General features: G+C 49.1%; 1 protein-coding gene across 1 annotated transcript; it reads right to left on the reverse strand.

Moving 5' to 3' along the window:
* Positions 1-13,711: 13,711 nt before the first annotated feature.
* On the reverse strand, positions 13,712-46,099 carry LOC146429660 (heparan sulfate glucosamine 3-O-sulfotransferase 3A1-like). The gene is made up of 2 exons (XM_085077932.1): positions 45,250-46,099; positions 13,712-14,443 (listed from the first exon to the last, which is right to left on the reverse strand). Exons 1-2 carry the CDS (start codon positions 45,816-45,818, stop codon positions 13,825-13,827), a joined length of 1,188 nt encoding a protein of 395 aa, XP_084934058.1. The 5' UTR covers positions 45,819-46,099; the 3' UTR covers positions 13,712-13,824.
* Positions 46,100-71,464: the final 25,365 nt, after the last annotated feature.

A 71,464-nucleotide genomic window follows, 5' to 3' on the forward strand; every position in this document is an offset into this window, starting at 1 on the left:
CTTCAGGGCACTGAGGCAACTTAGATGCTGTTCTCTTGTCTTCATTATCTGCAGACCAACAAGTCCTGCTGGCTGGGTGATCTGCATCTTGAGATACATATGGGCCATGGCTTGGTTTTGCCCAGCCTTGGGGCTTGTTGAGTAGCAGAAGGTGTTTCCTAGAGTCTGTGCTGCTAAAAGACTTTGGAGGGGTTGATGGAGCTCTCACCATCTTCGTAGCCTGCTGTGGATGCTCTCTGATGGTTTAATGTCTTGATGTCATTGTGGTGCCCAAAACAGCACACAGGACTCGAGGTGAGGCTGCTCCAGAGCAGAGCAGAGCAGGACAATCCCCTCCCTTGCCTGGCCAGCCATGCTGTGCCTGATGTCCCCAGGACATAGTTGCCCTCCTGGCTGCCAGGGCACTGCTGCCTCATGCCCAGCTTGCCACTGACCAGCACATCCAGGTCCCTTTCCACAGCCCTGCTTCCCAGCAAGGAGCTGAGCACCCCATGTGATGGAGACCTTGTGGAGGTTCTCCCTTTCCCTCAGGAGCAGTGAGTGCATCTCCTGGGGAGCAGCACTGCAGCTCACAGTATGCTGAAGGGGGTAGAATGGTTCTGCTCACCTAATGACAGTCTCTGGTGTGGGACCTCTGAGGATTTCCTCTGGTTTGTGCTCTGTCCCCAGAAGGAGTAAATAAAAGCCTCCTCATTTATTTATGATGCAAATAGCAACCATGCATTCAGCTCTAGGATTTTTTGATTATTTATTTAGAGCCTGTTGTCTCAGAGGCACTGGCAGTGCAGTTTGCATGCAGGGGGCATCTGTCTGCCTTTATTACCTCCAAATAACAGGTTCTTAGGATCTGGCTGTTAATGCTGTTGAAAGTGTGCTGTGGAAACATAAATCCTGCAGGGAGACACAGATCCCTTCGTCCTTGCTCTTCAGAGTCTGCAGCAGCAGCTCAAGGTTCCACCTCTGAAAGTCCCAGCCATGCTGTGTCCAACTCTCATGGAACAGCTGAACACTGAGCCCCTCTGGATAGGAAGGTTTTTACTGTGATAGCACCAAAAACAGATGGCTAAAATCTAGTTGCTGTAGGTCCTAAGCAGAATATATTAGTGATGACTCCTTGGAACCCCTTCCTCTCCCCCCACAGTGGAAGACAGAGTGTTGCTGTGTGCCAGAAGTGCTGGGTTTGTCTTGTTCAACAGCCAGACACTGAAAGAGGCTTCGTTGAGTTCCAGGATATCTGGGATTGAATTGATGCTGTCTAGTGAATGTTATTCCAAGGTGTGTTTCTTCAGGGCAAAGTAATTTACATCTATTAAGTCTCAGAATTGTGAGGTAGAAATAGAAGAATTAATTCCCTCTCCATGGCACAGCTGGCCAGCTTGCAACAGAGGACAATTAAATCCAGACCTTGATGATCCAACTTAGCACCTAAACAAGAGAGCAAAGGCCCTGGTCCAAGCTCAGGTTGTTGCAGGTCTTGGATCTCTTCTCTTACAGACTGAGAAAAGGTCACTGTTAAGCAAGATCGATTTTGCTTGGCTCCTTCATTCAGGGCAGGATTTCCAGGGTTTTCCAGGACTTCACCCATTCTCATTGGTCTTCTCTGAATCCTTCTGCAGCTTCTCAGTCTACACCTCAAGGTGTGCAGCTGCCCAGGAGCTTGCAGACAGGATCCTACCTAAATTCTGCATCCCTGCTGCAGGCAGCCACCTCAGTGGTTAGCAGTGAAAACTGAAAGGCTTCTGAACAAAAAGCCTTTCAACTAAAAGTTTTTTAGAGCTGGCAAAGTTGAGAAAAGGGGGATGTCTAGGATGTCTCAGGGATGTCTCCCTGAGCTTGGAGAAGGCATTTAGGGTTTGGAGGGACAGAAGTGGCCAGATAGAGATAAGCAGCAGAGTGGTAGATGTTGTGCCTGCTCTGTGTCTGTCCCAAAACACAAACACATCTGCAGTGATTTGTGGAGGTACTCAAATATTGAAGAAATCTGCACAAACAGGCCTTGCTGACAGTCAGAGTCTCACCAAAACCACACCATGAGCTGAACAGGAGAGCTGGGATGAGCCTTGTCTCTGCAGTGAGGAAGGACCCAGCTTGTGGCTGTGCTCCACAGGCAGCTGGGATGCACAGATGGAAAACCCTGGTGCTGCACCAGCTACTGGGGCTGCCATGGATCCTCCAGACACTTCTGTCTTTGGGCTTGGACTGAAGCCAGAGTGAATCTCACAGTGCTAGGATGAGCAGGAGGGTAATGAACTCTTTAGGGGGCCATGAATAGCAGCTTTCATGAGCTGTCATTTCCCATTACAACTGACTCAACATGGAAACACAGCACAGGGCCATGGCAGGAGAGGCTCCTTGCCTCCAAGCCCCAGCCAGCTCCATCCACAGTCTCCTCTGGCTCTTTGGAGAATGAACCTTGCAGCTTGAACAGCTACAGTGACTGCTGGACCCACCAGCTGCACGACACTGCCTCAACCCTTGAGTTGAGAGGGAGTCAGAAGGCTCAGGACTTTGCTGTGCTGGACATGAATTGATGTGGATGACACAAGGAGCTCTGCAGTGCCTAACCTGAGTGCAAGGATGCCAAATGCAGGAATCTTCAAACAAGACCTTATGCACAGACTCCTTATGCATTGCCTCCTGCCAAAAGGTAGCAAGGAATGTGGTGTAAAAAGCAGAATTTTTCTCCAGTTGTCCTGGAATACAATATCCTCCTGAGTTGGCTCACATACCACTTTGCAGAGATCAGCTGTCCACCAATCTACCAATACCTCCCAAACCTGGCTGCACTTCAGTGCTTGCAGGATGTTGTATAAAAAGAGCAGAAGGATGATGGAGTGTCTCTGCTTCCAATTGCCCATGGTGCAAAGTGTCCAAATCTAAGCCTGAGGATGGAGCCACACCCTGTGTGAATGGGTATTTGCAGGAATTCTTGGTGTCATGTCTGGTTGGACATGGGTGTGGTGATGCTGGAAAGGAAGGAGAGCTTGGAAAAGGAGTTTCCAACAGGGAGTAACCAAAGGAAACTGGTAGTTTAACTGCCAATAAATTGGAACTGAGATTACTAAGGCAGAGAGTAATTTTTATGCCCTGAAGCTCATTCATCTGCCTCATTCTGGGTTGGGGTGGTTGGTACAGGAAAGGATGAGGGCCAAGGGCTGGGCATGGAAATCCCCAAAGCCTGTATTTGACAGAATTAGTCACTGTTTTCTATAAGTAATGTGGGCAGCTCTGGGTGAGCAGCATGCCCAGTGTTGTGGCTGATGTTTGCCAGTGCCCAAAACCAGAGTGTGTGTGGTGGGGGAAAAGGGCTGGGAGGAAAGAAGAGGTGGAAAAGCCTCACTGCTCCAAAGCCCAGCTGCAGATGGAACAGACAAAGCAGGTGAAGCACAAATGACACTTTTGCAAGACTGACCTACAGAGACAGCTGCTGCACTCCAGCCACATGGCATCTCCCCACCTGCAGCACCCTCCACCCTTACCTTTCATCCCTCCAATCTGTATTTCATTGGATTAATAACAGCTTCTCTCAGCAGAGATACTGGAGCACAGCCTGTGGGTTGGGAGAGGAGGGAGGAAATGGCTGCAGTTTGGTGTCTCCTCTCAGCGCCAGCTAGCTCCCTGCCTTGGGATGGATCCAACAGGAGCACTGCAGCTCACATCCAAAAAACCCCAGAGCTCTGCCAAGGCCACACAGGTAGCAAAGAGCCTGATAGAAAGTCAAGTGAAACATCTGTGAGCCCTTTTTTCTTCTGCTGCCTCCACTGTATTTCAGGGCAGGAGCTCTCTGATCCTCTGCACAGAGGATTTGCCAAAGCTCCAAATGTTCCAGTTTCCCACATGAACAGTCCTGTGTGTGCAGCAACTCACACTTGTGTCTGTCTAGGAAATCTGGATCAGAGGACAGCAGCAATACTCCAAAGCAAAATGGCAATTGATTTATTAGAATCACTGAATGGTTTTTGTTGAAAGGGACCTTAAAGACCACCCAGTTCCAACCCTTGCCATGGGCAGGGACACTTTTCACTGGACCAGGTTGCTCCAAGCCCTGTCCAGCCTGACTTGGACACTTGCAGGGATCCAGGGGCAGCCACAGCTTCTCTGGGCACCCTGTGCCAGGGCCTGCCCACCCTCTGAGTAAAGAACTAAATACTGGTTCAAAACCATCTGATCTGATGCATGTTTGCCTAGGGAAGTGGTAGGATCACCGTCCCTGGAAGAGTTAAAAAAATATGCAAATGTGGCACTCAGGGATATGGTTTAGTGGTGGACCTGGCAGTGCTGGATTACTGGTTGGATTTGATAATCTTAGAGGACTTTTCCTAACTTAATTATTCTATGATTTTAGGAGGGGAAGTGAAGCATCCAAAATGCATCCAGTAAAGCTTTTTAGTAACTTTTTCCTTCTCCCAGAGAGATGTCTTATCCAGCTTGGGAAAAGGAGTCCTGCTGTGTGAGTTGGCTGATTAATCCCTAATATCAGCAAATAGCTTAAATAAATAATTTCCTAACAACAGAACTAGCAAATTCTGTTTATGTGAGCCATCCAGCTGAGAAACAGTGAGAGAGGCAAAAGAAATTATTTCAGGAATTAATTGAGAGCAGGGAAGAAATCCACTGTCAGTGATGCAGGAAAGACACATGAAAAGGGAAAAAAAAAAACCCAGGAAAATATAATTTAAACATCCACAAGACACGCAAATGCAGCGCAATGAGGGGCCTCTGGATTTTTCCTAATGAATTCTAATGCAAAGAGGAAATTAAAGAACTCTGTTTTCCACTCTCCCCAGTTGCAGAACCTCTGTGCTGGAGTGAGGGTTGAAGCAGAGGAAGGCTGAGGAGCTGGAGGGTGAGGGACAGGGAGGGACATGTCTGGTCCCAGCCTGACAAGCAGGACTGTCAGAACTGTATTTTTGATGGAATATTCTTGTCTGTTAAGTGCAACAAACAACTAACTCAGCAAAACTGGAATTTTCAGCAGGAGAAGAGCAGCCTGGATAAACTTCTTGACTGAGTGGTTTTGTTTCTCCTTTGTTTCCTGAAAGGGTCTTCAAGATGGTTCAATATCTGAGACCATTTATTTTTTGAAATAGGAATATCCAGTTTCCTACTCCATAATACTTTTCATTTTGAATTATAAGCTAAATATTCCATGAATGGGGCTTCTCTACTGAAGGTTTGGGAGAATTGAAACCAAATGTTTGAAAATTATCTATTCAAAAGGACTTGGCTTGACTCGACTCAGACAACTGTTGCTTTTTTTCAAACTATAAACAATATTGAAATTCTGACTGTTTATCCCCATATGACTTGAGGATTGTTTACAATTTTTAGACATTTTTCAGGAACTGAAAACCTGTTTCTCATGTATATTTATGCTGGCAGCTGCTATTGAAAGGACAGCTCAGCTCCTCGAAAAGTGGAAGCATATGACAATTTTCTCTTTAGTAAAGCTGGTAAAATATGTGGTGTGAAACCAGAATGAATTTCCCAGGCTAGTTGGGCCATGCAGGCAGGGGTTGGGTCTGGGGAGGCTCCTCAGTGCCATGGCTCTCAGTGCCATGGAGTGCTGCTGCTGAGGGTCCAACATGCACACAAACCCCTCACTCTCCCCACACACTCCCCATCCAGGGCACATTGTGTCTGAGAGGGATTGAGGTGGTTGAAACAGAAATCTCTGACTTTGGATGCTCATTCCCTGGGATCCCAGAGAAGCTGTGGCTGTCCTATCCCTGGAAATGTTCAAGGACAGGTTGGACAGAACTTCAAGCAACCTGGTGTGGCAGAAGGTGTCCCTGCCCATGGCAGGAATGAGATAATCTTTTAAGATCCCTTCCAGCCCAAACCATTCTGAGATCTGGCCATGCAGGGGTGTGGGAAGCTGCATCTGGGACCAGGCTGTGCTGGGAAAAGGTCCATTGTGCCATTTATAAACTTTTCTAAGTTGGTGAAAGCCCACCTCTGATCCCAATGGCTGATGTGATGATGTGCAGTGCAGTCCTATACTACATTAGCAGCATTTTCCAGACAGCAGGGTCACTGCAGGGCAGGAAGAGCTCACATCTTGCTCACTGAGATGTGCAGGTTAATATCCAATCTATGCATGCTCTGAGCCCCAGCAGCTCCCATGGGAAGCCATACAAATAATCCCTTCCCATAACCTTGAATCTTCCCATTGTGGCAAATGAAGAAGTTTGGTCTCAGGACAATACTGGGTTTGACTCGAAGGAAAGGGTAACAGTGAGGGGGGTTTAAGTCACGGCATATCATTGCTATTGGTTTGCCTTTGTAATTCCCATGGGAGGTGGGTAGACATGTGCTTGTGGGATAGGATGTGTCCCTAAATTGGGGTGCTTGGATTGGGGCTTCACTTTGGCCAACAGACCCTATCAGAACTTAACAGAGCTGATTAAAACTCAGTAAGAAAATGGCCTCTGGCATTCCATCATATCCAGTGATGCTGCTGACGTGCTGGAGGCCCTGGTGGGATGCTCCCTGTGCCTCCACCAGCCCTGCTCCCCTCTGGAGCCTGCCCCACTTGCAGGGGAGGCTGTGCTCAGAGAGACAGACAGCTCTGCACATCCCAAAGCCGTGGATCCTGGGAAACCACTGATGGTTGCTGTGCACTGACAGAACCCCAGAGAGCTGCTGGCGTGCAGAGAGGTGAGTAATTAGATTGGTGACTGCGTTTGCCCTGTCAATATGATGTGTTTGGCCACTTTCCTCTGTGCTCTTAAACTTGTCCTTCTCAGGAGAATGTTTTCACTCTGTTGCCATGTCCTCTGTGCTCAGCCATGAGGGTCCCCAGCAGTGAGCTGGATAGAAAATCTATTGATTCTCTTCCATAAGCCCTGTACAAGGGAAGATAAGTGCTCCCCAGACAATACCTCTCAGTCATTTCCTTTAGATCATTGCTCACATGCCCTAAATCATAGTGGTTGGTGAAAGAACAAAAGAAATGAGCTGGAGAAACTCTGGCCAAGCAAGTCTGATCTACAGCCTCACCATTGCCTCGTCATAATGGAGAAACTCAGTGAGGCTGGTGTGTCTGAAGAAGGACCTTCCATTTCCAGGTCTGATCTGAGCTGCAGAAGAGGAAATAGCATAGAGGTTTTGCAGGGAGATATATGTGGGGCTGATAAGCAGCATTTGAAGTTCCTCTGCTGCCCTCAGGTAATACTCACAGCAGTGAATTTGTCTTTCAGAAGTTTCACAGTTGTCTCAAGAACCACGACATGATGCTGGACATCAGTATTCCTAATTAACAATGCTGGAATGCAGGCACCAAGTCTTTCTTGAGGGGCTTTGTTTGGCTCCCAGCAGCTTTCTCCATGAGCCAGACTGCCTGCACAGCATTCTTAGGTTCTCAGAATCAGAAGTCAGACACCAAGCCATGCTCTCAAAGTTCAGCACAGCGTTGGCTTTCTCTTGCAGCTTCACAAGCAGATGGATGATGATCCAGAGCTGTGCTCACAGGGTGCAGTGCTGAGCCCAAGGGCAGTGCCAGACCTGAGTTCACAAGAGTTTTCCCCATGGAGCACCAAGCTGCCTCCAGAATGGAGCTGCAGCACAGCTGCTTGGACAGGCAGAAGATGAAGGAGGTATAAATTTTTACAAAAGCCATGGCTGGCCAATGTCTTAGGTATGAAATGCTCTTAACTGAGGAATGCAGCCTTGTTACTGCCTGGCTGAGGGGAATTCATTCTGCACATTGGTTTCTCCAGTTTTCTGCCAGGTGTCATTGACTTCTTACCAGCATATAGACATTTCTGTATTTCAGCAGAATTCCCCACCTCTAATCTGGATAGTCCTTGCCTGGACTGGTGGCAAACCCCACACTGTTAGCTCCGGATAACAGTAATTAAAAGAAAATAAAATCAAAGGTTCTCAGAAAATAAATGGAAAATTTTTCTGTGGAAGCCAAAAGATTATATTAAACTTCAGTGGTTTAATAAAATATTATGAAGTTTGGGAGTGTATTTTCCCTGGGACTTAATCTGTTTATACATCTAAAAAAGTAAATAGAATATCACTTTACTTGACCACACAGCAAACCTGATACGGAGGGGCTTCTCCACTGTATATATTTCTTGAGGAATTCCTTTCCCCTCGGGTTTCACACATTGCACTGTGAACTGGGACCATTCATGAACCAGCAGGTCAGGGGAAGCAGGAATTCATCCACCTCGATGGAGAAATGCTGTGGACATGGCAGGGCAAGGGGGAGATGGGAAGACTTGACTGTTGAAGGATTTTTGCAATTTAAAGAGAGGAGTATGACACTGACCTTGCTGGAGAAACTTGGGGTGGAAGACAAGAGGTCATGGGAACAATGCCAATGATGCCACTGGAGAGTTCACAGAAGGCAGAGCCATGGAGTGAGATAGGTTTAGGAGACTAAAATCAGGCACAAATGGGTAATTTTGTGTTTTTTCCCCTTTTTTCATAAACCTGCCCCCTCTTTCCAGGTTGCTGCCACCAGCAAAAAGAGAGCACAGCCTCTCAGTACCCGTAAACTTTATTAAATGTGTGCTTTTTCATTCTTAAATTAAAGTCAGCTTGTTTCATACTGAAATAGCACCAAAGGGAGGATGACAGTATCACCAAATTAAGGGGAGGGAGGAGAGAAAACCCAGAAACTGTAATATACAATCAAGAAAATTTTTACTGGTTAGGAAAATGGGCAATTTTCCCCCTTCATCTGGAGACCTGACACTGTGTGAGAAGTGTGTTTGGGAGAAGCAAGGAGGCTGAGAACCAGTGCAAGTCAAAATCACCCTGTGCAGGGTAGGAAAGGCCAAATTATTGCTGGAAATTTGATTTCTTTGTGCTGCACCCAAAGGCCACTGTGGCATCACACAGAGAAGTCTCACACACTGATCTCCATGGCACCTTGGTGTATTTACTCCTTTTAACTGTGTAGATCATGGAGAGGCAGCATTTCCATGGGAGCTGATGGAATTCCCCATGGCACAAAATCAGCACCAAGGATAACATGGGCACAGCAGTTCTGTTCTTGCCCTTCCAGGAATGGCAGTGATGGAATTCACAGCAGCAGAAACATTGGTCTTGCCAAATTGCACTGGTAAAGAAAACCCTGTTTCTCCAAAATTTTCAGATGAAACAGAGTGCAAAGAGCTTTCCCACACGCCAGGTTTGGCTGAAAGCTGTTGCTGCAGTGGGTTAAAGGGAGGTCTCACCTTCAATGAAATGGCTTCCCTTCTAAACTGAGCTCTGTGAGCCTGTGCCAAAGCATGCCAACAGCAGTGGGGAAAAAAGAATTATTTTGGAAGACTTTGGAGCTATCCTTGTGTTCATCACACCTGAGCCCAAACTCCTGGTGGTTTCAGTGCAGGAGGGCTGTGGTGCCATTTGTGGAGCAGGACAAGGTGCTGTGCAGAGCTCAGAGCCCCCAAGGGGTGCAGTGCTGCCAGGGAGGGTCTGTGTCTGTCTCCTGGAAGATCACAGAATGGTTTGGGTGGGAAGGAACCCTAAAGCTCATCTCATTCCATTCCCTGCCATGAGTAGGGGCACCTCCCACTAGACCAGTCTGGACACTTCCAGGGATTGGGAATCACCACCCTCACTGTATAAAACCTCTTTATGATGAATTTGGCACTTGATGCTGATAGGATGCCTTGAAAAGGCTGGTGTGGTCTTTTTTCCTCAAAACAATTGTTCTAAAATCCAAATGTTGCATTGCATATAAGCCTAAGCTTCATCAGTGCCTAATGGCAGATTTGATTATTGAGACCAGAAGAATTTTAGTAACCTAATTATTTTCTCATAGTTACTGATTTTTGTTTGCCTTTTTTTTTTTTTTTTAAGAAAAATAAAAACACTATGCAGGTCACTCTTTTATTTATAGCTGCTTTTGCTTTCCCCTCCAATACACATACTCAGCACTGCAGGCCCAGGAGGGGTGCAGTTTTCAACAGTTTACTTCCAATTCTTCTTAGGTTAAAATAATCTAAACTTCATGGCTGGATTTTCAAATAAGCCTAAAGTGTTTAGAGGCTTAAATGCTATTAGAGTTCAAAGCAATTTGGTTGCATGACCTCTTTTTAAAAGCCATTGTTCATACGTGGAGGGATTTTCAAAACTACTTACAGCCCAGATCAAAACCAATCAATCACAGCCTCAGATCCCTAAATAGTTTTACAAGGTGTGCAACAAGATATTCAAAACCTTGGAGATGAGGGGGAGTAAAACACTGAAGCACTTAGGGGGAAGTGTTCCTAAGGCTGAGCTTGATGTGCTGGGAAGGGTTTTTAAAGGCACATGTGATGGGCTGCTGTGCATAGCAAGTATGTTTTAATGACAGGGATTTGGTGGCAGTTGTAGATATTTAGTTGTATGAATAGTTGGTGTATTTAGTTGGTGTATTTAGTTGTATTTAGTTGGTGTTGCTGTAGCTTTTACAGTATGAGGAGAGCAATTTGTAGCACTACAAAGCTGCTTTTTGGTGGTCTAAATGCGACTGTATGGGAGAAAATAGCAATATAACTAAATTGATTTTTTAAAAAATTGTACTCATAAGTGATATTTATGCTTGTCTGCTGGTTTTGGCTGGAGTAGAGTTCATTTTGGTCACAGGACTGTGGTTTGGATTTGTGCTGGAAGCAGTCTTGATAACCCAGGGATGTTTTCATTGTGGCTGAGCAGTTCCTACACAGCATCAAGGCTTTTTCTGCTCCTCCAGTGAGGAGGCTGGGGATGCACAAGGAGCTGGGAGGAGACACAGCCAGGACAGCTGACCCCAACTGCAAGGGATATTCCAGACCACATGGCACCAGGCTCAGCATACAAAAGTGGGGAAAGAAGGAAGGAGGAAATTTCTGGAGTGATGGTGTTTGTCTTCTCAAGTCACCATTCCCAATGTGAGGGAGCCCTGCTGTCCTGGGGATGGCTGAGCCCTTGCCTGCTCATGGCAAGTTGGGAATTCATTTCTTGGTTTGCTTTGCTTGTGTGTGTAGCTTTTGCTTTACCTATTAAGCTGTCTTTATCTCAACCCACAGGTTTTCTGAGATTTATTCTTCCAATTCTCTCCCCCATCCCACCTGGGGAGTGAGTGAGTGGGGCTGAGATCCCAGCTGGGCTTAAACCACAATAACTTGTCAAAGGCAGACACACATCATCCCAACCTTAATTCTCCTTGAAATACCAAAGAAATGGCATGTTTAAATCTTCATTTCAGCTGGGAAGAGCCCAGATTTTGTGCCTCACTGGTGCTGGCACTGTTTGGTTACACCTGTGAGTGAATGCTGCCTTGTCTTCACTACCACACTGGCTTTGCTTTTGAATGAAACAGCACAGCATGGGAGGGTGTCCATCTCCCATTCCTGCCCTAACAAGCCTTGCTCTCAGAATGTTTTTCCCAATAATTACCCTCCATCTTTTGGCTTCACCTCATGCCCTTTACCCTTGATGTGGCCAGCATGGGCAGGTTGCTCCCTTCACCTCAGTGACACCCTGGGGAAACCATTGCCAAGAGCCCAGCATTCTCCCAGCTTCTGATTTTAACTGCAGATGCTGGGAGGGACCAAGATCTCATGAAGCCAAAGGTCTGTGACCACCTCTGATGTTCTCATGTCATGTCTGGTATGAGCATTGAGGGGCTGAAGAGAGGCAGGTAAGAGCAGGGGCTGTTGGGGTCTGTGTGGTGCCTCATCTGCCTTTCTGCTGTAAGGTGCTTGCAGTGAGCAATGAGGTGAAGTGTTTGTGCAGATGTGGGGTGGGACATTGCCAAAAAAAAAGGCATTAAAATGGGATACAAATGGGGGAAGGGGTGAAGGCATCAGTGAAGGTAGTGAATGTGGCACTGAGCTGTGCCACAGCAGGAAAGAGTGCTGAGCACACTCTGGCTTTAGTGCCACCATCACCACTTCTGTACCAGCTGGGGCATGGAAACCTGGCTCAGGGAGAGCTTTGGAATGACAACTGTGGGAGAAGCTCCTGAGGCCTCACAACACTATGGAAATTATTTTCATTCCCTTGGGAAACAGGCCTTGCATGCAAAACCCTGTGGGTTTGTGTCTTTGGAGGATAGGAAGGTTCCAGGACTCAGCATCTTTGGGAACAGGGAAGGCATGTGGGGCTCAGTGGGAAGGCAGCCCAGGGCAGCCAGGAGGTGTGGCTCAACATGTGCAGTGGAACTTGGTGCCATGAGGCTGCCTGGGCACCAAACTCTGTTCCTAACTTTCCAAGGTGGACATGCCTCCTTCTCAGGTGGATTGTAACTTCTGATACAATTCTCTTAGGACTCTGAAATCTCTGCTCTGCTGGGATTTTGTTGAGCTCTTGCCTGGTATGCAGGCAGCCAGTGAACTTCATCCCCAGGCTTCTTCCTAACCACATTTCCAGGGAATCCCCACTTTGTTTTACCCCCTCAGGTACTTTTCAAAGTTGGACTCAGGAGAGGGAGGAGTATCATGTTTATGCAGCCCAAGGTATAACTGGATACTCCCATAGTTCAGAAAATCCTGAAGATCAAGACCCAGCAGAGAAATGAGCCCATGGTAATACAAGATTCTGCTTCACTAACAGATTTCTGTCACCAAAACATTTCCAGCAGCTAAAAAAAGGTGGGAAAGGAGATTCATTTTGCCTGAAAATGAATTTTTCAATTTTTTTTTTTTTGGCCTTTTTTTTAAGGCCAAAAAAAAAAATTTAAAAAATTTAAAAATTTTGCCTTTTTTTAAGGCAAAAATGTTTTGCCTTAAAAACCTGTGAAGTTTTTTAAAGCCCTTCACAACCTTCCTGCTTCCCCCTCAGATCTCCTTTAGAAAGAACTATTGTTTTCTCATTCCTCTTTCTCGGCATGATTATTGCTCACTTTTTCCCCACCAACCCTTCCCCCAGTGTATTTAAGACTGGCCCAACTTAAAACATTCATCAGTATGGCTTAAATCATGTCCATTGGATAAGGAGAAGTTTCCTGCATATATGCCTGGTGGGATGGTGGAGTTATGGTTGAATTCCCCCAACACCTTCAAGGTGTGCCATGAGCATCACCTCAGTGTGACCTTCCTTCCCACCCCCAAATCCCTTCAGATGGACCCCCTTAGAAAACCATTTTGCTGTCAGAGCAGCAAAAGGGATGCAATAGGGAACCCTGAGCCAGCTCCTGTAAATGAGGCCTCTTGACTACCTGGCAATTTTCATTATAGAGTCAAAAGAATAATTTATGTTCTTTCACTTTTGGCTACCAAAATTATTTTGTCTCGAAACAAAGCAAAGGATTATTGGTTTTGGCTTCTTTAGGAGGAAAAATAAGTTTGGTTGATGAAAAGAGCTTGATTTAAGGGAGGTAGAAGTAAAACAAAAAATTGGATGAATGAAGAAAAATTCACCAAATGTTTCATGCAATAAAAAAATCCCCTAAGGAAACATTTGGAAAGCCAAATTAGGTATTAAGCCTCCTTTGTTTCATTGTCAGAAGCGGTGAGGTCTGGCCAAAATGGCACTTGCAAGCCAAAACCTGGCTGAACTTTCAGGAAGACTCTGAGCTACCCCAAGCACCCCTGTCACTTCTAAAAACTTTGCACCTGCATTTTTTTACAGAGGCAGTATTAAACCTTGGGCCCACTGAGGGAAGCTGGTCATGTCAATGGACCAGGCTGTTCACAGCCTCCTTTTCTGGATGGACACAGCACCTCTTCTCTGAGAGAAGAAAGGAAACAAAGCAGTATTAAAAGAAAAAAAATAGAGCAAATCACATTTCAGCACAGCTATTATTTTTTTTTTCTCTGTATTTCCCCCCTCTCTACTGATATGTAAAAAAAATATATATTATGTTTTCCTTTTCTTAAATTATTTCTTTCAGCCTCAGTCCCAGCCGAAGTCCTGCCCTGTCATCTGGTAGAACTTCATGTTGAAGGGTCTGTAGAAGTCCCGCAGCCTCTGCACCACCTCCTGGTCGATGTCAGGGTGGGTCCTGCCTTTCGTCTTTCCCAGGCAGTGGGGTTTGCTGCTACCTTCTGCCTTCTTCAGGCATGGGAACCCCTTGGTTTTGTTGAAGTAGAAGTGTTTGTCAGTGATGATCCTCTTGAGGCCCAGAAAGTCCTGGACCCTGCCCAGCTCCCCCGCGGGGTCGCTGATCAGCCTCTCCCCGCTGACAAAGAGGATCTGCCCGATGGGGAAGTAGAGGAGCCAGTTTTCCAGGTGCTTGGCGTAGATGCCAATCTGGATGGCACTCCATGAGGTGTCAATCAGACCCGTAGTCCTGTTTTTGAAGGTCAGGCTCTCAAAGGTGGGGATGTCGGGCTTCTTGGAGAGCGTCTGGGTGTAGTCTGAGATGGCTCTGGTCACGGGGTCCCGCACCACCACGATGAGCTTTGTGCCCTTGGCCATGGAGGAGATGCGGGCTGGGGCCTCCTTGGTGACAAAGTAGCTGGGGGTCTTCTCCATGGTGATCTGGCCGTCCAGTGTCCTGGGCATCAGCTCCCTGCCAGAGGGGGAATGAGGGACATGTTAGTGCCACAAGCCCCTGGCAGGGTGGGGAGCTGGATGGGGCAGAGCTTGGGGATGTCCAGGGAATCAAGGGATGCTCATAGCCTCTTGCCTCTGCCCAGCCCTTCCCTCCTTGCATCTATTGCCAGGAGGCCCATAATGCTCTGATTCTGCCAACACCTCAAGTCATCCTTGATTTCCCACTGCCTTTCACTGCCCCTTTACCTGGAATTAGAACTAAATTCATTCTCCCTGCCCTCTTGATGGGATCCCACCTCTCCTCTTGCAGTGACACTGTAGGAACACAGCACACCTCCAACCATCTTAATGCCCTAGCCCTTGAAATTCCTCCCTGCCCACATTGGGGTTTCCTGCACTGAGGCTTTAATTCCCTGGAATAACAGTGAATTCCTGGAGCAACAACACTCCCTTCCTGTAGGATAGAGGAATTTTCAACAGCCAGGATGCAAGGCTTTATTTTTTGGTATTTCCAAGTCAGCAGCAAGTTGTTGCCACATAAAAATGTGCAACATCAGCCTCCTGACCTCAGCCATTTCCTTCTTTCACCCAAAGACATCCCACACACAGGCTGTTTTGGGAAACTCTCCTGGACTGAAGTGGGAAGGGGCTTAGGGCTCAGGCCAGAGTCCATCCTGCTCCATGAGAGTTCAGAGCCCTCCTGGGCCAGGACTGGGTGTGATTAGCTAAAGGGCCATAGGATTTGGTAGCTGGATCACCTGAGCACCTTTGTGTTAAACAAGGCATGCTAGGGAGGTGTAGGAGCCATGTGAGCTGGGGATTGCTCCTCCTGGGGCTCCCAGCTCCACTCCTTGCTCCCACTTGCCAAACACATCCCTTCCCTCACACACATCACTCCTGCATCACACCCAGACAGGAGCCAGCATCCCCAAAATGCCAGATTCACACCACCATAACTCAGTTACACAAATCCATCCTGCTGTCCAGCCTCTCAGCAGCTTCCCTCTCCACAGCTGATCTTCTGACAGTCCAGTCCTTCCCAGGGGGAATGGGAGATGGATTGGGGTGGCTGCAGCACTGCTGAGGTTCACCCCAATGCCACCTGCAGTCCTCAGGGCAACTGCAGCCCCTGTTGTGGAGCAGAAAGGCCTTGCAAAGTGAGGGCTTTGCTGCCCTTGTGAAATCCTTGCTCACTTCTGTTACTTTGGCTAACTAGAAAAGCATTCTGGGAATGACTCAGCTAAACTAGAGGTGAAAAACAAGTTACAGAATTGTAAAACAATTATTAGAACCAATCAGTGCTCACACCATGGGCTGTGGTTGGTCACACCTGATGTTCCTATCATGGTCTGTGGTGTCGGTTAAGCACATTTGTTGTGCCTCACAAGTGTGTAAACTCATAACAAACTGACAGTTTAAGAAGCCTGAATTTCTGCAATAAAGTGTCTTTGCCATAGCATTGTGGAGCTCCTGTGTTTAACTCCACAGCCCCTCACACCCTGACCCCTGGCTCTGACCCCCTGGGTGAGATGAACTTCTCCCTGCCTGCCTTACTGCAACCACTTGCAGCAGCAACCTCTGATTTGTAAACCTGTGCAATATGCCAGCAAAATTGAACCCATCTATCAAAAAAGCAACAATGAAAAACCAACAACAGCTAAAAACAGCAATAATAACCAAACCCCAGGCTGTTATGTTACAAAACAGAGAGCAAGGAATGGCCCTTCCTAAAGCAATTACCTTTGCAACCACATTACAGAGAGGCTGAGCAAAAACATGGCTCAAGAGAAGCAAAATCTTTGCTGAGGGTTTCTGTCTGGGGGAAAATACCCCAAGAATTTGGGACATTGAGGCTGGAGAACAAGCAAGCTGAGGAGTATGAAAGAACCCTCATGCATCCTGAAGAATGTGAAGACAAAGGGAATCACTGCTGACAATAAGTGTGGCATTTGCTGGGCAGACACAATAATTCTTCAGTGGAATTTGCCATCACCTGATGCTGTGAAGGCCAGAAGTATAAATGGTTTAGAACCAGATTGGCCAAATTCATGGTGGCTGAAATAAATAGGTGGCAATGAAGTACCAGAGTCCCAGTGCCCCTTCAGCTGTGGGCAAACCCCACACCTGACTGCCCTCAACTGGGAGGAGAGAACAGGAGGAGACCTACAATCCCCAGCTGTTCTATATTTGTCTGTGAATGCTTCATACCATCTGGAAGGAGGTACTGGGATGGACCTCTCTCTCCTCTGGACCAGTGCAGCTGCTTCTGTGGGGTTTTGCTCAGGACAGTCTCACTTTTGACCAGAGCATGGAATGACAGACAGGACAAGGGGTGGTGGCTTTAAGCTGAAAGAGGGCAGATTTAGATTGGCTATTAGGAAGAAGTTCTTCCCCATGAGGCTGGTGAGGCCCTGGCACAGTCTGCCCAGACAAGCTGTGGCTGCCCCATCCCTGAAGTGTCCAAGGCCAGGCTGGATGGGGCTTGGAGCAACCTGGGCTAATGGAAGGTGTCCTGCCCAGGGCAGGGGATGAAACTGGATGATCTTTGAGGATCCTTCTAACCCAAACTAGCCCATGGTGATTCTGTGAATGACCCTTTTCCCCCATGTGCACCAAGCCTGTATTTCTCTGATGTGGTGGTGCTGCCCTGCAACAGCTGAGTCACATGGAAGCACCTGAACCCTTGAAAGGGTGAAGGAACCAAGCTGTACCACATTTCCCACTGCCTGCCAGCTCCATCCTCACTGATCCCTGTCCCTGTAACAACCTTCCACAGCTCAGAGCTGCTGTTGAGCAATAGCAGGAGCTGCTGAACCTGCAGAGGCACAAGGGCAGCAGGATGGCACTGACTTGTGTCTGTGTTCTGGTAAGCACTGAAACCTCTGTCTTCCCACGGAGGAGATTAACCCTTTCCATGGCAAGGTTGTGACACCGAGTGTTCTCCAGTGCCCAGGAATGACCACACAGCTCTGCTGCCACTGTGGAGGGCAGAGACACACCAGGGCCATGGGAATGTGCTACCACAGCATTGGGGAGATAGATTAATTAATTACAAAGAGCATCATCACGGACATAAACAGTTGCTTGGATGCCTTCTTGGATTAATGGCATCTGTGTTTTATTGCAAAAGACCCACTTGAAAAGACAACCACAGGAATGTTTTTGGCAAGAGCAGCCACCAGTGAGCCCTGCCAGAATGAATGCATTCTATTACTTTAATTTTAGTAGAGACCAGAGCTTCCTTTAATTACTTTATAGGATAGGAAGACTTCCCTCAAAGGGAGCATTTTGGCTAGGCATGCACATTCATATCTGGCCTTCTCCAGGTGCACACAATTCTTCCCAGCAATGGTGTCCAAGGTGGCTGGTCCTGTGGCTGGCCAAAGACCCTGCAGGTAGCTCTCAGTGAGGGCTGTGGCCCTTTCCTCACCCCGATGGGCTTTGCAGGACTTCCCTTTGGCAATGCAACAATTTGGATTTGTCTCCCCTGGGAGCTGCAGCAGCAAAGCCTTTATCCCCTGGCCAGGGTGGGAGGCACAGCCCCAGGGCTGGCAGCTCCAGAGGGTGGGAATGGGATGATGCTGGGCAAGGACTGAGCACAGGGATTAGGGTGACAGTCCAAGGGATGCACGTGGCACTGCTCAGGGACCTCCTGTTGCTGGTCTGCCAGCCCTTGACATCAGCATGTCAGAGCTAGGGTCCCAGCAGGACATCCCAGTAACCACCTCAGGCACTGCAGGCATGGGAGCTGATCTCTGGGGTATGTTTATTGTGGCTTTTATAGTTCTTTATGCTCAGTACAACAATGCCTTTAAAAAGCTGGACTCCTAAGTTTCCCATGGTGCTGGCTCAAGCCCTGCCCTGGAGATCAAAGTCCACAGAGATAACATCTCATCTCAAGTCTGTTTGTACCAAGAGCAAAACTTTGGGGGAAAAAATCATCACTTTATGTCAAAAACCAGAATAAGATACCGGGTTCCCTTCTCACAAGATCCAAGGGTTGTGTTTCTGGCAATTTAGCTTAGAGAAGTAGATGCAACAAAAATGTTGGTGGTTTTTGCCACCAGCCCAGGCTGGATTTCCACCTTGGCTCCATGAGGGGAGGGGAATGGTGGGGAAGGGAAAACCCCAGGCTATGGATTAGAGCACCCAAGGACCCTCCCTGCTCTCATGGCTCGAGATAAGTTGTCAAAGGATGTGATAACAAGCACCTTAAAGCAAGCTGCAAAGGGAAAATCTCCCCTCTGCTAGTTTTCCCTGCTCAGCAGGTTTGCTGCAGCTGGATTTTCCTCCCAGTCAATGTCCAGGGATTTGGAGCATCCCAGCCTGCAGCAGTGGTGGGAAAGGAAGTCTGTTGTGGTGGCAAGTGCTGTTTTTAAGGAAGTGCCACTGAAGAGGTCATCACAGGAAAAACTGTATCAAAGAGATGCTGCTCTTTCTGAAACAGCCTGACAGCTCTGCCATCAGCTGTGGGACTCTGGATCCTGTGGAAAAGTCTTTCGGGTGAAGAAGGGCCAAATCTGCTCCCAGAAATGCAACACAGGGTCACAGCATGGATCAGACCCTCTAGACAGGGCAGAGAGGGAAAATGAACTGTCTGAGGGGCTTATTTCATCTCTGACTTTGCTACAGAAACAGAGCCAGAATTCCTGTCCCCAGGAAGGAGGTGACAGGCATGTGGCAGAGCTGGCAGTCCTGGGGGAAACACGGAGCTGAATTGCTCACACGAGGAGGGCAGGGAAACTGAGGCACAGCCAGCACTGTGGCTTGGTGCAACCTCACTCCCCCAGAGGGGTTTGTGTTGCTCCCTGGGCCACTGCTGCCACCAGCAACTTGTCTTCTGCTTCCCCCAGCATCTCTCTTTGTCTCCCAAAGCATTGTAAGTAGTGACTCTGCAACAGAAATGCACAAAAAACCCAAAACTCACTCTCACAAGCATTCCCCTTCCCCACCTCCAGCCCACACTCCCAGAAACACCATTACAGCACATGCAGGAGATGACTGAAAAGAAAGATGCTCTAGCAAGAGTGATAACTTGATGTAACCAGGAGTATATATAAATAAAAAATGCTGCCTAAAGAGATTAATTCCTCCCTCCCATGAGGCCAACAGCTAAGCCCAGGGGCTGTGCTGCCCCAGCAGCTCCAGCAAGGCTCTGTATTTGCTTTGATGAGCTGTGAGTGTACATCAGAGGTAGCTGAGCCTCCTGCTTTGCCTCCCTTTAGATCTCAGGTGAAATCAATACACAGAAAGACACATTTCAGGAAATCAGAGAAAAATTTTAAAAAAAACCCTCCAAGAAAAGCTGTGAGACTGAGGAAGCTGAAAGAAGAGGGGCAAAAGATCACAGAGGTCTGCAAGAAAAAACAAAAATTTCTCATTGTGCTGCTGGACGTAAAATCCAGTCCAACTGGCATTAATAGCAAAAGGACACCCTTGCTACTGATTTTAATGAGGATGGATTAGGATGAGCTTGGAACAAAATAAGAGGAAGGAATAGTCCTAGGAGAGGACAAGGAGCCCTGGGTCTCTCCTATTGATGCCTGATGGCTTTTTGTCTTTTCTTTTTATACCCTTTTTATACATTTTTATATCCTTTCCCTCTCCTTGTACCCTTTACACACTTTGTACCTTAGCCCCACATATTTATAATTCTTGCAGTCTGATATTTAGCTTAGTTTGGGGGTTTTGCAAAGCAGGAAGACCAAACATTCACAGTAGAAGGCCAAGGACTCTATCTCAGAACTAGAGGCTCCAACCTTGGATGAAGCCTTTTCTCTGCAACATATTTTGCAAACTAGGCTGTAATCTCATTCAGGGCGGGTAACAAGAACAGGGGGACAATGACTTCATTTATTAAGTCCCTTACTGGGGTTTTTTTGGTAGATATGCTAATTTGCAAGGTCTATAAAATTGTACATGCATTATACAGAGTGTGCTTCTCAGTGTTTTCACCTTTAACGAGTTGTGCACTAGGATCCTATTAAAACCAAGATAAAACCCTTTTTCCCTTTTTACTGCTATATCTGCTTCATATTTCTACCAGCCAAAAGGCAACAACACTATCCTCACCCATCCTGTTGCTGAGGCATTCTCTCTGTGTAAAGACAATGCTCAGGGAAGTCTGGGTGGATCAGTGGGATCTGATCAGAGGGATCACTGACTCAGCTGGCATCTCTCAGAGGATGCTGCACCCTCACTAAACAATTGCAGTAAAGCCAGGGGCCTTGCAATTCCCTTTGTCTCTGCTCTACCACCCCATGGAACCACCACACACCATGCAGGATGAGTGTTTCACCTGCTGAAATACTCCTGGCTCTTTCCCTTGGCTGGGGTCAGAAAGGTGTCTGGCAGGACTGCTTCATTTCCCCAGTCAGGGAATGATCCCTGGGTTATTTGCTCCCACAGGATGTACTGAGGGGTCTGTCCTGCCACTGGGGCATGGCCTGTGCCCAGGGCAGTGAGGTCCCTCCCAGCACACAGGTTTTTATCACATCCTTTATTCCACAGGAGCTGAAGTATGAAGAAACCAGGTTCAGATCAGATACTTAGAAGAAATTCTTTACTACGAGAGTGGTGAGACCCTGTCACAGGCTGCCCAGAGAAGTGTCCAAAGCCAGGTTGGACAGAGCTTGGAGCAGCCTGGGCTAGTGGAAGTTGTGCCTGTCCATGGCAGGGGGGTTGGAACCAGATGAGTTTTAGTGTCACTTCCAACCCAAACCATTCTGGGACTCTATAAACACAGTGCACTGGGCTGTGCTAGGATGAAAAGGACAGTTCTCAGAGCACAGGGGACACACTAACACTTTTAGTAACTCAAGAAAGTAGCCCTGGTGGGAGGCAGCCCACGTGTGCCAGAGCCCAGGCTGCAGAGACATCACTGCTGGGTGCTGCAGGCACAGCCCTGGTCACAGACATCACTACTGGGGACAAAAATGGCACACCAGCAATATGCCACCTTCCCAAACACAGCCCTCTCCAGGAGGCAGAGCCTCTCCTGCCCCCAGACCCCAAATCTGCCCACTCTGCTTGCTGCTGGCACACAGTGAGCAGCCTCAGGAGCTCCCAAGATCATCCTTACGGTGGATGCAGGCGTTTATTTGAGCAAGTCGCAGTATTTATGTATCTCATTACATCTGCAGCCAGCAGCAGCTGTTTCCACACTATATCTGTCAAGCAGCATTTCAGCAAAACTGCCTTCCTGTCCCTCCACTCCTTCCAGGTAAGCTCCCTCTGAACATTAGGTCTGACTGACAGCCCAACACAGGTGCAAAGCTCCACCTAAACTGCAGCCCCAGGGCTTCCCTGGCCCCACCCAACCCCCCAGCACTGACCACAGCCAGTGGCCACAGTCCCAAATCCAGCCCAGCCAGCAGGGCAGGGGTGACAGAGGGACAGACAAGAAGACATGCCCACCCAGCCATCCATGCTATTGTGCCCATCACAAGGACATCCTGGCAGGGGTGACAGTGTGTCCCCCAAGGCTGTGCCAGGGATCCTCAGCAGACTCTCAGCTGCACACCAGGTCCCACCTCCACTCCCTTCACCACTGGGTTTAAACACCTTAGCAGTTAAGAAAAAAGCACTCCAGGAATCTCAGTGCCTCCAAAATGGACTGGCACACCGAGCTCTCAGTGCAGCACTGAAGGAGGTAACAGCTGCTGTCACCCTGTCCTGAGGTCACAGCCAGCAAGGCTTGTCCCTCCTGGGGAGCTGGGAGATCCATCTAAGGAATGCCATGGAGAATGCAGCTTGTTTGCACGTGGCATTGCTGCTAACTCCAGAGATGAGGATTCCTCCTGGATCTCAGGCTGTGACCTTGGTCAGGAGGAGCAGAACAATCCCAGGCCACGAGCAGGGCAGCCAAGCCGCAGGAAGCTGAGCCAAAGTGACCCAGCAGGAAGCAGCAGTGTCCCCAAGATAAGGGGTGCACACACTGTCAGAGCACATGTGTGACTTCATGGCAGCTCCCCTGGCTCCAGAGCAATGGGGCCACGAGTGCTGCCAGGCGAAGGGAAGAATCTGCACGCAATGAGGGGCTGACAGAGCTCTGCTCAACCCCCCTGTGCCCCACTGTGCTTCCCCTGCTCAGCTCCTGCCTCACTGCCCTCCCAGGGAGGGAGATTGTGCTGATCAGAGCTAATTACAGCACGCAAACCCTCTGCCTAATTGCTCTGATTAATTATTGACAGGCTGAGCTGCTGCTTGGAGGGCAGCAGGCAGTGGGGAGCCCTGGGCTCAGGCAGGTGCCCAGGGAGCTCCTGGCTCCTTGTGCTCAGAGGTGATCCTCATGTCCAGCATCCCAGGACCCACTCTGGAAGGGGACACCATGCCAAGAGGCTCCCAAAAATCCACTCTGCTGGAAAGCACATCTGGACATGTGGAGACCACCAGTGTCTAAGTGCTATTGACAAGCAGAAACTCCCTGATGTCATTAGCCGTGCAAGCCATTGATTTTCTCTGCTGGAACAAGAAACTCAGTGGAGCTGAGGCAATCACAGGTGACACCACTGCCTCCTGTGGGCTGACCAGCTGGGATTTGGGAAAGAGGGGTTTTGTGGTTCTTTTCTTTCCAGTGGCTAATTGCTGGTAAATCTCAGCCCTCTGCCTACCAGGAAGAGATGAAGAGCCCCAGAGCTCTTGGTCACTTCAACATGTGTCCATCCCTTGTATGGGAGTGGAGACACCACCAGACATCTCCTAAAGGGTTTTTCTCTACCAGGGCTGGGGCAGGAGCTGGGTTCATCAGCCATCTCTGCAGTGCTTTCCCCATTGCCTGGCCATGAGCTCTTTAACCCAGCCTTAGAGCTCTCCCAGCAGTCCCAGCAGCTCCAGTGAGTGGGATATGTCATGCACTGGGAAGCACAAACTCCACCTGTCCCCATCAGGCCTGGACCCAACACTCATCACCTCTGGTCTCTCCAGCACCTCTCCCAGTGACAGCTGAACCCCAGCAGCAGGCAGAGTTCCACACAGAAGGCATGAGCTGTTTGCCAAATTCTTGCAGTGCCAGCTGATTCTTATAAGGGAGAAGATCAGGCTCACAGTGATTCCATCATATTTCCAATGTAGTTCCCAAATGAAAAATGATTCTTTATTTCCCTGCTGGATTTGCTTGGGTAAGTTAAGGCTTCTGGTGGTTGGTTCTGCTGGCTTTTTGGAGCTGCTTTATGGTAACTGTGGTGCCTCTTAATGGAAACAGACACTCCTGCTCTCTGCTACAGAGACTGTTACTGAGGGATGAGAGGTTAGACATGACTTGGCAATGTGTGTCTGCAGCCCAGAAAGCCATCTGTGTCCTGGGCTGCATCCCCAGCACTGGGAGCAGCAGCTCCAGGGAGTGTACTCTGCTCTGCTGCAACTCCACCTGCAGTGTCTCCAGCTCTGAGGTCCCAACACCACAAGGACATGGAGCTGCTGGAGGAGCAAGTCCAGAGGAGGCCACAAGATGCTCTAGGAGTTGGAGCTCCTCTGCTCTGGAGACACCTGGGAGAGCTGGAGGTGTTCACCTGGAGAAGAAAAGGCTCTGAGGAGACCTTAGAGCCACTTACAGTGCCTAAAGGGGCTCCAGGAGAGCTGGAGAGGAACTTTGGACAAGGGCCTGGAGTGACAGGACAAGGGAGAATGACTTCCCACTGCCTGGGCAGGGATAGATGGGATATGGGGAAGAAATTCTTCCCTGTGAGGGTGATGAGGTACTGGCACAGGGTGCCCAGAGCAGCTGTGGCTGCCCCTGGATCCCTGGAGGTGTCCAAGGCTAGGCTGGATGTGGCTTGGAGCAACCTGGGGCAGTGGAAGGTGACCCATGACAGGGATTCAGAACAAGATGATCTTTAGCATTCCTACCTACCCAAACCATCCTGTGACTATGATTCTATCATTACTCTACACCCTGCTGACTCCCCTCTGTGTCATATCATGCCAAAGGAGGATTTTCCAGCTGAGGCATTGGACATGATCCTCTTACATCCTTGCACTCTGCCTTTCTCCCTCACAAGTGCAAATCAAGAGCTCCCTTTTGCATTCCCACCATGCAGTCACTGCTGGGAGAGAACAGCAGAGGACATGGCTGGACATGAATCCCATGAACCCAGCACTCCCCTAAAGCAGAGTTTTGCTGGGAAATCCTTGCCTGTTTGCCCACTGCAACTCTGCACCACGGAGAGGGAGCTCCCAACCTCTTTCCATCCCACAGAGGGATGCCAGGAGTCACAGCCTTGGCAGGGAACATCACAGCCTTCAGCCTGGACCTTGCCTTCCTCAATTAAGATCTTAAACCATCCAGTTTCAGGACCTACATTGCAATTTTTGTTTGTTTTAAAGATGTGCCTATGTGGGCTGGGGTTTATGCCCAGCTAGTATGTGAACAGAGCAGGAGATGGAACATCATCTGAAAAGTTTAAAGACTGAGGGATGAGAAAAAAAAAACCTGTACAAATGGCCCAGCACCTGATGTAAATAAATCTCAATCTCATTCTTCCTCCCTAAGGGCACCCCTGAAGTGTTACACATGTAAATCCTCCCAGACATCCTCCCAGGAGGGACCAGGACTGTATCTTCCCCCACCTGGACCAAGGGAAACCCTGCTGATGAGCTCAGCCTGAACAGAATGGTCTGTGATGGGGAGAATATGGAAAAAACCTCCATTCCTAAACCAATAACCATCTCACATCTCACTCAAGGATCTCCAAGACCACACATTTCAGCCCTGACTAAGCAAATCATCTTAAGGAGGAAGGTTGAAGAAGTGTTTGTTATTGGAAGTGTCTCCCTCTTTAGGATTCAGTTTTTGATAAATTAACTCCAGCTTCATTACTTCATGATATATCTCCCTTGACATTTAATTATACTTACCCCAAACACATTAAGCCAATCAGTCTGAACAGCTTCTTATTAATATGTAAATTTCTCCTTTGAAAAGCCATGAATCTGTGGAAAATCTCTATAGGCTTCAATTAGGCCCAGTTGGGAAGTTCCCTGAGAAATAGCCTCCTGGCCCAAGGCAGGTGGGATTCAGCCCCACAGACACTTCCTGGTGCCTGGTTTGAGAATGGGGGAAGAGGATGCTAAATCACCTTTTTTCAGGCCCACTAAAGCACCTTCTCAGGTCTGGAGCCATGAAGATGAGAGGTTGAATCCTGCAAACCAACACAGTATGGGCAGCTTATCCCCATCCCAGCACCTTCCCATGGCAGCCACTGCTTGTCCTCTGGCCAAGTGATCCTCCCTGGGACCACAGACAGGAGGTTGGTGTGGGAGCTGCAGAATATTCCGTGAAATCTCAGCTTTTAGCAAAACAAACAGGAATCTGGTCCTCCTGGTGCCATGGGCAAATGGGACATGATTTGCATTAGGCAAATAAATCCAACCACACAATTAACCATCTGCCCTGAAGGAGATTTAAGTTTTGCTTTAAAGCATCACTTCCAACCTCCCTCTGCTCTCATATCCATCTGAATGCCGCAGGATTTTCTGCTCGGAAACCAACTGGGACTTCATTCACTGAATCATTCCTATAAGTAATTGGAGAGAAACATCAGTGGAGGTATTACAGCCCTGGTGGCCTTTGGCCTCCCGGATGTGTTTCCTGTGGATTACACCAATGGACAAACCACAAAACTGCTTCAAAACCTTCCCAAAGGTTCCCACCAAAAGTCTTGAGTCACCAAACCAAAATAATTTCCTGGGAGCTGCTGAGTGCCACATCCACATCTCAAGAAAAAGTTACCCATTTCACCTTATTTCAAGAGAAATTGCAGGTTTTCTTTAAAAAAAACCCTGTTTTAGTGTAATTTTGTTTTTATTCCCTACAGTTAGACATCAAAATCAGAAATATATCGCAATCAGTGTACTATATAAATAGTCCAATTTTGGAAAACAGCTCTCATGAGCAATAAAGAAACCCAATTTACTATGCACTATAATAAAAATATCTCTTCTACCATATAAATCAAACCAAAGTGAACAGATTAAAAAAAAATAAACTCAACCCCCCTGGTTTCTGCCCACGGGCACAGGCAGACAGCCCTGGGGAAGGGCTTGCCTGCCCTGTATAAATATATACAAGAGCAAATCTGTTAAAAATTGCAGCCACCACTTTGTTTTCTAAAGGTCCCAGTTTATCCTTCGGCAGAAGAAGGAGGGCTGGGGAGAGGTCGGCCAGAAACACAATCCTTTCCTGTATAAACACTCTAGTCTGTGCTGGTTTTAAGTGCATCATATGGTCTATATTTTATATGTGTATACATAGAGAGAAAGAGAGATTTTTCAAGCCAGTCAGAGACATAAAGTGATCTTATATCATCTAAAACCAACAATCATACTTGGACTTCTGGCAGTTTTCCTTGCAGTCATCCCTGCCACCCCCCTGCCCCTTCCTCCCGGCTGTCTGCCCCCATTATTTATCATAAGGGCATATAAATCACTGTGGAAACTCTTATTATCTTATTTTTCCTCTGCTTCTCTCTTGTCTGTTTGGAGAAAAATTAATGCATTTGTCTCTGGAAAAATGTGCAGTCTCTATAATTCAGTTTTAAAACAAGCACAGCTAGCAAATGGATAGACCTCCGTTAAGAGACTCATTTTTCATGCAAGTAATTGAACCCTTCCCTTCGATTTTTCCTTTGGGTGTTAAAGACAACTGATGCCTTCCTGGAATTTGCTTATGCCTCAGAAAGGTGGAAAGACAGGACAGACAGCAACAGCAGAAGAGAGAAAGAAAGATGAGACAGAGGGAAAGAAAAAGATCAAAAGGAAAAGGGAAGAAGGGAAGGGAAGTTTTGGGATGGGAAGGGGAAGGTCCAAAGCACATCTGAAAGCCTTGGCTATCTCTGTAGATGGTTTGCTGGGAGCCCCCAGGCAAACACCCCAGATGGGATTTTTCCAAAAGCTGGTGGAGCTTTGATTTGGAAAGCTTCTCACCTCGTGGGCTGCTGAGGAAAGCCATCCCCATCACCTGGACAGCTCAGCACCCTGCAAACCCATGGATCACCAGCCTGCTGTGTCCTGCAAGCACCCCAAGCCTAGAGGTGGAATAATTCCACAAAGGCCACAATCAAGTGAGTGCTCAGGCCAGCCAAGTCTGTTGTTCCTTTGTCCCTCACTAAATTATCTCTGTCCCCTGGGAGCTACATTATTGCCTGCAATACATAATGCAATTTGCTTGTTTTCCATGTCTGCCTCATTTTTCCTTGCATGTGCTCTTCCCATGGGAGAAGAGAAGGATGGGAGAGGAGTTAGGATAGGAACTGGAGCTGGAAAGAGGGGTGATGGTTGAGAAGCTGCAGACAATGTAAAGGGGAATAATGTTGTCTGAAAATGGGAAAGACACAGAAAAACCACTAAATGGAGGTGATTCATGAAAAAACAGTGCTCCATCCTCCTCCTTCCCTCTGGAGAAATGCCACCAGATCTCAGAGACTGAAAATCCCAGAGTGCAGGGACTAAACTAGCTAACTTAAAGCACCTGAAGTTGGAGGTAGGGAAAAATATTGGAAATGGGCAGTGGATGCAGCAGGCTGAGACCCAGTGGGCTATTCAGCCACACCTGGGGAGCTCTGGACTCCCTTTCATCTCTGGAGATTATGAACTCACTGCCAGGGTTTTGGGAGCAAGAAGATGGATTTTCTCCCTTATTTTCCGAGTTAAAAGGATCTGTCCTCCACGATGTTATTGTGGAGTTCTAGACAAATCAGCAGAGATTATTATAGTTTTGGAAATTACTGTGCCATGCCCTGTACTGCTGGAGATGGTGTGTGTATGTCTGTGTATCTGTGCATGCAGAGAGTTTTATGAAAGCCCCAGACACCTCAAAGGACCTCACTGTTGAGAACAGAGGTTGTTCCTCAAATTATGCTAAGTGACTTCTTTATATATCATTATACATCTCCTCCTGCTGCAAGGCCAAAAAATCCTCAGTCTGTATTACAAAAAAGGGAGCCTGACCTCAGGCTATGATCTAAAATATATAGAGTCACACAAGTTTACTCTTGCAGTGATTCTTCATCCTTCCAGTGCCAATTCTTTGTCCTTTTGCTAAATGAAACTTTAATGGCTGGGAAACAGCTCCATACTTTTATTCCTGGAGCAAAGGAGTCAAGTGCAAAGAGGGCAAAAGTCTCCGGAAAATAGAAAGATTGAAAAGGTTCTTCCTGGCCTAATTGGCAAGTTCTGGGCAAGGCAAGGGCCAGTGCTGAGGAAGCTGCAGAGATGGACACTGGTATTTCCAGCCCCACAGTCAAGCAGGGAGTTTTGCCACTATTCACAAGATCATGCAGCAAGAGCTCTTCCCTGTGGTCAGCAATTCCACCTTCTCCCAGGGAATGCAGCACTGTCTGATCCAGTATCAAAGTCATCTGACATATTTCAGGAGGTTTTAGTTTGTAGCAGATCTAAATTTCATGAGGAAATGATGGAGCATCCAGCTCTGGTCTGGCTGGTCTGTAGGTTTAGGCTCTGCTCCACTTCATGTCACAGGGAAGGGACACAGAGGCTGAGCCTTGGGTATTAGTGTGGCACCAAGGCTGTTCAGAGTGAATACAGATCAATAATGTGAACAGAAAGAAAGAAAAAAGAAAGAAAGGTGAAGTGTTCTCCAGAATATGGATGGATGAAAAACCCCCGAATATTGACCTCAGGTTCATAAGTCAACTTGAGTCATTTGGATCCAATAAAACCTCCTGTTCTTCACTCAGCACTGAACTAGCATGGGCTGGAGGCTTCAGACCAGCTCCTGAAGAGAACTCCCAGCCTCTCCTTTTCCAGGGCTGCCCTGCTTAGCAAGACCAACCCTTCACCATTCACTTCTCAGCATCCCCAAAGAGAAAACCCAGCCTGAGTGTGCTTCCTCTTCCATCATGCTTCCCTGGGAATGTGTAAGGAAACACAGGAAGAACTGGCTAAGCCCACACAGATACTCTTACAGCAGCAGGGATTTCAAAGCCCTGCTGACACCATGGCCCACCAAGGCAGTCACCCATCACCCCATGATGGTCCACAGGGTCTCACCTTGCAGGAAAGTGGGACCACTGGGACCCTTGGCATGGTGTGATCTCTCCATTCCAACACAGAGAGCCACGGAGGGATTTGGGAAAGGATTCTGAGTCTTGGGAGCTCAGGTCTTCTGCTCTTAAGGCACTTTGGAAAGCCCAGACAGGACCCCTGGAGATGAAGATTTTGAAGTGTGATCAAAGAGACTTGACTTAGCAAGGAGGATTAATGTTTCTGCAAACGCACACTGAAAGCTTCTTACTTATTCCAGTGGGGGTTTTTCCAAAGGGGCCTAAGGGAGTTAGGCACTTAAAACTCACTCAGATCCTTTATTTAGTTTGCAAATCCTGTGCTGGAGCAGTGTGACCCCTGAAGCATTACTTCTGAGTGTGTCTGCTTGAGTGAAAAGCTGAATTGATTCTGGCTGTATTGGTGGCCTCCTGCAGCTGCTCCTCCACATCAGAGGGAGCGAGTCTGCCTGTGGAAACAGTTGAGGGTACGAAGTATTTGAAGAAATAAATAAGACAGCCCACTGAAACCATGTGGGCTGTGTGTTCAAGGGGATTGCTGGGAGTGGCTGTAGGTCTGATCCCTTCCACAGGGGCTTGTGCTGGACATAATGAGCTGGAGAATGCTATGAATGATCTCCATCTGGGCAAGCAGCATCCCTAATCCTTCCTGGTGGGTCTCACCACCACCTCTAAGAAAGCTACAGGAATCACTTATCTCATTACTTTGGTTACTCTTCGCTGCTCACACCTCCCTGCTATTTTTTTTCTCCATCACCAGCCTTTTACAGTCAAAAACTGCAGAAAGAAGACACGGCAGGGGCTTTGTTCCCCAGATGGTTACATGCTCATGATGTCCTAATCATTCCTACCACCACCTCTAATCCTATTGCAAAGGGTTCCAGCTCTGGAAAAGCAGTATGAGAAAGCTGGAAAAATGACAGAAACAATAAACAAAGAACCTGCTTTCATGCAAATATTCCTCATCACAATAATGCTAATAATACTACTACTGCTAATAATAATAATGAGAAACGCAGATCATGGTCAGGCTACTTTCCAAGCCTTCCCACTGGGTCTCCTGGATTTCTTTTCCCCTCATCACCACAAACTGGTCAGGGAGCCCCAGCCGCTGAGCCCCAGGCACAATGCAAAGGGGCTGTTGGGAAACACAGCCCACATGTGACATGCTATTGTCCCTAATTTGATTAATGAAGCCATCACGCTAACAGAGCATTTTACACACCCCCAGCACCTTGTTACTAACCCACACCAGGAACTTCCCAGCAGAGCATTAATTCCCCAATACTTGCCTTTCTCAACTTTGTCAGGTAATTGTTTATGAAAAGATGAATGTACACAATAATAGCGGGTGAAGGGAGCTGATGTATGTGGTGTTAATGAATGAAATAATCAGTTTGGTAATAACTGGCATGTGTATTTGTCAAAAGGGAACCAGCAGGGCATTAGCATTCTGCAGCCACCGAGCCTTTATCTGCTGGTCTTGTGTTTGACAACCGCCCCCAGATAGTCCATGAATAAAATACAGAGTGGTGCCCAGACATAATTAAACTGCCAATGCGGATGTACCTAAATGAACTTGATATCTTAATGACCCTAGATGGCAGGCGGGTAATGAAGGCAGTGTGAAAGGGATGTGCACAATGCGCACAGACATCCCGGCTGGCGCTGCCCTGCCCGCGGGACCAGCAGCTCCCAGCCTCCTCCTCAGCTCACTGGGCAGCATTTGTCCCAAGCCATGCTGAGGGGACAAGCCAGGGCTCATCCATGCTGGTGTTGAGGATGGAGTGCCACCCCCCAGAGGACAAGGAGTTGCCCTGCAGTGCCTGCTGGGCTGTGGTCACAAAGGATGGGACGTGTCTCCCCCTCCCTTCTCCAGAAATCGCTCCTTTGCCCCATCTCTCTGCACCTAACCCTGCAGGTCTTGCCACAGCTGCTCCTCCAGAGACCTCTGGCATGCTGCTGTACAACGCAGACATGACTTTAGGAGCACTTACCATGATTAAATTACCAGACGTTCCTTTTTTTTTCCCCCAGCATGGAGATGGTTTCTGAGGAAAGAAGCTGCTCCTTGGGGATGGGCAGCTTAGAGGATGTCCCAAAATAACTCAGCAGCACAGAGCCACAACCCCTCATCCCCATCATCCACAGACATTGAGCCAGATGTGTCCTCTCCCTATTGCACCTATGGGTGCAATCCTTCCTCTAGAGGATGCTGAGCACCCCTGACAGTCATCCCAGCTGGTCCAGTGAGACACAGGACTTTACTCCTGAAAGGCAGGTTGCCCCTCCTTTGGGGCAGCACCACACTGGGCTCCTACCCCACACTGCTCAAAAGGTAAGTGTCACTTACTGCTCTAATGGCTCCAATTTTAGCAGCAAATGAGCAATGCAGAGTAAGTATCAGTCTTCCTAAAGAAATAATAATGGCAAAGTGGAGCACACGCTACAGTGGAAGGAACACTCCCCCAGTACACAGGATGCAGCCCTGCTGGTATTTGACAGCAGCAGAGTCCCTGCCTTCTGCTGACAGAATTCCAAGATATTTGAATACAATAAGCTCAGCATGTAGGAAAGCAACCTGTGCAATAGGCTCAGCTTGACTCTGTTGTGATGTAATCAGTTGAAGGCTTAGCAATGGTCACAAAGCCAGTGTGGGAAATGTGACCTGGAAGAGGTCCTATCTCCCTCTGTAAAGCAGATTAGGAAAAACTGCTTAATGCAAATGGAAAAAGTACAGCAGGTTTGGGGGAAACCATCTGAAATCGCTGGAAGTATCCAAGGTCAGGTTGGATGGGGCTTGGAGCAGCCTGGGCTAGTGGAAGGTGTCCCTGCCCATGGCAGGGGGCTTGGAATGAGAGGGTCTGTGAGGTCCCTTCCAACCCAAACCACTGGTGATTCTCTAATTCTATGAAAGTCCAGTGGACAGCACAGGAAGAGCCAGTGCTGAGAACAACCCACTGCAGGAAGCACAGCAAGTGTGATGCTGGACAGAGTACTGAGGTGGGCTAAGAGACATAACTCCTGTTTGGGGCAGGAAAAGGGACAAGGTGGCACCAGTGTGGTGCAGCCTGCCCAGGAGGTGACAAGAGGAGCTTGGGCAGATGTTCACCACCACTACACCTCAAGCACTGACAGTCACCATTGGAACAATGCAGCCAATGTGCTCTGAGTCCCTGCCACATGAAAACCTCAACTTACTGCACTCAGCCCCTTTCCCCTACTGGATATTTGTCCCTGGCTGCCAATTCTTTAAGCATTGCTTTTCTTCCTAGGAAAGGCATCCCCATGGTGCACCCTCATGAGACAGTAATGGGGATTTCATTAGATTAAATAACTCCAATGAACCCCAGAGACCAACAGCACTTTAAACACAGAGCTCAGAGTTAGAATTACTGTTATTTAGCATTGATTAGATTACAGAGTAAATCCAATTTTTCCCTAACCATATGATGGCTATGATTTGCCTAGTGGGAGATGTTAAGAATGGCATTCCTGGCAATCTCTGCTGAGGTAAGGGACCATGCCTGAGTCAGCAATGTCAGGGTGACCCATGGGCTTGTGTCAGAAAGCCCTTCTGTGCAGAGTGTGAGCAGGGCTCAGGGGATGTCCTCTGTCCCTGCCCTGTCCCAAAGCTGGGGGAGCAGGTAGATCTGTATCTGCCATCCCAGATTATTGTCCCCTCCAGCAGGAATATCACCAGGGAATAACTGGGCCTCTGTGACCCACAGCCCTGCCTTGGCTGAGGCCATTAGTCACTCCCCAAAGCTCCCTTCTCTTTTCCCCCTGGCTCCCAGTAAGGGATGTATGTGCCTGAAGCCTCTGGGTCTCTCCCTTCTCCTCGTCTCCAGGATCCTGTTGGAATCTATTTTACAGCTCTGGGCTCGGAGCGGGCTGAGAAAAGTTGGTCAGGGCAGGAATGAGATCATCTCAGGGCTCCACTCCTACATGCAGAGGTGTGGCAAGTGCTCTCTGCCTGGGAATGGGATGGGACAGGATGGGATGGGATGGGATGGGATGGGATGGGATGGGATGGGATGGGATGGCTTTCAGTGCACAATACACTTTCCTTCCTAGCATGTGCCATTCACTTAATGCCAGGCTTGGGAGATCAGCCAGGACAGAGCTTCCTCTGCACATCTTGGCTGATGCATCTTTGGAAGCTGAGGGGTCAGACAATTCCTAAACGCATTCCCCACACTGGGCAGAGCTGCTGGTGGATGCAGGGATGCTGGGCAATCCCAGCAACAGGCAACAGCACGTCCCACTCAGACAGACACCTACGAGAGCTGGATCAGCTACCTGTGCAAAACTCACTGTTCTGACAAATCTGGCATTGTCCTGGGGATGGGTAAGGAAAACAGGAAGCTCAAGAGGTGACCATGAAGGTGACCATGAGCAGAGGCCCCACTCTGGGCTGACCACAGACTATTCAGCAGAAGCTCCCAGGCACAGAGGGGAGGAGGAGGACTCATGTCTCATCCATGCTGGAATACCCAGTGGGCTCCACTCTGGCTCCAGACTCCTCCACCCCACTCATCCCCAGGGGGTGACAGCCAAGAAAGCCCTGGAAGCACCCAGGGTTGAGCACAGCTCTGCAGTCACCCCACCTTGGGCTCCTTCATCTAGGTGTGGGCTCACACCAGCTACTCTATTTGACCAACAAAACCAAATGCTGCTTCCAGGGCTTAAAATCCAGTCACTCGTAATTTAAAAACAGATTTACTCCAGAGGAAACACACCCACATTCCTTCTTTGCCTCTGCAGCCACCACCCCTGATGTCTTTCCCATCTGCCTTCTCAGGGCTATAATGTGACTGAGCCCAGGCAGCTTCTGAGTGAGAGCAGGGCTGGGACATTGCTGACAAAGCAGCAGCAGGACATGCTGGGCAGATTATTACATTGTCCAAAAAGAAGTAATATTTTAAAATTCCAGTGGTGTGCTAGCATATTTCTCATATACCAAAGTATCTGGAGGTTTTACACTTGGCTTGGGAACAGTGGTGGGTTCCAGCAGACAATTCTCCTGCTGCAAGAAGCTGGGCAATGTTGGTGCCCAGCTCTGGAGGCTCTGGTGAGATGCTGCACTGCCACACAGTCCAGAACAGGCAAAAGGTAATGAGGAAGCACCAACTTCTTCCTTCCACCTCTGTTTTGGGACAGGCTGGAAGGGAGGGCAACAAGTGCTGGATTTTACTCTCTTAAACCCCCTGAACAGCCTGACTGCAGAGATGGGAGCACCAAGAATGGGGACAGATCCAGGCATCAGCTGCAGCCCAGTGGTTTGCTGTCACTTGGCCAAACAACTCCAGTGCAATTAGGAAGCCTCGAGCAGATGAAGCTGCAAACTCCAAGGTGCAGCCCAGCAAAAGGTGCAGCTCACAGCTCAGAGCTCTGACCCAGCCACACTGCACTGTGGGGACAGCAGGTCCCCAGCATGTCACAGGGGATGTCCCCACGCAGGCAGGGCAGAGCTCAAGCTGTCCAACACCAAACAAAGCAGCTCCAGCCCCAGAGCAGGCTGTACCACCCAAGGCTGACCCCAGCCCAGGGCACTGGCAATGGTCAAACTCAATTAAGTGCTGTGCTCTGCATCTGGGTCAGGCTGCAGTCCTTCCCCCATCTCAGCCTCTCTGGAGGCTCCCAGGCTAACTGCTTGCTTGTCCTACTGAATTCTTTAAGAGAAGGAGGAGGGAAGGAGGGCAGCAGGGCCAGGAGCAGGCAGGGCAGCATCCTGACTTGTCACAAAGGCAGCTCTGGGTGCCTGTGCTGGGCTGCTCAGGGATCACACCCTGGGTATGCAGAAATGATTTCTCCCTGATGTGACTCCCATGTCCAACCAAGCCTCTGGGCACCTTTTGTGTCTGCCAGTGGGCAGAGCAAACACAACCCAGGGAGAGCAGCTCTGGAGGGACAGATCATGGTGCTCACCCAGTCCCAGCCCTCCCAGGCACACCTCTAGCAATGAGCTCAGTGCTTTGTGAGTTCATCCACATAAAGCCATTTCACAGATAGGGAAACAGATGTGGGACAGAACAGGCTCTTGCTCACCACCAGCCAGCTGAGGGTGTCCCAAAGCCTCCTCAGCTGCCCTGGACATGACACAGAACATGCTGTCCAGGCCATGGCAATGCCCATGCCTGTCCCCTGGACCTCTCTCTCCACAGGTGCCCAACAAAATTCATCTCTGGTGCTAAGGAGGGTCCAACTGAGCAGCTGGACAAGAAGCATTTGGTGTTCTGTGGGACACACATTGACTGTCAGCCATTCACACCCACCCACGGACTGTTTGGGGCTTTTTTTGTGCTTGCTCAGCCCTTAAACCCAGGCAGCCTTGCCCAGAGCAGAGAAATCTGCTAATGACCTCTGGGCAGCACAAGAGCTGACAGGGAGCAGGGGTTTGATGGTCATTTACACCCAAATTACCCAAACCATGGTGCCAAGTGCAAATGCTCCCTTCTGTGCTACCAACCACCAGCCATGAGATGCCAACTGGAAAAGTCATCCCTGTACACCAACTGTATTTTTAACCAAATGACACCAACCATTATTCCTCCCAGTAACAGTTATAGGAAGATGAGCCTCCCTGGATCAGCCTGTGACCCACAAGCTAAGTCCTGTGCCAGCAGCAGGAACAGACCCTGGGAACAGACTCTGGGTCCCTCCCTGACAAGACTTGGGAACTCCCTCAGCTGGATTTCATTTCTGGTCCATCATGCTTAGCAGCTCCTGATGCACTGTTCTTTGCTCAGCACTGCCACAGTCCTTTTTAGACTCTTTTAGCTAAAAACCTCCTGTGGCAGCCAGGTTCACAATTTAATCTCACACTGCTTGGAAAAGCCTCTCATTCTGCTTCTTTCCAACCTGTTGCTGATGGTACAGATGGAGACATGAGAAGGGTAGGAGGGATGGCCACTGCCTTCATAACCACCCCAGGAAATCTCCTCCCAGCAGCTTGTGGACCTGTGGGATGAACATGCAGAAGACAGGGCTCCCCAGGTCCTGCCCAGGAGGTGGCTGTGCCAGCTGTCAAGCCCAAACCACACTCCTCTGGCCCAGCCCTGCATGTCACTGCCTGTGCTCTGCTTGCTGCAGGCAGTGAGATTTGCCTTTTGTGTTTTTATCCTCCTTCAGGGATGATGAAGGCAAAAACAACCTTTGCCACGCAAGTACAAGACTGCTGAATACCAGGCAAACATTTATGGGCAAATATTCATATTCACACAGCAGAGTTCAGCAGTGCAAGAGGGCAGGATTGTTGCACAATGCTCACTTTATGTCTTGCTGTGACATGCAGCTTTTAAAAGACAACCCAAATTGTCTTTTAGAACAACCACTTTGCAGCAATCAAAAGCCAAGCAGCCCAAAGCCCTGTGGTGTGTCTCTGCCAGCAGTGTGGAGCCCAGCACGTCCATGGACAGGGAACAAAGACAACTGGAGCCAAGTGAAATGGCAGAGTTCATTTTTCAAGGCAGAGACTAGAATTACCTGAGATGGAAGTTAGCCCAGACGTGGGGATTAGCAGCCTCAACCCTCGTGAGAGGAGTCAGGGGAACTTTTCCTGACCTTCAGCACAAGCAACAGTTTGAGGAGCAACCCAGGGGATGTGGCTGCTGCCAAGGGAAGCTCAGCACACTCTGAACAGGCCAATGCTTGTACCAGCCAAGCTCCCTTCTCACCACACTTAGGGGAAATCATGTTGGTGAAGCTACATGCCAAGAGGTCCCATGTACTCAATCTTACTTTGCCAGGGGCTCTGGGTGCTTTTCTGCCTCTTTCCCCACTGGCATCCTTTTCACCCCACTGGTATCCTTTTCACCCCACTGGTACCAGCACCATGCTGCTGATGGCCATGGCATGGCACTACCCCAGGGATCAGCTGCCAGACAGGGGATGGGATGAGCTGTGCCATGGCTTTGGCAACATTTTCTGCCAGCAAGGCTTTGAGAAGTGAGAAACACCACAGATGAGGCAACTGACCCAATGCTTGTGTCCCACAGAAGGGAGATCTCCCTCCCTGTGGCTCTGGCACATCAGCCAGGCTTCTCCAGGCATCACCAGCTTTACCCATGCAAATCACAGCATTTAAAGACACAATACCAGTTGCACCCACTAACTGCTTCCCCCACCCAGGCCTGGGGACCCCCAGGAGCAGGGGAAAGCTGTGCCTTGCTGCACCTGGACACCCAGGGACCTCCCAACAGGCTCATTGAGGCTTAAAACAAAATTTGGCAAGGCACAACCCGGAGTCCAGCAATGTAGGAAACCAAAGAGATTTAAGGAGCAAGTGTCCAACTGAGGTAACAGCTCTGGAGCCAAAATGCAAAATGGGAAAAGCAGCATGTCCAGCTGGCACTCTGCAGGGGCTTGAAGCACATCAGCACTGTGGGGTCACTGATCTGCAGGGTGTTTTGGGTGTCTCAGCTGAGCCAGGCACCTCCTTGGCACAACATCTCTCCTGGGCAGCACATCTCCAGCCTTTCACTTGCTAACTCTGTACTGGAGAAGTCAGAACACAGAGCATCCCCCAGGTGGGATATCCAGATGTTTCCTCACTCATTCTATTGAGCCAATACCTGGGATTTCTCCCCATAATTAGGCTTCCCAAACAGTCCAGTTCAGACAGGGCAGAAGTGTGTAAATAATATCAAAAGATGCTCCAAGTTACAATACAAGACCATGAAGGCAGCAGTGGAATGGTAATGACAAAATGCAGCACTGAGAGCTGAAAGCTGCATGTGTGAGCAAACAGACCCACACACAGAAAAACACAGGAGGCAAAACGATTGATCTGGTGATTTTCCATAAAAGGCTTCCCCAGAGAGCACAGTTTATGGGAGGGAGCCCTCTTCCAATGGGCAATGGCAGGACAAATCAGCCTGGGTTTTTGGAATTTTTAGCAAAAAAGACCACACTAGAGAGAGAGAGAAAAATAAATAAATAGATAAATAAATAGCCAGCTTCCCATCATGATGTTGCACTTCAACCTGAACATCCTTCCCCAAGGGCTGATGTGGGAAGGGTGGTTGTGAAAAAAAACAATCCAACTGTTAATATCCCAGCTTGCAGCCACCAGCTGTGCTCAGGAACGGGAGTCAAGGGGTAGAACTGGGAGCCAGGCAGGATCCCACTGAAGCTGCTGTGCTGGCATTCTGAACTGCAGGGTTTAGGATGGTGCAAGAAAGGTATCCAGATGCCTGGAATTGCCCCAGTGGGATTTTCTCACGTGACACTTGGCACAGCTGCTCTGCCATGGGGAAAACAACCACAGGAGGCTTCCAAAGCTCCCCTGGGGCAGCGATGAGAATTTTCTCCTTTATCTCCCACCAGAGCCATAGCCAGCAGCCTGGGGGAGTTTGAGCAGGGATCTTCATATCTCTGCAACAGATGGTGTTGCAACAGAAAGAGCACAGAACGAATCTCCTCACTTCCAGGAAGCAAAAAGGGATGGTCTTGCCATGCATGAAGGGAACCAGCAATTTCTTCTGCTGAAAGATTTCCTCCTGCAGAAGCACATTATTCAATGAAAGAAATGCCAGGAATAATTCACTTCCTCGAGCAACTCTATTTATACTCTCACTGCAGGCACCATCCTGCTCATGTACCTCCTGGCAGTTGCACAGGGCTCAGGTGGGAGTGGTTTGGAGCTGAACATATTTAACTCCAAACCACGAAAAAGTGAATTTCCTGGGAGGTGGGTTTTGCAGGAGAAAGGCAGAAACACCAGCCACTGTCCCAGTCCCTGGGATGACAGCAGACCTTGCACAAACACCCCACTGCCCCACCTGGGGCTTTGTAATGGGGTAAGACCACAGTATCCAACCCCAGCAACACAGATTTAACTGCAACCTAATTCACTTCCCTCCCGTAATACCTGCACGTAATGAGAATTTGCAAAGATTTATGGCCACACCAGCCACCCCTGCTGCCCCTCACCAGCCTTTGCTGTTTCCCTGTGAAAGCAGTTTGCCTAACCTCAGAATTCTCCAAGGAAAAAAGCACAAGCAGCAGCTCAGGAGTTTCAATGCCTGTGTCACAGAGGGGGCTCATGGTGGGTTATTCTCAGGTTTTCTGAGCACTGGTTGTTTGCTCTGAACTCTTTGGAAGTGCACCAGCTCCCTTCCCCCTCCCCAGACCTAACTGCTCCTACTAGAAACTTCAAAAGGTCGAGGTGAAATCCAAGCTGGGCTGTGGGAAAGACATCCTGGTGGTGATGGTGTGGCCAGAGAATGGCCCTGGACCCCAGACTGGATATAATGACTCCCAGGAGACCCCCGAAGGCAGCAGAGCCACGGCAGCAGTACAAGCTCTGTGCATAGATGGAGATTCACCAAATCTGACTGCAGTGGTTAAGCAGGTGAATCTGCTGCTTCTCTAAAGTTTATCCCAATTTTTGCTATAAATGGGCTCTCACCCCAGCCAGCTGGAGCTTGGCACTGCTTTCCACAAGAGCCAGCTCTGAAGATTTTACTGACAACATCTTGGACAGGCAAGGCCATATTTTCACAATTGCTCAGCACCAGCAGACAGGGCCAGGCAAGCTCTATTTCCAAGCATCTCAGACCAAGGCAGAGCTGTAACATGGATGAGAAAGGTGCTGCTCTCTCCAGGACTGGGGGGTGAAGCAGTACTGAAGAGGAGGATTCGTCTATAGACTTCTGAACCTCCCCAATCTATCCCTGTGCAGATCACAGCATCTGGAAAGAAGAGTCCAATAAAACCCTAAGTATTTATTTTGATGCTTTCTGATAGGAATGTGGTTGATTTCTCCTAATATGCCAACTCAGGAGCTCACTCCATCTTTAGGAAAACACACAAACCCTGGATATGGACTTCTCCATTAACAGAAAACAGAAGGGATACGTAGAGATACAAAATGCTTGAAATAACCATCAACAAATAACAACCCTTTGGGGTCTATTTAAGGAGTAAGAGGGGAAAGAGCCCAGCCCCAGGTCTCTGCAGGGAGCTCTTGTAAGGAGTGTGTGTCTGTGCAGTGCCATCCCTGGACAGTCCATCCAGACAAGAGGACAGGAGTCAAAGCTGTGTCAAGGCTACAGGACCTCTGCCAGCAGCTCTGGTGGAGCTCACCTTCTTTGGGTGTTATTTAATCCACAGCATAGCCCATCAGCCTCCACATGGAGTGCTGGAGAGAGGTGTCACACCATAACCCTGCTGGTTCCATCCCAGCAGCACAGGGCAGTGACTTCCCTTGCACTGCACACAAACTGAGGCACACCAAGACATCTCCCCAGCAGCTGGGTGCCAACTTCCAAACTATTTCAGATCTCTAGTGATACTTCCTTGGAGTATCCAAGTCCAGATCACACGCAAAGGAGGTGGCAAAGCACAGAAGCACCAGAGCCAGTTACTGTCTTATACAGACTCAATGACTCCTGCTCTAATTTCCCCAGCATTTCCAGCTCCTTTTCCCCCTTGCTTTTCCATTCAGCCACCCACAGACAGTCCTCATCCTCCATCTCCAGTGACTTCTTGCTCAGGAAACCCACATTGCCCAACCAACTCACACACTCTCCACTGTCTGTGCCAGGCTCAGCCCATCTCCACCTGTTTACACTGAATTACCTGCACTTTGGGGCCAAGACCACCTTTTGTTCCCTTTTCATACAGCACCTGGCCCTGTCAGCTCAGTACAGGAGCTTTGATTTGTTTGATTACACAGCTAATAAATAAACAAGGACCTTGATCCTCTTCAGGCTGCAATTTCCAGAGAAACTGCTGCAGGCTGTTCTTGACACTATTAGTAATTCAAATGTGTTTGGGAGATGAGATGTTCCCAGGACAAGGAGAAAGTGCTGCTAAACCAGACCTTCCTACATGCAGGCAGGCATGCAGCAGGGAGTGGAAAGCCCAGACTGGTTTAAACTCAATGTCCAAAAACACAAGCCATGTTCTGTGCTGTGCACACCCTGAACACAGCCAAAGACCTGGTGTTTCATGCAGAAGCAGCAAGGAGAGCTGAAGAAAGGTGGGGAGATGGTCACTTAAAGCAACTACTGCTACAACATCTCCCTCATGCAGGGGGGTTTGCAACAAGGTCTTTCCTCCTGAAGGCCACCTGGTCCTGCTCCACCTCCTACAAACTGTATTCAGTGCCCTGATGTCCCTCTGACAGCATCCACACACTCCTGCCCCCCACAGCAACACTCCTGTCCTCCCTGCCACACTCAATCACAGAACACACTGCTGAATTAGTGACCTCAAAACCCCAACACCCAGACCATCCACTGCTACAGGAGCAGCCTGACTCCTCCATCCCCAGGACTCTGATTTCCCCCTGATTTGAGGCACAGAGGATGGGACACAGCCCGAGGAGGGATGCAGCTGCTCACAGCTACTGTAAGCATATCCCTTCCCAACAATCCTCCTTTTCCTCCATCCCAGCCAGACCTCTTCAGAGACTGAGATTTTCTCTGTTCCCTTCGACTCAGAAATATCAGCAGTCGCCTAGATTACAAAAATCAAGAAAAAAAAGCCTCGGAGGAAAATCCCAAGAGGACATTAATTAGGAGGCAGAACTCCCCAGCTCAGGAAGCATCGAGGAGAGATACTTAAACTCCCAACCTGACGGAGTAACTTTGAATCATCTTTCATCTTCCCCTGGCTCAGATGTAATCTAATGACATTAGCTTGGCTTCGCTCTAGTGAAAGTGGCATTGGAGCGACAGAGGCAGGGAGATTAAAACATATGAAATAAATGTTCCTGGGGTGACTGACAGTATAATGGCATTCCAACAGGCAGCTCAATCAGCGCCAGACTAACAAAAGATCAGAGGGAAAGAGCCAGATTCGCAGTATCACCTGCAAACACAGATATTTTCTTTTACTCCAGGCATTTTTTTTCCACGACTGGCTCAGCCCCTATTCTTGGGAGTTTCCCCCAGGCTGTACAGCCGTGTTCGGGTGGGGGATGGCAGCTGAACTCTATTAAAGCCCTTGCTCACCTGCTATTGAACTCTGTTAGCTCAATAGCCTTGTTCAGGGCTGGAGCAGCGATCTCAGCGCTGGAGTCAATGCGAGCATTGTGGGCTGTCCCCTCCCTCCTTTTGTCCCCACTGGGTGAGGGGACTCAAACCCAAAACAGAAAAAGCTCCTTTCGACACACAACTCCCCTTGATATTCAACCCACACACGGAGGTGTCACACTCACTAAATTAAATCCCACAGATGGTTTTTACAAAGTCAGCTTCTCAGAGGGACAGCTGTCCCGTACCCAGCTCGGGCTGTGAGAGCTCCACCGTTATTCCTTGTGATTTACTGGAGGATGTTTCCACGCTCTGTGTGGCATTAGCAGGTGACCTGCATGTCACAAAGCCTCTCCAGGTAATCTCACTGCCTGCCCCGGGAGCATCACCCACTGCTGCAGCCCCAGCTCACCCACTCCCACAGCAGCTGCTAGCAGAGCATATCTTTTGTTCCCAGGAGGAACCAGAGCTCTCCTCACGCCCCAAACCCCACAGCCACCCTGCCTGGAGCAGCATCCTTGTGACAACCCAGCTCCATGCTCCAGTGACAACAGCAGCAGCTACCCAAGCTGGATTTCTGCAACAGCCACCAGGTTTTTGTTGCCTGGGACAGGGCACTGGCTGCCTGTGCTGGCTTCCTGAGGGCGCTGAAAGCAAACCCAAGTGTTTATACCTTGTAATGACACTGTTTAGTCTGACTGCAGGGAAACAGCAGCGCACATGAAACCTAAGCCTCTGATGCCAAAGATAAGGAATCAGGACCTCTGGCAAACATCTGGCCATTTCCCCAGCGCTGAGCCATCACCGAAGATTACAACAAACCACGGAAAGAGACAGGTAGTTTTTAAATGAGTATTTGTAACAGGCTGGTAACTGCTGACCAGCATGCTGGCATGTGTGTTAGCAAAGATTACTCATACGAGCAAAGCCAGCAAGATTAGGTCTCAAAGGAATAATCCTGTACAAAGAATTCACTGTACCTCAGCCTCCACAGGGCTAATAAAAAAAAAGAAAAAAAAGAAACTCAGTACATCAAATACCAGAACAAACAAACTGCAGCAATTAATACGAGAGCTCACGTGCAAACTGCTAAAACATAATGATTACACAAACAGCACACAGGACAGCATGTCCAGCGAGTAAGAGCTGCAAGATTGAGACCAAACCTCTGGAAAATTAAATACCCTACACTGAGCACTGTACTATACCCTAAATGCCTGTGGCTCTTCCTCTGTCTAGGTCTGCACTCCTCGCTCAGGGACTGCTTCCAGAAGCAGGTCTATCCCACTGCCATCTGCTCCTCAAAGCTTCGAGAGCATCTTTGATAAATGAGCTTTTCTGCATATCCACCATAAATTTCAGTAGATGCCACCCCGCAGCCATGTGTTTATTTTTCAAAGTCAAGACTTGATTGAGGTTTTTCAGATTCATTTTTAACGTTTCCTTTCTGCTACAGGGTCAGCATGTGGAAATTGGATAAGCACAGACTAAAAATACGATTTTGTAGACAGCTTCAGCCCACACAAAAGGAAATCTTTCCTCTCAGAGAACCCACACTTTGCAGCCTGCAGAAACCCAGCATGTTTCTGACATTGGTGGATACACAGGGAAGCTCATCCCTTCCACGTGTTAAGACTTTGACATAAACACTCGGACTGTCAGTACTATCTACTCCACATTTCAATACTGTCACCACAAGCCGAGACAAAACCCCCTTCTCTCTGCTAATAACTGGGCTTAAAGAGAAAGTAAAACAAGCTACAGGGGTACCCAAAATCCTCTCCTGATTGCTTGTTCTTTCAAGAAATACACAAACACAAGACACACTTTGCAGGACAGCAGTTTTGCTCTCACCCTAAGCAAGCCCATAGGAATCTGCTGGAGGATGCTCCTCTACTAACTTTAAAACACACAACAAAAAAAAGGTCTAAACAACTTCAGTGAGAACCCTCTTGGCTTTAACATTCACTGGTTTGTTTAACAAACCAAATTCTTTGAAAGAACCACCCCATCTATATTTTGCTAGCAAGGTGAGCATGTGGGTATGCTCCTGGAACTGGCATTTTTGGTTAGTCATTACTGGGATGTTGAAATATTTACGTGGGAAATGGGGGGGCTGACAGGACTACAGTCTCTCTCCTGACTACAGGAAGGAGGTTTCTAAGGCTGCACTGCCTGGCTGGGAGCTGCGAGAGGTGCTGATCCGATGGGGAGGCAGCCGGGGCTGCGGGGTGCTCGGCTGAGAGTCAGGCGTCAGCCACAGGTTTTCCAGAGCCCCCCACACCAAGAACAGCCGGGGGGTAGATATTGGAAGCCTGTGCTTCTCGCGGTCTGTTTTAGCCCTGCCTCAGCATCCCCGCGCAGTGCTCAGGCCAGCTTTTCCTTTTGTGTCACCCAGCCCCGCTGGCAACACCTGGGCGGCAGGGGACACCGCCGGAGGGACACTGGGAGGGCTGGGAGTGCGCCGGGCAGGGGATGGGAGCAGGGGAGAGGAAGGCAGGGGAACAGCAATGGGGAGAGCCGGGAGGGGGATGTGGGGAGAGCAGGGCTGGAGGATTCGGCAGCAGGGACGGGAGGACGGGAGGAGTGAGGGGCTGGGGGGAAAGAGTGCTCGAGGAACGGAGGAACGGAGCCAGGGGGTGGCGGGGCGAGGAGCGGGGATGGGGAGGGGTGGGCGAGGGAAGGATCGGCGGGTGGTTCGGGGAGAGAGCACGGAGCTGCCGAGCAGCTGGCGAGCGGCAGGGCTGGGTGGCCAGCGGGGGGCACTGGCGGCTCGGCCAGCGCTCCATCCCCGTCCCGCCGCCCGGCCCGTCCCGTACCTGTACCAGGCGAGTCCCCGCTCGTAGTTGCGGTCGAAGAAGTGGGGCTCGGCGCCGACGGCGCGCACGTCGGGGTGCACCCGCAGGAACTCCAGCAGCGCCCGCGTCCCCCCCTTCTTCACGCCGATGATGATGGCCTGTGGCAGCCGCTTGCTGCCCTCGCCCAGCAGCAGAGTCAGGGTGCCGGCCGTGCCCGCCGCGCCGCCCCCGCCGCCCGAGCCGCCGGCCCTGCTCCCGCCGCCCCCGGCAGCCACCTCCGCGCCCGGCGCCGCCTCTTGCCGCCGCCGCCGCTGCTTGAGCCGCTGCAGGAGCCTCTTGCGCCGCGCCGCCGCCGCCTGCCAGGGGGGCAGCTCGGCCGAGCCGCCCAGGAGCCCTCCGCCGCCGCCCTCGTCCTCTTCCGATGCGGCGCCGGCGGCGATGATGGGCCCGGGCAGCGTCTGGCAGCGGTCGGCCAGGCAGTAGAAGACGTAGAGGGACATGAGGAGGGAGCAGAGCATCACCAGAAACTTCTTGAAGATGCTGCGGGGCAGCGGCTCGGCGGCGGGGGCGGCCGCCGCTCTCACGGCCATGCTAGCCCGAGACGGCGGCCGGGCGCCCTGGCCATGCTCCGCGGCCGCCCCCCGGCGCGGTGCCTCCGCGCTGCGCTCCGCGGGGCCGGGGGGCTGCGCGCTGCCGCATCCCCGCCGCGGGGACCGCGCTGCAGCGGCGCTTCAGGGGGGCATCCCCCGCGGGGGACGGGGGGCGGGTTTGGGGCAGCTGGAGCCGCCCCCGCTCCGCTCCGCTCCGGCCCGGCGGGATCGGGACCGGGGCTCGACGCGGGGCTCCCACGTGCGGAACCCGCCGCGGAAAACTTCGGCGGAGGCATCACCGGGCGCGGGGCGGAGCGCTGCCGGCAGCGGGGCCAATGGCGCGGCTGGGGCGGGGGGGACGGCTGGCCCCGGGGCGGGGGCGGACCCACGGGGAGCCGCGCTGAGCGCTGGCCGGGGGAGCGCGGCTGTCCGGAGCTGTCCGGAGGATGCGGGATGGATGCTCTGCCGGGGGATGCACCGGGGGATGCACCGGGGGATGCGGGACACCCCTGGCAGGCTGTCCCGGGGGCTCCGTGGGTGGCCGGGAGCTTGTCCCCGAGGCAGACGGATGCAGGAATGCCCCGGAGGCTGTGCCGGGAGGTACGGAGGGTGCGGGGATGCCCTGGGGCTACCCCGGAGGGCGGGAGGAGGTCTGGGTTAGCTTTTCTCTCGGTGCTGCCTGCTCTCCAGCCCCGCTGGCGGCCGACAGCCTCTCTCGGCAGCACAACTCCGCAGGACTTTTCTGCCCAGCACACGTTGTGATGACACACTGGTGTTCGGTCACTCCGATTTTTTGAACCAACCCCCCAGCATCCCTCCGGACCTGAGAACAAATTCCCTATATGCCCAATAATTCACCCTCACAGACACAAATACCTTTACCAGGAAGAACAGTCCCCCCTAAACTCGGTGAAACCACCACGGGGGTGTCAAACACCCTCGCAGTATCACAGCCAGCAGTTGCACTGAGCTCCGAACTGAGCACAGCACAGAAACACCGGAAATCAGCTTTTCCCCTCCAACTTGCACAAGTTGCCCCCAGGCTGGCTGCAGAATCTGCCCCACAGCTGGTAAGGAATATCTACAAACACAACACGATGCTGCTCTTGGAATTTGCTCTTCTCCTTTGAGAGTACATAAAATGTGGAAATAGCTCTCAGCTTCATGCTTCGGCTGCCTGATTGTAAGGGCTTCGTTATTTCATTGCCTGTGGGAATGCCCTTTTAATTTGAAATGTTTGTCATAGATTATAGAATTTTTAAACAAACTTGCACATGAAACACTTGACTTGGATCTTTCTTTTTTTTCCCCTTCTGTTTGGTGTGGACCTAGCTGAGGAATTAAACTTCAACTACTTGGAAATAAAGCTGGTGTAGCCACAAATTATGCAATGAAAAGAGGGGAGAAAAATTGTGTTGACTTATAATCAGCCATCTGCAGAGCTGGCTGGCTCATAAAAATGTGTTTCCAAATAGTAAACAGACCAAAATTAATAACAAATGTTATTTGCAATGGATTATTCTACTAGATCTCGGTGTGTTTGATGACTTCAAGATACTATAGCATTTCAGGTATTTCAATACTCCAAGATGTAAGTAGATGCCTAGTGTGATTTCCAAAGCACTCTAAGCAGGTTAGGCCCCCAACACCTCTAGGCAACTACTTACATCATTAGGAACCTAAATGCCTTTATAAGTCTGTGCTCTGATCCAGCTCATTGAAGTCAGTGAAAAGACTTTGCTGACATCAATGGGCTTTGGACTGGGCCCTGCAGAAGGGCAAAAGTGGTTTGACTTCTTTACGCTGGTCATTAGGATACTTTTTTCCTAGACACTTAGAGCAATGATACACTTTCTATTTGAAAAAAAAAATGGTCATTTTAAATGGAGTAAAACAGAAAAGAGAAGTGGAATCAGTGTGAAAGAGCATGAAGTGTGTATCTGCTGGGATTGTATTGCAGGACTTATGTTTGCAGCATTTTCCCTGGAAATATTGGTGTGAATCTCAGCTTTCCTGTAAAAAGTCACTAGCTGACTAGGGAAAATATGACCAGAGCCTATATAAAAAGTTTCAGTGTCTAGAAGGCAATAAGCTAAATATATCTATATTTAAAAGAGCCCTACGATATTTAAGGTAATCTTATGATTTTTTTACAGACCCTGACTCATGGTTTCTGCCTGCTGGGGCTGAAGGCACCAGTGGTTCTGCAGCCAGGAACAGCTCTCTACTAAGGAAGGTGTCTTAATGCTTTAGAAAGGGCAATGCAGGGAAATTGTGAATAGTTTCACCCCTCTGTACCTGTATTGCTGTGGACTCTGTTGGTACAGCTGCAAATTTGAGATTTTTTATTAGCAGCAGGCTGGTTTGGACCTTATTTTTGGATGAGTTTTTCTCGCTACAGAGACCATTTGATGAATGCTCCACTATAAAGCCAGAAAAATTATGTGGCTGACATGATGACATCAAGTGCTGGGAACTTACACATCTTATCTATTTTAGCCCTGCTGCAAAAATTACCCTTCTCAGGGATAACTTGAGGGGTTTTTAATGACTTAGAGCTTGGAGCAAAAGGTGCTTTTCATTTTACTCAGTCTCTTACACAACTGACATAACATTTTCAGTGCAACCTCTCTCTTTTCCCCTTAAATTCCTGTCTGCCCATCTCAGAGCCTTCCATTGCACCCATCACAGAGCCGGTGTGCTTCTCCTGAAGCCTGGCAGCAGCAGGGGTGCTTGGATCCCTGGGGGCTCAGGGCAGCTCTGCACACCATGGTGAGCACCTGAGCATTTGGTCACTGTCCCTGGTGTGCTGGCAGGGCAGAGGGCAGTGTGGCCACCCCAGTGTGCCCCATGCCCGTGACTCACAGCTCCCTGGCACCAATCCTGCTGCTGGCATGGGCTCAGCCCTGGGATGGTCCTGGCAGGCTCTCCTCCCTGGTCCTGTTTGTGCTCGCTCCTTACCTGGCTCAGTTGCTCCTTTCTCCTTTGATCTATTTACAGTTCTATTGCTTTCTGCACTCCTGCCTCCCCCGGGAATGTTCTGCTGCTTGAGTCATTTCGGGTGCTACTGCTGAGGGTGAATGGGGCTCTTCTCCCAGCAGGGCTGGTGCCAAAGTCCTCTTTCAGCACCAGCAGCAATGTTTCCTGCTCCAAATGGGCTGATTTGGGATGCCCTTCATGGGGGCACTGAAGAAACAGACCTGCTTACCAGGAGAGACCTTTGTGGGTCTGGAGAGGCTTAAACTGAACAACAGAAATCTTCTGTTCCCTCGGTAAACTAGAGCTGAAGACTTTGCTTCCACCATCTGATGTTTCCAGGTGCTTTCATACAACTGGGAAAGGGGAAGGCTTCCACCTTGGATGCTTTGTGCATGCACAGCCAGTGCTGGCCCCACTGGGATGGCTGTATTTTCCCCCCTTTTCCCAGTGACCCGTAGCATAGATGGGATCAGGGGTTAAACTGGGAGCATGGTGGAAAAAGGACCAGGAGCCCAAGGCTAGCACAGCTTAACAAGTGATTATAAGGTCTGAAGGCAAAGGGAACCCCTGCTTGTCAGGAAGCTGCTGCTGAAGAAAACATGCCATTGTGCAGGGGAGATGGAGTATGGGACAGAGGCGAGCGAAACAGATTGATAACCCAGGGGTGACGTGACCCCACACAGCCTCCTACAACAAAAGCCCCTTCATCTGACATGAATAGGAACAATGGCTAATGGGGACAGGCCAGCAGTGGCCAAGGATCTGAGAGCCAGAGGGGAGAGAGAGGAGGCAATGACGGCTCCTGTTCTACCCAAATCCTCCATTGATCTCAATAATCTCCTGGGCTTTCCACCCCTTGAAATCAGACAGAAAGTTCAAGGACTTTTTGCTTTTAGATTGTAGGAACACGCTTTGTTCTCGAGAGCCATTGAGGTGTGCTGGGACAGGCTGCTGGGAAGTGCCCTGGAGCAGGCTGAGACACCAGGGGTGAGCTGCTGTTTTGTCCTGCACAGCTCTGCCATGTCCCCAGGCCTGGGCTGGCAGTGGTGGCAGGAGCACCATGGCTGCTGGCCTTGTCCCAGAGCTCGATGGCTCCCAAGGGGATTCCAAACCCACTGAGCTTTTTGGGACACAGTACGTGTGGATGCACAGAGCCTGGCAGAGCCAGATGCTGACAAATTATTAAAAAAGGAATAATTTTCTTTCTATGGTCTTTCTATCAGGGGCCAGCAGGGCCTCCTTGGGCACAACATGGCTCAACAGAGCAATGAGGGCACTGGGAATAGGAGTTGCATCCCCATGGAGCATTACCACAGGGTCCAAGCAGATGGGACAGGTGATGGAGAGGTGTTGGAGATCTGACCAGCATCTCCAGCTCTGGTAGTTTTGTTGAAAAAATATCTTGAAAAATAATGTATGGATGGGATTTTGCTTTAGTTTTTAATACTTTTTTTTTTTTTTAAAGAACAAAAGTATCCACAGGAAATACCATGTAGACCAGGAAAAAAGAAAAGTCTCAAGAGACTTTATTCACTCTGTACTCTCTTAACCTGACAAAATGACTTGTTCTGTCACATAATTTGCAATGCCTGTGCCCAAAAGCAAGCAGGCTTGTGAGCAGAAAGTGGGTGAAATCTGAGTCCTGCTTTGGCTGAGGCTGGAAGCCACACATCTCTGTACCTGCTGCCCAGCCTTGGCACTCAGTGCACCTTGGTTCTGATACCTCCTGCCCTGCTGGGATTAGGCCAACTTAATTAGAGAGCCTCATACAAGGCATGAGGACATCTGGGAGGCCTCAGATCAGGAGCATAAATTAATAAGAACCAGTAAGAGGAGGAGACTGAATTGGAGTCAGAGGGCTGATAGGAGCTCAGGGCTGCCAGCCATGCTGCCTGGCTGCTGTAAACAGGGCTCTGACTGCTGGACCTGCCCTTCCCAAGGTGGCTAGCAGCTTAGGGGGATGGCTGTGCCATACAGGAGGGCAGAGCCTGGTGTCAGTTATTGATGGCTCAGCCTCCCATGCAAGCAGCTGCAGCAGTGTTTCCCAAAGACTGGAGTGAGCTACAGACCTCTGGGGCCAGCAGGGTGGTGTTTCTCCCCTCTTTACTGGAGCCACAGCTCCCAGCTGTGGGGGGACAGACTGTGACACAGCAGAGTCAGGCAGGGCAGCCTTGGTGGCTGTGATACTCATCTGGTTCCTGCTCATCCTAGCTCCTTCTGCGGCCCAAGTGACCAGGGACCTCACCAGGTGGAGAGGAGAAGCAGCCCATGGAGCTCAGCAGTGGCACTTAGTGCAAACAGTGACCTCAGGGGGCTGGCAGCACATCTGGGTGACACCTCAGCCCAGCTGAAGCACACAAGGTAGTTGGGACAACATATCCCACAGGCAATATGTTGGCCCAACTGTCCCATAAGGGAGGCTCCTTATCCATCCTGTCCACATAAGGAGGTTCTTGAGGCTCTCTGCACCATGAATGTTCCCCTGTGCACCCTGGAGTAGGTAAAGAGCTCCATTACTACCTGGAGTAGGTAAAGAGCTCCGTTCCTCCAGGCAGGCTGGTTCCATGGGGCCATGGTGGGAGTTGCTGGGCTGCACAGGGCTGTGAGCCTGAAGAGCAACTGCATGGAAAGGTCTGAGAGCTGCTGGGAATGGGAGTTGGGTGATGATACCTTGAGAGGTCTGTGTGCTGCACTGAGGGGGCTCAGAGCTACACTGAGAGGTCTGGGAGCTGCACTGTGGGGTCTGAGTGCTGAGCCCAGCTCTCATCTTAGCTTTCAGCAGATGGGAAAAGGCATCATGTAATTCTGTGTTGGCTGGAATGACATCCACCTCTCCCCGGGCAGCAAGGGCTGTGGGGAACAGTGGATTTCCAGCTGGAGAGGCAGGACAGGTGGCAGGGATGGGGATGCTCCATGCTCAGCACAAAGCCACACACACAGGGGAGCCACACATCTGGAAAAACCTGTTACACCTGAGTGCTCATGCATCAGCAGCTCTCATCCGTGGGAAATCCACTCCTGGAATAGCCTAGCATCCTGAGATGGCTTGTGATGCCCTGTCTGCAGTGCTCTCTGGACACCCCAAGCAGTGGGTTTGCTGGGCACTGGCAGCCCAGCATGTTCCCAACACCTCCCTGGTGTTCCCAACAGCCCTCAGCCACTGCAGGCAAGAATTTACAAGAGCTCTCCAAGGGAAACCTATAAACTGCTCCCTGGTATAGCTTCCTGAGGATCACTGCAGACAGCTATATTATCTGGAACATGAAGTAGTTACACTCCTGCTGCTCTTCCAGAGTTTTTCAAACAGATACTTCTCTCTTTTATTACCTTTGTTTGTGTCTCGTTTTATTTGTGGGCTGCATGCTTCCCTGTGCTGGGTTTGATACTGTTGTGAGTGGCTATGGGTTGGAACAACAATAAATACCTTCCTGGCCTTTTGTGCTTCTTAGTATTATTCTCATTAAAAAAAAAAGCCTCCCCCCCAAAAAAAAAAACCAAAAAAAACCCCAAGGAACACACACACACAATAAAAAAAAAGTCAGGCAATGAAAACAATACAGGGAAAATTAAACCCTATATCTGCATTTATGGTTCTACATTAAACACACAGGGAAGGCTGGCTACTAACTGCTGATAAAATGTTTTGGTTCTGTTAAAAATGGGGAAAGTGGTGTGTTTTGTGGAGTAGGGTTGGCTTTGATGAAGATATATACTGGATAAGTTTCCCCAGTCCACGATGGACATTCCAGCTGGAGCAAATGCCCCCAGCAACTGGGGAAAAGCTGTGCCCTGCATGGGGATGAGAGCTGGCTACCTCCAGCTTCACTTTGTTTTTCCATAAAATGCCTTGTGTCTCTGTGAAGGCTCAACCAAGCAGCTCTGAAGTTAAAGGCAGCCTTTTAATGGACTTAATGGGGTGTCAGGCAATGCTTGGAGAGCACTGAGGGCTGAATCAGTATTCCAAAAGGCTGCAAAAACCAGCCAGAGACCCACTGATGAGGGTCTGGGTAAAGCCCATGAGCTCCTCCCTTCACAGCAGGCTTTAGGGGTTATTTGCCTTTTGTACAGCAGTGGTACATGTGGAGGTTGAATGTGGAGGCACTGGTTTGGTTCAGCATTGCTCTTTTCATGTGATCCCTTTGGAACATCCCACTCCCCTCAGGCAGGATGAAACCACAGCTGGAAACAACTGGCCCAGCATCAGAACCTGAGCCCAGAGCCCCACAGTGCCCCTGGGATGTTTGTAACACCCAGAAAGCATCAAGCCCTGTGGTGTACCCCCAGAGAGAGAGGGGCAGTGATAAACCTCAGCACTCCAGCAGCAGAGCTGCAAATCCCTGGGTGCCTCTCCTTGGAGACCTTGCAGTGCTGCTGACAAAACTACTTGTTCATCAAGTGATGCTGCTCCATCCTGGCTGAGCTGGCGACAGCTCTGCTTTTTGGCTCTGCTGGGCTGAAGAGAGCACTTTAAAAGGAAGCAAAGCAGTAACACAGCATTAGTTCTTGCTGGAAGGGGGAACGAGAGATGCACGTTCCTGCCTTGTATGGGAAATTTGGCCTTCTTGCATCACCCCAAGAGTCTGGGCTGAGCACGGGATTCTTACACCCCATCCTCAATCCTGTGCTCCTGTGAGGCAATGCTGAAAGCCACTGCCAGCCCTGGGATGGTTGGGCTTCAGCAGAGGGTGAAGTCACATCTGGAGAACTCACTGAGACATCCAGGTCGGGCTGAGGGTGGCTGAGCAGCACCAAGGTGTGCTAAACACACCTGGAAAACCCCAGGGAGGGGGAAACTGCCCTGCTGTGTGTTTGGCAGTGTGTCTGCATCCATCTGCTGGGGATTCACTCCTGCACTTGTGGGTAATCCCACTGCCCCACTGGGATGGGGTCTGGGGACAACCAGAGCAACTTGTGACCCTGAGAGGCAATTCCAGTGTGTCCCACGTGCTGGAGGAGTCCCAGGACTGAGCATTTGTCAGCTCAGGAACACAGCATCTCAGTGTCAGCTCAGGCCTGATTTGCATAATCACTGAGCTGCACCAGCAGCCATCAGCTGGCTGTTTCCAAACATGATCTTTAGTGCTTCACAGAACACAAGCAGACTCTTCCCCAGTGCACTGCCTGGGAGGTTTGGCTAAGGGAAGCAGTGGGGCTGGAGGGAGGCTGGACAGGTCCAGACAGCTTAGTTAGACATAGCCAGGGAGATGTGGTCACCTCCTCTGCTCGGGGAAGAGGAGGACAGGTTAGTCCAGACCTGTAGTTATCCAGGGTGGGATGAACTGTTATCCAGTTCATGGCCTTGGCATCTGCCATGCACTAACTAGCTGTGCCCTCTTTGCCTCACCCCCAGTCATCAGGCTTGCCCTTTCTACTCTCTCTAGTCCCTTCCTGGCCTCCACATTTCCTCAGGAGTCCTTCTCTCCCTCTTGGGAGCTGTCAGAGGTGCCTGCAGAAGAATGGTGGGAGAGCTCAGGCACTAGTGAATGAGGGAAAACCTCAGCCTTGAGGTTCTCCTTCACTGTATGAGCATCTGTCCCACCTCAGAGGTGCCCACATGGATACAGAAGGGAAAATGAAGCTCAGGATGCTGTGTGTGTGCATGCAGAGGGATGCTCCTGTCTGTGTGGGTTTGTGTTCCAATGCACTCAGGAGCACAGACAGAGGGGTGTGTGGTGGTTTTTAATGCACACATGGACTCTACCATGTGTGGTATGGCAAAGACACTATATTGCAAAAATCCAGGGGTTTTAAACTCTTAGTTTGTTATGAGTTTCCATACTTGTGAGGCACAACAAATGTGCTTAACCAACAACCACAGACCATGATAGGAACATCAGGTGTGACCAACCCCAGCCCCACGGTGTGAGCACTGATTGGTTCTAATAATTGTTTTACAATTCTGTAACTTGGTTTTTACCTCTAGTTTAGCTGAGTCATTCCCAGAATGCTTTTCTAGTTAGCCAAAGTAACAGAAGTGAGCAAGGATTTTACAAGGGCAGCAAAGCCCTCACTTTGCAAGGGCTTTCTGCTCCCCAACAGGTGTGTGTTTGGCTGTGGGGATTCCTACATGTTTGCACTGTGTGAGCTCTGAGCATGTGAATGTCATGCATGTTCTTACTGATGACTCTGTGCCTTCAAGGGTTTCTCTGAATGGATGTTCCCAGAAAAAGGACCTCATACCCATTTGAGACACACCTATATGCATGGGCATCCCATGCTGATAGCCAGCAGGAACTACAGCTCCAGAGCCACAATGAAGAATGTCTCACAGAAGATAGAACATCATCACACACTGTGTCACTCTGGGATTTTCTCTCCTGCCAGCCTGGTTTCCCCATGCCATGCACTGAACAATGGAGTGGAGAGGGAGGTGATGGACACCCCGTGCTCCTTCAAGGTCAGCCAGAGCACGGGCTGTGCTTTCCACTTGCCTGTTTCTTTGCTTCGATGGATTTTATTTCTTTCTGACTGCTAATATCAACAGAACCTGCCAGGGCACCTCATCACCATTGCTCCCCAAGAGCAGACACCACATACTTGGAGCATGCAGTCAGCTTTTCCAGCCAGTCCACATGGCTGGTGTAAACTGCCTAAGTACCATCAAAAACCACTTTATAAACTGAGGATGGGAAGGGGATGATTGATGGCTCCACACTGGACATGACACAGCTTCTACACTTCCCTGTATTTATAATATTTGTGTGTTGCCCCTACCTCAAAGCCTGACAGGGCTAGTCCTATTCACTTAGAGATAGGAATTTGGCACAGCCTGACATAAACTCCATCACTTTGGGCCACCAAGGGAGAACCATTGTTATAAACTTTCTCCCCCACACCCTGCTTGGCCCCCTTTTTAACCCCATTCCAGTTGCACTATTTCTTTACAAGCCAGTAAGAACAGAAACAAACGTTTCACATCTGTTCTCGCAGTCCAGCCATTTGCATGAGAATCGTGGTCAGGGTTTCAATGAGCACAGCTCGCTGGCCAGCAATGGGGACAGAGCCACCACTGCCCCCTCAGGCTTCTGCCAGATGTCTGAGCTCCTCACACAACAGACAGACCTGCAGCATTGAGAAATCACCTTCTTTTGGGATCTAATCCCTCTAGAGATCTGTCAGGTAATTTTTCTTTCTGGATGGTGTTGTGGAGCTGATCCTCACTCATGGGTCAGCCCTTTGGAACCTCCTGTTTAAGGGGTTTGGTGCTGTTCTACTTTCCCAACATCAGCATCATGAAGTGAAGGTTGGTGCACCAGCCAGGCTTAAGACAAGGGTGTGTTTTGTTTAGTAGATCAGTAATTTTAGTGGTAGAGCATCTCCAGTGATATGACACCACTGGGAAAGATCTTTGTGAAATATGTCCATGTTTCACAGGGAGTTCTCATTTGAAAAAAAAAAATCAAACAATGAAGCAAAAAATTGCCATTATTCTGCTCTTTTTCTGCTTGCCAAAAGCATCTTCCTCCCCACCTGCCCTTCCCTTGTATGCCACACCCTGCCCTTTCTCTGGGTCTGTTCAGCTCCTGCCCTTGCACTGAGCTGGCAGTGAGACTTGGAGCTGCAATTCTTGGAAGCTGCTTCTTCTCTTTGCACTCAGGCTGGGCACTATGAGCTGCTGGTTGACTGACACAGGAATGGCTGAAAGGCTTAAGCTGTTAACATAAACTGACAAAAATGCCTTGGAAATTCTGGCAGGAAACTGTAGCATTGAAACTCATCTGTGCCATTCGCCTCCCTGTTTACTGGATGCTCTTATTAGCTTCCCAAGCCACAGGGTTCTCCTAGGAAAATTAACATGAAAAGAAACGTTTAAAACCATCATGGACTACAGAACCTCTCGGATTAGAGGCTGTGGTTCTGACCTCTGAGCAGCTCTGTGCAGCCCTGGCATGGAGGATGTTGGATGGCTGGGTGCTTTCATCTCTCCTGGGACAATCTGAAAGGCTTAAGGCTGGAATGACACTCCACAATGAAGATTATTCCAGGTGGTAGAGGCAGTGGTTATTGGGTCTGTATGTGGGGCTGTCCTGCCTCAGGATGGTAAGCTGATATCCCTGTGCTGGCATCTGAGCCCTGCCTGTGCAGTTCAGTCCTTCCCACGAGCTGGGAATCACCCTGTGGAGTCCTCTGGGACAGGCAGGGTGGCCTCACAGGAGCAGGCATCTGCCAGGGTCATGAACCCCAGCTGCAGCATCCTCCTCTGGGCCTGTCCAAGCATTTAACTGGTTTTTGAAGGATTCCCCTCCACAAAGGCAAGACAGATTGTGTATTGATCCAGTCCCTTCAGTCAATAGCTACAAACCACCCCAGCCATGGCAAAGTGCCTGCAAGTACAGGGGGCTGATGGAGAGGGGCTGGGTTGGGGTGCAGCTGCACTAGAGGGGCAGCAAAGCCCCATGAGATACCCTGTGCCACCAGTTATGTGCTAATTCACCCCATCAGGGTGGCTCCCTGTGCTGCTCTCTCAGCTCTGCCAAACCCCAGCAGCCAGGGGTGATGCCCTGGGACAAGGCAGTGAGCAGAACACAGCCAGCCCCAGTCCCTGCCAGCTCAGGGTGCTGGCAGCAGAGATGGGTGCCCTGAGCACCCCTGAAGCATCTCCCCAGCAGACCTGTGGTGTGGGCAGAAGAGATGGAGCACAGGCTCAGATTTCCTGCTGTCAGGCAGAGCTGCTCAAGCCAGCACAGCCCTGCAAGAGCCAAGGGTGTGCTGCAGGACATGGGTGGTGCAGATTTCCTGCTCGGGTACCATCTCCACAGGGCACAGTGGAATGAGTGGCTCAGAGCAAATCCCTGGGGATTCAGTGCACATCCCACACTTTAATACCCCATAGTTGAAGGACAGCATTGGGAAAGCCAAGCAATCCACCTGTGTTCAGCTGTAAGCTGTAGGACAGGCAAGAGGGTAATTGGCATTGACTCCACAAGGTTTATAGCAGGGAATGAGAACTTTTCAGAGGAGTGCATGTGCTGCTGGCTGTACAGGTGAGAGGGGACAGCACAGGGGTGCAGATATTTCCCTGTCACAGCCAGGGCTCAGCAAGGACAGACAGTGCTGGCTGTGCTCCACCCCTCAGGGCTCAGGAGAGCAGGTCCATGGCACTCAGCACCCTCCACCAAGGCAGTGGCATCTCTCCCAAGGCTACCCCATGCATTCCAGGGATCAAGGTCTCACTGCCATCAGCACTCCCTCCCTCAGAGCCAGCTCTGCTCCACAGGCTGGGTCTCGTTGGCAGATGTGGGTGTGCAGCAGGGACAAGGACATGGCTTTCTGTCCCAGCTCAAGCACAAAGGGGAGTGAAAGCAGAGGGCACTGAGCAGCAGAGGTGTTTTGGGGGACTGCTGGTGTGTGGCACCTGTGGCTGGTGGCAGGACCTTCCCAGCACATCCCTCAGCTGTGCCCTTCACTCCCCAGCTGGGCCACTGCTGTGACACATGCTGACCTTCAGGGACCAAGTATTTTTTCAGGCTGCTGGCTGATGAGCTAAAGGTCTGGAATGTACCAGGGGAATCTCTTTGAAGCTGACTTTCTCACTGAGCTGCATTTTCATAGCATTGTGGAAACCATGTGTTTAATGCCACACCTCCTAGCTCAGAAATAAAGCAGAAATAAAGCTCAGAAATAAAATTCCATTCCATTGCCTGGAATAGTCCATATCCATGCTGATGGTGATGCTTTGGATGGCCTTTTGGTACCCAAACTCTCCTCTCTCAAGCATCCAGTGAAAATAGATGCATCAGATTGGGAGGCTGCTGAGTGTCACAGTAAGGTGTGAATTCATATTAAACAAATAAATAAGGTGGGTTTATTGTCAGAGATGCTTGCTGGAAGCAGGAGAGAGGATGTGCAGTATGTATTCGTGAGCACAAGAGGGAGAGCAAGGAGGGCAGAGAGAGGAAGGACAGGAGCAAAGGAAATGGACTTGACACCTGTTTGTAAACTAGGTCAAGATTAACAATGATTTGGGTAGCCTTGGCTCCACGCCCAGTTTTACAGGTTTTTCAAAGACATATAGAGAAATGACAATTGCTGCCTGGGAGAATGAACTCCCATGGTGATTTACAGTCTTCACTTTACACATGCCAGGACCCCAATTCCTGCTCATAAACCCAACCACATGAGCGAGGATTCGCAGGCTAAGTCAACGCTCTGGTTTAATCCTACTTATGTCAGTCAAGAAAAGTCTTACCCCAGGAATAAAAAGCAACAAACCGTGCTTGTGAAGTGACTACTTTTATTTCACTGCTTTATAGTTTATCTGCTTAGCTCTGCCATTCCCTCTCATCACTGTATCCAAGCAGACATGGAAATGACTGTGCCAACAATTTAACTGACTTAAGAGAAGTGATTAAAAAAAAAGGGAAAACTGAATGCTGAGGTTGGTATTTTGCAAGACCAGCCTAGTGTTTGCTCCCTGGACACAAGGTTGAGTAACTAAGCAAAAAAACTTGCAGAAGTCCTCTAGAAAAGAGGGAGGGATGGTGCAAACAGCACCAGTGCCTGGCATGGGGCAGAAATTCAGTCCCAAGGCAGCATTCCTGAGGCAGTGGAGAGCTGGAGAGCCTGATGAGAGGGTTGGAGAGCTATTTAGCAACACTGAATTGGGACTTGAAGCAGAATTAATTGAGCTCAAATTGCATCCTCCTAGCAATCCCCTAATCTGCTGCAGCAGGAGGATAATGACATCTTGAGAAACCAGCTTCAGAAATGAAACTTGCCGAGTTCTAATAAATGGGCTGCTTGAAGAGAGGATTAATACTTGTATATAAAATATTGCCATTTGAAGGCTTATGTTCATATGGGAGTCTTTTGCTTCCAAAAGGAGGGAGTTCTCAAGAGAATTTGTGAGCTACACACACTTGTACACACACATACACACAAATATGCACCCAAGAGCACACAGAACCAAGCTGCTGTCATGTCCCCAAATTACTTTTCTAAAACCCTGTTTATTAGTTCTAGGCAGTTCTCAGCATGCAGGAAGTTTAATAAAATCTCCTTTCAAACAAAGACCTCAAAATGCTCTGGAAACAGCAACAAATCAAGTGTCAAATCATCCCTGGTGACATGGGGACAGTGCTGCAGCCTCTGAGAAATGAGTGGTGTGTGGCAAATACAGAGCAGCCACAGGAACAGAACCTCTCTGAGTCTTACACCCTCTCCCTCTTCAGTTCATATCTCCCAGTTGCTGAGATCTCTGTCACTGGGAAAGAGCTGAGAAAATAGAATTTTTGCTCTGATTGCAGAAGGATCCTTGTTGGAAAACACTCTGTTTGCAGTGTCCACACGCAGCATGGTGGTTTCAGTGATGCCTTTTGGGCTGGTAGAAATATGAAGCAGACACAGTATAAGAGGGAAAAAAGGGTATTATTTTGGTTTAATAGGATCCTAGGTGCTCAAAGGTGGAAACACACTGAGAAGCACAACCTGTACAACATGTATACAAATTTATGGACTTTGCAAATTACCACATTTACCTAAAATTCCCCAATAAGAAACTTAATAAATGAAGTAATTGTCTATCACTGCCTATTCTAATTACCTCCTCCCCCCCAAATGAAACTACAGCCTAGTTTACAAAACATGTTCCAGAGAGGAGGCTCTGTCCAAGGCTGCAGCCTCTAGTTCTGAGATAGCACGAATGTTTGGTTTTCCTGCTTTGCAAAACCCCAAACTAAGCTAAATATCAGACTACAAGAATTATAAACATGTGGGGCTAAGGTACAAGGAGTGTGTATAGAGGGTACAAGGGAAGAAAAAGGGTATAAAATGTGTAAAAAGGGTATAAAAATGTATAAAAACAGTATAAAAGGAAAAGACAAAAATCATCATGCTGGCTGTTCAATATGACAGCAAATGGATTAGATTCCTGGAAAATATCTCTGTCCACTCCTCATTCCATGGCTCCTGCTTGGGTTCAGCTGGCTGGGAACACCGAATGCCAAGTGCCTCCTGCCTGCCCCTTGGAGCAGCATCCTCTCAGCAGCTTCCCTGCATCCCTTCACATCTCCCTCTTTCCTGAGGTTTCTGTGTTAATTCAATAAGACAGAACAGAAGCTCTCTACCAAGTCTTATGCATCACCCTCAATTTACATTTTATTACCATGGGTATCCACAGCAAAGCAAATAAACACCAGCGGGTTGTTCTCTCTGTTGCTGTCAATAACATTATCACTGCCACTGACCCAATTAGCAGCATTTGTCAGCATTCAGTAATTAGCTTGGAGCCGGGCTGAGGTCTCTGCCTTTCACCAAAGGGCTTGCAGGCTGCTATAAAATATTTATGAATGATCTTGGATGGCATCTGTTTGCTATTTTGCTGGTGATGTTCCTGGTGAGTGGCTGACCCAGGGAGCACATGGCAGTCGAGGCAGGAGGGGCATCAGATGAACCTGGCTTGTGGATCAGCAGGAAAATAAAATAAAATAATAAAATAAATAAAATAAAATAAAATAAAATAAAATAAAATAAAATAAAATAAAATCAACCAGGGCTCAGCCACTCCATCCTCAAGCTGCCTGCAGCATGGCCCTGGGCTGGTCCAGCCACAGGAGAAGCATCACCTGGGATGAGGTGTTTGAGGCTAAGCAGGCAGCATTGGGTTTACCAGAGATTCAGCTGAACCTGGGGTTGGTTTCTTTCACAGAAACCTGCTTTTACTAGCTCTCTGCATCACATGGTCCCAGGAGGAGGGAAAACTTAATCCAAGAGGTAATATTTGAAGGATGAGCTACCTGAGGCTTGGGCAAGATGGTGAAATATCATGGCCAAGCACCAAAGGTTTAGTGCCAATGATGCCTTAATAATGTCTAGTTTTTACTCTTCATGTATTTGTAACTTGGTGCAGTTCTGTGCTTCTTACAAAATGCTAAAAACCTCTGTTCCAAATACCTTTAGCCAAAACAATCCCACTGAATAGAAAATTCAAGGATCCATTCATTGCCCTGGCCTGAAAATATGTATACAACAGTGAAAAGGGGGGAGCAGGCCTGGGGTGGTTAACATCATTACCTGAGGGTGTGATTGCAGAATTAGGGTCCAATCTGACAATAGGACAGAACTTATAAAAGGTGAAGAACTCCTGACCCAGTGCCCATTTTGGGTGTAGTCCCTCAAGGCGGATTTTGCTTGTCTGAATGTACCTTGAAGGCCTTAAATAAATTTGTCTGCTTTTTATACTGCTAATTTGTCTTGGTCTCTGTTTCAGGTAGCCTGCTTTAGGCAGCACCAGGAATGAGAGTTATGATGCTGACACAAATATGTGCCCCAAGTCCCCATGTGTGGAGGCTGGGGAAGGGCAGGCGGTGGTTGGATGCTGTGCCTGTAGGAACTGAGCTCATGCTGGGTCTGGAACAGCACAGGCTGAGCAAAGAGAGATGTGGAGAAGCTGGGACTCCTCTGCTGAGCTCAGCCAAATCCCCACACTGGCCATGGAGTGAAAGTCTCCATAACAAATCACAAGGTACCTTGAATCATCCACTGTCCCAAAAATGTCATCATGATTGTCTGAGAACTATCACTCTGAGAGGATTCAGCTCACCTTGTTTAAGCACTGAACTGATGTCCCTCAGTGGGCATTCACTGTCCTGGCCTTCCTCTACTGCCTGCAGTGAGCAATTTGCAAACTGCTCATTTGCTCCATCTGTGCCCGAGATAGGACATACATTTTAGAAATGCCTGTTCCTCTTTGGGGAGATGTGCTTCCCAAAACTTCCCCAGGGTACCACAAACCCCAGCACTGCTGGAAGGATCCAAATAATCTATCAATGTTATTAGAGAGCCGATATCTGTTCAAAGGCTTCCTCCCTAGTCCTTGGTGTCTATCAGGAGATGTGTGCAGCTGCTGAATTTTGCCCAGAGCTATGCTGCAGGATCCCCCCATGGTCCTGCCCTAAGCCCAGCTGTGTTTCCAGGAGGGAAGGAGGGCAGTGGGGGAGGCTGGAGAGACAGGAGGAGTCCATGCTCTGCTCCAAGAGCTTACAGAAACAAAGGGCTACCCAGCAGGGACACTGGCTGGGCACACAGACAGGTAAAAGCCTAGCAAATCACCCAAATTACACCCTGCAAGGAGAAAACAGAGGCTGGGCTGAAGCTGCAGCTGGCACAGGATTAGCAGAGTCATTACATTTATATATCATGGGTCTGAGTGCAGCTCACTCCCTAGAGCTCTTGGCACCACCAGCACTTTCACCTGACACCCCATCCACACCCCCCGAGCTCCAGCCCACCCTCAAACCTCCTCTGAGGGTTTCTCAGCTGAGGATTTCCCTCTCAGCTGCAATAATCATTAAGATGGAGGTGACGTGCTGGTGATGCTCTGAGGGAGGTGTTGGCTCATCACCAGATAACCCTGTCACTGTCATGCCCTGCAGAGATGTTTTCCTGCAGGATAAGCCCTGGCAGACCCCACAGCGAGGGAGGTGTGTGAGGCACTGGTGGAGCTGTGGTGCCAGTGGGAGCACTGAGGCGATGCCTGATGATTTTTTGTCCTTTCTTTTTATACCCTTTTCATACATTTTTATACCCTTCCCCTCTCCTTGTACCCTTTATAAACACTCATTGTACCTTAGCCCTACATGTTTATAACTCTTGTAGTCTGATATTTAGCTTAGTTTGGGGGTTTTGCAGGGTGGGAAGACTAAATATTCATACTATCTCAGAACTGGAAGCTCCAACCTTGGATGGAGCCTCCTCTCTGGAACATATTTTTGTAAACTAAGCTGTAGTTTCATTTGGAGGGGGGGAATTAGAATAGGGGGATAATTATTTTATTTATAAAGTTTCTTATTGAGGGATTTTAGCTAGATATGCTAATTTTTAAGCTCCATAAATCTGTATACACATTGTACACAGTGTGCTCCTCGATGTGTTTTCACCTTTGACAAGCTGAGGACCTAGGATCCTATTAAACCAAAAGGTAATACCCTTTTTCCCTTTACTGCTGTATCTGCTTCACATTTTCACCATCAGATAAGGCATCACAAGGACATGCCAAGGGCCACGAGGTGAGTTGGTGTCAGAGCCAGGACTGAGCTCAGCTCTGGGGACCTTCAGGGAGGCCAGCCCTGCTCACCTGGGGCACACAGAGCCAACATGGCAATGTCCTCTGGCAATAGAAAGCCCAGGATCTTCCTTCTGTTTATCTCAACCATTATTTGCATATCAGGGGTAGAAGGAGGTAATGGACAATGGCAGAACTAGGATCAAGTGAAATGACCTATGAAGAGGTACCACCTGGCTATTGCTAGGACTGAATCTCCTCTGCAAGCCAGAAAACCTCTTGGTTAAAACCTCCCTGAAGAACTTCTCACTTTTCTACCCAGAACTGTGCTGTTCAATGTGCTCCTTCCCTCGTTCCTGAGCTCTGTTTATCCACATATGAGCTCTAGACTTTGATGGGCTCAGGAACTCCTGTCGATCCCATCTCTCTGTGTTTGGAGGCTTCACCTGGGAAGCTTTTAGTGATGCTTCTAGGGGCTGTGTGTTTTGAGCACCCAGCTCTGCAAGCCCTTTGAGTGCCATTCAAAAAGTCAGGAACAGAGAAAAAAAAACAGAGTAGAGCTTTTCCAACAGTACCACTACAGGTGTTTTCCAGGCTGGCAGGAAGCACCCACCACCTCATCCTGCTCCCCCAGCCCTGCCATGAAGCTGTTTTAATTGAACCCAGCACAGACACCTCTTCACATCTGCTCCCCAGCCAGCCACTTCCTCCTGATGACTTTGCTTGTGGTGGAGGGTGCTGCTGTTAACATTTTGTTCCAGCTGAAGTATGTGAGGATTAAAGATAAGTGGAAATAATTTTCCACTGAAGGATATCAGTAAAATATATGAAAACTGCCTGTCTCTGGACCATCTGGCTGCCAATAATGCAATATTAATAACCACAGTCAATTAAGCTGAGCCTCCCTGAGGGAGCAGGGTTTCAGTTGGGCAATGTCACAAGAATCAATGTAATCCACATTTTGATGCCATTGATAGCAGCTGGCCTGCAAGCCAGGGTGCCCAGAGAGGTGCCCAGGCACACTCAGCTCTCCCAGGAAAGCTGCTGCCACCAGCAGATGCTTTGCAAGGCTCCTTGAAGGAAGAAGTGCTCCAGGTGAGCTGCAGGTGCTTTGGGAGCCCAAGCTCATGTCCTTAGAAAGCCTGGAGTGGGAAAACCCACAGAGAGGTGACGGGGATGGTGGACACTCTGTGAGATGCTGGGGGAAGCTTGGATAAATCCACAGGCAAAAGGGAATGGTTTTGCACTCACTGGGACTACATGAGCTGAAGGAGCCATCAGGTGTGATCCTCATTGTGAGTGTGGCCATGCCCAGGGGTGGTGATGCCTTTTTGGCTGGTAAAAATATGAAGCAGACACAGCAGTAAAGGGAAAAAATGGTATTACCTTGGTTTAATAGGATCCTAGGCAAATGTGGAACATGCTGAGGAGCACCCCATGTACAACGTGTATAAATATTTATGGACCTCACAAATTATCTACCTAAAATCCCTCAATGAGAAACTTTATAAAGTAATTGTCCCCTTATTCTAATTACCACCACCACCAAATGATACTACAGCCTAGTTTACAAAAACATGTTCCAGAGAAAAGGCTCCATCCAAGGTTGGAGCTTCTAGTTCTGAGATAATGTGACTATTTAGTCTTCCCACCCTGCAAAACCCCCAAACTAAGCTAAATATCAGACTACAAGAGTAATAAACATGTGGGGCTAAGGTTCAAGGAGTGTTTGTGAAGGGTACAAAGAGAGGGAAAGGGTATAAAAATGTATAAAAAGGGTATAAAAAGAAAGGACAGGAAATCATCAGGCATCAATGGAGTCACAGCTGCTTCAGAGGAGAAACAACTTCCCCTCCTACTGTCACTTGTGAAAACCTTCTCTTCCCTCCAAGCCAAAGCTTTTTTCTTGTTCTCTCTTTTTTTTTTTTTTTTAAGGGGTTGAGGCTCGTGACTTGACAGGGCTTTGCAAACAGGCAAGAAGAAGCTCAAGAAGTCAATGGTAAGGACATTTGTCACCTTCTGTCACCACCCAGCACTGTCCCAGGTGCAGCTGAGCTTCAGCACACAGCCTGTCCCTTTGCAGGGCTCCTGCTTTCCACCCAAAGCTCTTCAGGACTCCAGAAACCTCCGAAATTCTGGTAGTGTTTCACCAAAAAACTCCTTGGGAAATCCCAGAGTGAGAGGCAGGTCGTGCTAAGGATGATGAACACTGAGATGCTTCAGTCACCAGGTCACCATGACACCCCCAGGTATCCAGGAGTGATGTGTGTGAGCAGAATAATGCCCAGCATCCTGGGAAAGCAACAGCAGACCACCAGCAGCTCCCCAGGGAAATGAAATGGTTGTCCTGAGAGGAGTTGCAGCCTGAGGTGTCACTTTGGGAAGCACCTCTGCCTGGGAGGATGCTATCTTCCAGCAGAACTTTCTTCCAGGATTTTCCACACAGACTCCAGGAGCAAGTTTGTAGCACAAAACCAAACTCTTTACCACCTGCCTGGAAAATTCCTCCTAATCAGAGACACTTTCCTCAAATTCAACTTGCAAAGCAGAGAAATTCAGCATTTTAAGGGAAATATAGCTAGGTATGGCTAGGATTTTTTTTTTTTTTGACATTTCATGAAAAATTTGAATTAGGAATCATTTTGCTTGAAAATTCACACTGTAATAAAATTCTGGGCTTTCAAATAATATCTTTTCCAGCAGCAAAAAATTCATTGTGTTTGACAAACAGAATAATTTTAATTTTGCTCAAAGTTTTGATATTGACATTTTTATCAGGTTTGACCCATTCTGAAAGTATTGTAAAAAACGTGAAGTCTAAGGGCACACAGGACTCTCAAAACTGGAGGGGGTGAAGAAAACTCTCTGAGTCACTAATGTGCTGGTGTTTGAATGCAATTCAACATGCAATTCTTGTTGTTGCTTCTACCCACTGAGCTGCTTTGTGCTGCTGCAGAGAAGCAGGAGCTGAAAAAATCAGGATTTCTGGGAGGGGTGAGAGCTCCCAACACTTTCCATCGGGCAGCCAAGGGGGACCTGTTCTGGGAAGAGCCAGACACCTTCAGAGGGGCCAGGCAGGCAATGTCCAACCCCATCTGACCCCACTGAGGTCATCCTCTTCCCTCTGCCTAACGAGGCTGTAATTACACATTTCCAAACAAAAGTGCCTTCATGTCAGCACGTACAGCATCCACAGCAAGGAAGCCCTGGGCACAGCTGTGTAATAAAAGACACATTAGCAATTAAGAGGAGGAAACAAAAGAGTACAAGCAGTTCAGGTGAGTCTGCACTCACTCAGCCTCTCAGCAGCACCTTCCAAGGGAGCTGAGCCTCCTACTGAAGTCAGGCCAAAGAGCTGTTAAAAAGGAAAAAAAAAATTGCTTACATTGAAAATGTATTGTGTGGCTCATTACACAATGGTTAAAGCAATTTAGAGCCATCAGCAGGATCAGAGTGAGGGATTTGCTCTGTTTGATCACACAAATCATCCACGGCGGTAGAAGTCTCTGCCAGCAGAAGTTCAAACACTGGGGATGCTTCTGTGAATCTCTGCTGCCCTGAGAACCTGGACACATCCCATGCTGGGACAAGCCTTTGGACAAGCCTTTCTCTCCCAACACCCCAGGCAATCTGTTGCCACGATGCTGTTACTCTAAAGCATAAGATTGGATTAGGCTTTTCTTAGCTTGCCTCACTCTGAATGTAGTGTTGCCAATTTGTACAATTTTATGCCAAGCTTTGTGATGTTTGGGATTTTTCTTAGAGTGCCAATTCCTGGAATAAAGTGATTACAGAAGAACCTCAGCTGCTGCCTCAGCTATAAAAGTGCATTCCTGTCCTGTGTTGTGACCAAAAGGGTTAAAATGGGGAAGGAAGATCTGACTTGGGAGAGCTAAAGACACTTCTTCCACCACCCAGCTTTGGGGATTAATGCTAAAGATCCTGCATGTTTTAAGTAGTGCTCTCTGATCCCCGAGAATCAGAAACAAATTTACATTGGAGTTGCAGTCCAATTTTCTACTTGTCTGGTGCATTCAGAGGGGAACATCACTTCTGGAGCTGTGACAGAAGATCATCAACACAACCCTGTGGGGCTGAGCCAGCCCAGTGTCCTGAGTCTGGGGCAGACCCTCTTCTCCAGGATGCTCACACAGCCTCAGTGATCTCCAGCTGAGACAACCTGATGGGCAATGACAGCCATGGAATCCCCTTTCGAGGGGAGATGTTATTTTTATCCCAATTACAAGGTTGTGGATCAGGATGAAGGGTGTTCCATATGCTGTATCAGTCAGGCGCGCTTGGCTCGCCTGTTTATTGGGGCTGTTTGTAGCAACACGTCAAGTGTGCTCACTGTGCAAGTATGTGGCACAAACACAAACCCTGCAGATGTGCTGGGAAGCTCCAGGGCAGCTGGGCTGGCCCATGGCATGGGGAGCAAGTGCTCCTGCCTGCAGCAAGGGCGGAGGGAGAGGTGGAGAGAGAAAGAGATGAATCCTTACCTGCTGGGTTTGCTCCACTCAGCTGCATCTTGCTTAAACACTGTTTTCTTTTGAGGTCTTGAAATCCCATTGCACAATATTGTAAAAATGTCGTAAAATATTTTATTGCATCGTAGCGCTGAAATGCTGCCAAGAGGCTTAACCCCTGCACTGCCTCCTTCCTGCAGATGCCCAGCAAGTCCCCAGTCTGGAACTGAGTCTGTTTTGTGGCTGAACTGTGAGGATGGAGGGGTCTGGGGACTCAGAGGTGAGAGCTGCCAGTGAGTCCAGTGAGTCTCTCAGACTGATTTTAACTAATTTGGGCCTTTCCACACCCCTGTCTGGGGATTTCACCTTGATCACAATTAAAGGGGAGATCTGTCCTGATGCTTTCACTCCTCACCTTCACACCCAGCACCAGTCCTGTGAATATCAGTGAAAATACAGTCAGTGCTCTGTGGGTTCCCTGTGTGCATCCCACTGCCTTGTGTCACACTGATGCCATTGATCAGCTATAAAAGGACTTTTGGAAGCAGCTGGAGTCAAATCCTAAGGGCAGGGAGGTGAAGGACCAGCCCTTCCAGCAAGGCCAGGGTTGGGTCTTTAGAGGGCAATGCTGGTGCTGAATGGACAAGCTGGAGAAGCCACTTGTCAGCACTGCACCTTGTTTTCCCCAGGTGTGGGGAAAAACAGCTTTACTGACCTGCTGCATAAAGCTCTTGGCAATTTGCTGCTGAGCTGACCATGATATCAGTGTTTATGGACTGAGGGTAGATCTTTGGGGGTCAATGGGGACAGGAGAATGACATCAGACCCTTCCCTTATTCTGGTCCCACAAACCAGGGAGCAATATGGACAGGGCTGACATGAGATGAGGAGGCTCCTGTTTCTTAAAGCAGACTCAGAGAGAAAGCAAGCCTGGCTCCTTGGAGCATGGTGCTGCAGTCCACCTCTGCAGGAGGTTGGGTTTTCCCTCAATCTTTCCCCATGGTACCCAGCTTTGTATCCAAAAAATGACCGCCTGGTCACCCCATCGCTACCTCCACAGACACTGCCATTAACTGGGGAAATATTTCCCATTAGCTGGAAAATTCCAGCAAGCTGGGGGGGCCAGCAGCAGCCTCTCCTCCTGCAGATGTTGGGGCTGTGCTTGCCAGCAAGCAGATCCTGACCTAAGTTGTTATAAATAAAGAGCAAAAATTAGCCAGCTGTTCTCAGTGGAGATTTTCATCCCTTCTTCTGCCCCTTTAATGAAAGCAATAATAATTCCACAAAAGGCTTAGGCAGAACTTATTCAGGCCCGGGGGAAATTCACCCTGCTCAGAGGTATAGATACCAATTAATTCTCACTTAAAGCCTGTTTTGAGTGGTACTACATGGGTGTAAATATTTTTCTGGTGTTCGTATAGAGGTAAATTTTCAACCTGTCCTGAAGGGCAAAATTCCAAATTCTTATTTTGTAGTTCTTGAGGACACAGTGCAAGAAATACCAGCTTTTCTAACCTTCCTGGGCTGTCGGTAGCCTGTGAGTTTGAGTCATGAAGAGTCCTTAGAAGAGGCATTACTTCTGTAATGGATCTCAGGGTAGATCTTGCTTTGCTGCCTTACCAGTGGAGCTTCCCATCCTCTTCCAGCACCTAAACCAGGCTGTGGGGTCTCTGTCCCACAGGCACACTGCCAAAGGTTTAATAATATTAATGCCAATTTCCCTTGAGTTTGTGCTAAATCTCCATCCCACAGGCTGGCGAGCTGGCTGAGATGTGCCAGAGAGGAATGTGGGGATTTGCTTATTTGCTTTTCTATCTAAACAAAATGCTTTCCCATAAACACGAAGAAGGAAACCCCACTTGGCTGAGCCCCTTGGAAGAAGTGTCTTCACTGGGAATGTTTATATGTTGCCTTTGAAACCTAAACTAAATCAAATGGAGGCTTTGAGCAGCAAATGCCCCAGCTGTGAGCAGCACCAGGGCTCTGTAGCAGGCAGCATGAGGACCTGAGCTGGGGTTTTCTAAATTAAATATCCCAACAGGACAGACCTTCCTGGAGCTGACAGCACTAAGGGCAGCTGGAGGAGGAAGGCATTCACTCCTGCCTGCTCTTGTTCAGTGTTCACAAGGGACCACCACAGTGCCTTCCTAGTAAACCCAGGGGAGCCAAGAGCCTATCAGCTTCTCCATGGACCTTTTGGGAACTTCTGAGTTTGCCTGGGGTGTCCCCAAGTCCTGACAAAGAATGCAAAGTGCCAAAGTGCCCATGTCCCATGTCCCTGCTTCCTGTCAGCCATGAGGACACAATGGAGGCCTCTCCTTTAAAGAACCAGAGAGTTTGGCTGTGTTCTTTTAATTATAAATAACCTGGGGGCTGTTACCTGGGGGTGCTCCTGTGTTCTGCAGTCTGGGTTTGCCATGGTGGTGCCTCAGTTTCCCTGCTGTAGAACTGAGATAACTGCATGGACCATGTGGAGTGAGCACATCAACCCCTCTGGCTGAAGAGCACAAAATGGTTTTTATCACACCCCAAAGCTAATTCCTTTAAGATAATTTAGTGCTGGGACACTGCCATGTCTCACACTTTGAGTTAACAACCTCTCAGCTGCCTAACAGTCTCTACAACAGCAAGAGTGTCCTTGGCACTCTCCACCCTCTCCCAAAATCTATTTATTCCACCCCAAAGCCACCAGCAAGGAGAAGAGGGAAACAAGTGAGCTTTTTCAGCCTCACACCATGTCAACCAACTAGCCTTTTGCTGCTGGACAGACTGACATGGCCAAGGGACAGCACTGTGTCCTCAGCTCACTCGTGGCTCTCTCAGCAAAGCCCTGACCCCAGAATCACACCCTGGGAGAGCTCTCGAGTGCTCCCACAGCACTTCTGCTCAGCCAAGTACACACAGAATCCACAGAGCTAGGAGTCTGGGAGCCTTTTGCACTGAAGGCTTTAGGGCCCATCCACTGCCAAGCCCTGCACAAAAGGGCTGGAAGGCTTTTGCAACCACAGTTTCCTGAAGATGTTGTCTAGGACAGCATAGAAATCACTGATTTGGATCAACTCCTTGGTGGTGGTTTCTCCTCTTAGCTCAGCTGGAACAGGGTGTTTGAAATACATTTGCTTATCTTCAGGAATTTAGGAAAATGTAACCTTCCACACCAACTGTCCCACTCCTGCTCCCCTCAGGTTGCCAAGGTACAA

This window comes from Lichenostomus cassidix, chromosome 18 (genome assembly GCF_008360975.1).
Source record: "Lichenostomus cassidix isolate B80296 chromosome 18, HeHo_3.0, whole genome shotgun sequence".
Classification (NCBI taxonomy): Eukaryota; Metazoa; Chordata; class Aves; order Passeriformes; family Meliphagidae; genus Lichenostomus; species Lichenostomus cassidix.

Excerpts from the sequence above, each read along its gene's own strand:
- LOC146429660 (XM_085077932.1), bottom strand. The coding sequence starts at position 45,818 with ATGGCCGTGAGAGCGGCGGCCGCCCCCGCCGCCGAGCCGCTGCCCCGC. Across the intron at positions 14,444-45,249 it reads CGGGGACTCGCCTGGTACAG|GGAGCTGATGCCCAGGACAC; the intron begins GTACGGGACGGG and ends CCCCTCTGGCAG.